This window comes from Caenorhabditis briggsae, assembly GCF_000004555.2.
Source record: "Caenorhabditis briggsae complete genome, chrX, whole genome shotgun sequence".
In the NCBI taxonomy this organism is placed as follows: domain Eukaryota; kingdom Metazoa; phylum Nematoda; class Chromadorea; order Rhabditida; family Rhabditidae; genus Caenorhabditis; species Caenorhabditis briggsae.
Window position 1 is genome coordinate 1671751 of NC_013491.2, and position 61393 is coordinate 1733143.

The 61393-nt window shown below is 38.9% G+C and overlaps 6 protein-coding genes and 1 non-coding gene across 7 annotated transcripts; 3 read left to right on the forward strand and 4 right to left on the reverse strand.

Annotated features, from left to right (window-relative positions):
* Positions 1–1772: 1772 nt before the first annotated feature.
* Positions 1773–2927, reverse strand: CBG16216 (the record flags this gene model as incomplete). The annotated part of the gene is made up of 2 exons (XM_002643485.2): positions 1773–2163; positions 2473–2927. The coding sequence occupies 2 exons, from the start codon at positions 2925–2927 to the stop codon at positions 1773–1775; spliced, it is 846 nt and encodes a 281-aa protein (XP_002643531.2).
* A 20655-nt stretch (positions 2928–23582) lies between these two features.
* Positions 23583–27804, reverse strand: Cbr-cab-1 (the record flags this gene model as incomplete). Its single annotated transcript, XM_002643484.1, has 6 exons — positions 23583–23804; positions 24362–24443; positions 24490–24553; positions 24602–24913; positions 25877–26260; positions 27606–27804. The coding sequence occupies 6 exons, from the start codon at positions 27802–27804 to the stop codon at positions 23583–23585; spliced, it is 1263 nt and encodes a 420-aa protein (XP_002643530.1).
* Positions 27805–34279: 6475 nt separating this feature from the next.
* Positions 34280–35925, reverse strand: Cbr-lgc-13 (the record flags this gene model as incomplete). Its single annotated transcript, XM_045238846.1, has 6 exons — positions 34280–34418; positions 34461–34672; positions 34718–34927; positions 34974–35217; positions 35592–35701; positions 35773–35925. 6 exons carry the CDS (start codon positions 35923–35925, stop codon positions 34280–34282), a joined length of 1068 nt encoding a protein of 355 aa, XP_045095895.1.
* A 2022-nt stretch (positions 35926–37947) lies between these two features.
* CBG16211 lies at positions 37948–39312 on the forward strand (the record flags this gene model as incomplete). The annotated part of the gene is made up of 7 exons (XM_002643483.1): positions 37948–38014; positions 38063–38197; positions 38253–38326; positions 38375–38624; positions 38695–38819; positions 38865–39057; positions 39104–39312. The coding sequence occupies 7 exons, from the start codon at positions 37948–37950 to the stop codon at positions 39310–39312; spliced, it is 1053 nt and encodes a 350-aa protein (XP_002643529.1).
* A 220-nt stretch (positions 39313–39532) lies between these two features.
* On the forward strand, positions 39533–39605 carry CBG28512. The gene has a single exon. It is a non-coding gene (tRNA).
* A 194-nt stretch (positions 39606–39799) lies between these two features.
* Positions 39800–40639, reverse strand: Cbr-col-181 (the record flags this gene model as incomplete). The annotated part of the gene is made up of 1 exon (XM_002643482.2): positions 39800–40639. The coding sequence occupies one exon, from the start codon at positions 40637–40639 to the stop codon at positions 39800–39802; it is 840 nt and encodes a 279-aa protein (XP_002643528.2).
* Positions 40640–41721: 1082 nt separating this feature from the next.
* Positions 41722–45569, forward strand: CBG16208 (the record flags this gene model as incomplete). Its single annotated transcript, XM_045238848.1, has 10 exons — positions 41722–41778; positions 41827–41930; positions 42244–42355; positions 43722–43783; positions 43830–44058; positions 44104–44237; positions 44335–44655; positions 44703–44783; positions 44832–44994; positions 45375–45569. The coding sequence occupies 10 exons, from the start codon at positions 41722–41724 to the stop codon at positions 45567–45569; spliced, it is 1458 nt and encodes a 485-aa protein (XP_045095896.1).
* Positions 45570–61393: the final 15824 nt, after the last annotated feature.

A 61393-nucleotide genomic window follows, 5' to 3' on the forward strand; every position in this document is an offset into this window, starting at 1 on the left:
TCTGTTTATTTTGAGAGGCACCCTCGAAATGCATCTTACCACACACTACCCTCCAAAGTATACCGACTTTTGTGTTTATTGAGGAGCCTGGGTGTTTGTAGAAATGTTTGGCACACTTTTGAGGCGAAAAAAAGTTTCTCGAGCCGTCTTACGGACTAGACAGACTGTCCCCTTGGAGAGAGGAAAAGAATAAGCCAGCCCAGAAAATAGGAAGTCCACATTTTGTTTTAAGCAGTTGAAAAAACGAAATTCTGGTATTTTAGCTGTCTGCGCAATAACAAAATTATTAATGAATCTCAGATTCTTCAAATAGGAACTTTGAATCATTTGAATAAATGTGATACTATGTAATGAAGCCCTTCCAAACTTAATAAGATCCTTGAAGCCTAGAATCCCTTGAAGCCTCATTAAAACTAATATTATTACGCCTAATCTCTACTATGGAATCTCATATTCCATCTCATTCGCTTCTCCATTTTCCATTTCTTTCATTTCTATCTTTTGAAAATTGCCCAGTAAACATTTTTAGAACCATTTTTTTCATTAATTATGTGAATGTACAAAACATGAAAAAAAAGAGAAAAAGCTTGACAGGAGAAAAAAAAAGCAGAGACCAAAGAAGTGTGTGTGGGGGATGGGATGGAGAAGAAAAATATCATTAAGACGAGAAAAAAATAATGCTTATCGAGAGAAAATGGGTGGTGAAAAAAGAAAACTATCAAAACGAGTAAATGGAAAAGAGATCGACAAAGCGATCAATCAACAAGAATTTTACTAATAATAAATGGAAAATTTCAGGGAGAAGGGGAAGTTGAAGAAGTGGGAAGTTGAAGGGGAAAAAAGTTGATTTGCTATGGGCAGATTTTTAGACGACATCAACCCCTCCGAGGAAAGGCAACAGATCGAAAATCCGAAACAAGAAATGGTAGCACGTTGGTTTTGAAAAAAAAATTGTAACCGAGGAAAAAATAAACTGGGAGTCAGACAAGAATATTCGGGGTGTCCTTCTGGACAAGGATGGGTTGGGAACGTTACAAGCAATATTGCGGGTACTGTGGTAGTAGGAAAATGGACCAAAAGTCGGAGAAAAAATGATATCGATTTGTACGGTACAAGGTGAAACTTATGACTTTTAGCGAAGGCCAGTAGGGGTTTTTTTTGTGGAAGGAGGGACTCCTATTTGAACTATTTTGGTGGGGGTGGTTACAATGAAATTGGAATTCTAGATAACCAAAATATGAATATTACAGCTTGGCCAGCAATGGGATAGAGAATGGAATGGGAATTGTTTTTGGAGGGATTGGAGAACCTTTTTACTTTTTTTGTGAGACGTTTTTGTTACTTTTTTGGGTGATTGGATAGTTTCAAAATTATCTACAAACATTTCGAAAGTATACAGGTTTGAGTGTTAGTGGGAACTGAGTTGGTTTGGTTAGATTCGGGAGTTCGAAACGTGGTTTTTTGTAGAGATAAGAGAGCGGGAAGAGGCAGAGTGAAGGTAGACGCGAAATTGTGTGATAAAGCTTACAGTATGAACATCTAAGCTTGTATAATACAGCTTGGGTGGTTGGGGGGAAATTCTAGTGGGATTTTAAGAAATAAGGGGTGCAGAGAGATAGAGAGGGTGCAGTTAAATATGAAATTGCTACTTGAAACTACGGAAAATGAAGTGAAAAGTGGTCTACACTATTATTGAAGTGGTCGTGACGATTGAGATTGAAGTAAGCCAGGGTGAATTTTTGGGAATTTTTGATGAAAGGACAGGAGAAGCTCTAGAACATCTTGGAGAATGGTCCCTTGCGCATGTAGCGGTTGTAGAAGTTTTTGTGAAGCGATGGGCCGACTGGTTTCTCAGCTGGGAACAACGCGGCAATCTCCTTGGTGATGTCGTCGCTGAGTGGAGCTGGCAGAAAGATCATGTTCTCCTTGCACTCCTCTCCCATGTCGATATCGTTGTTGGAGGCGAACTCAAGAGTGGCGATAGGTTCCTCCTCGACGATTTTGGACTTGATTGGAGCAACAACCTTCTTCTCGACCACATTTGGGAGCTGCTCGAAGAATGGCCAGAAGTCGTAGTGACGCTCCTTGCGTGGCTTTTGATTCTCGGTTGGGTAGTCGATGATCACTTGACGAAGGAATTTGCCTTCATTCTCCTTCTCATACCTGGAATTTTTAAGATAATTACTATCTAGGTAGTGTGACAAATCATCAACCACGCGCATAATTACATATCTTTAGAAAAGGGCGTTGGAGACGTAATTGTTGTTCTTTGGTGGATTTTTGTTTTGGCTCTTTACTGAGAAATCATTTCCTTTCCATTTCTCTATTATGAGAAAAGGACACTATTACAAAACAAATACATTTTGCTCTCTTCTTAGCCACTAATATGTCTGGGAGTGGCGAAAAGTGAAATGGTCTCCTTTCAAAATATGGATGCTATATGCGTCTGGAAGAGAAAGAGCCCAAACTCACTCCAACTGGAACTTTTGGGTCCTGACGATCAAATTGTTGAGAAGCACATCGCGACGAAGGTTGACGCCGATGCGACGCTTTGGCAAGTGTCTTGGCTCTCGATTCTTGATGGTGGCTTTTGGCACTGGAATCAGCGACTCTGTCATGAGAACATCGACAGATCGTTGGACGATCTGCCAGCTGTGATTGTAGCCGTCGATTCCTTCCATAAGAATCTCTTGTCCTGGTCGTTCTTGCACCTCGACAAGCTTCTGCGTTGATACGACACCACGTTTGCGAAGAACGACAGATGATGAACGTTTCTCCTGATCCTTGCTCTTCCTCTCTTTTCTGGCGGATCCAGATCTGTGTTCGCGATGCTCCCGATGCTCCCGACGCTCCCTATGTTCACGGCGTTCCCGCGATTCCTTTGATTCCCGTGGCACCCGTTCTCTGGTATTCTGAACTGAACTCATTTTGTTGAATTGAATCACCTGGAAAAATATTCATTAGGAAAGTGCAGTTTGATTTGGATACGGTAGAAGAATCCAGAGAATAAATCAAACAGATGACAAAATGCTATAGAATATATGAAAGCATCATTCCTTTTTTATTGGGCTAATCCTAAATCATAAAGGTCACAAGCCTTAATTGCCAAACACTGACGGAAAAGGCGAGCCAAAGAATAAGGTCGACCGGTTAAAAAACCAACCGATTCTTCTCCTCGGTTGCCCACTTCTACACAGGCACCGATAAATCGAGTGAAGGGGGAGCGATTCTCTTCGAGGGGCGGGATCTCAATAAATAAGCGAAAAGGGGTTGGGCCTGGGGCAGGAGAAGGAGGCTGGGCGCTGCAGGCGAGACGCTCGACGGCGAGAGCAGAATTTAGGCCTTGGGTGGCAAGAGACGCATAGACAATCTCACAACCTTTCTCCCAGTGTATCTCACTCTTTTGCGTACCCAACAAAACTGTTACCTTCTCTATATCTCTCATTCTCTAGTTTCTATGTTCACACAGGGGGGGGGGGGTATGGGCTAGGCTCAGAAGAAGATTGCATCAGAATGACCGTCTTATGAATAATGGGGAATGGGAAGGTGTTGATGGTGGACTACTGTAGGCGTTCAAAAGAGAAGAATAATGATGTAATCTTAAGATGGAGGGGAGGAAGCTCCGAATGAGGCTCTCAAGAGCAGGAAATGTGGAGTCGAGAGTCGCGGTTTTTGGTGTCTACCCCTCTCCGAGCGATACATTTCCAAATTTGTGTCTTGGACTTTTCATACCAAAGATAAAAGCAAAAAAAGAGTCGACCTTTTTTTTGAATATGTCAAGGGTATTGGTTTCCACACCTGTTGACACCATCTGGTATACAAATTCAATGACATCATAATTCCCAATGGCCCCAGAAGATGACAATCTGCCATATACAAAACGCAGGGCGGGTTATCTGATTTTTATACCACGACAAAACACATCATCATATTCCATCATCATATTCGGTGTCCGGATGTTGGAAGGATATGAAAGTTGATGATTTTTCAACATCATCAACTTTGAAACCCAAGTCATCGGTCTGTAATCTGATGGTAGGAAGAAAAAAAATAGGCAGAAAAGCGTATCGGGGGAAATAATAGTTGACAGTAACCCTCCGTTTCAAAAGAAAAAGGAGCGCACAACAAGATGAAAACTGCTGATAATCTACGTTCCCTATCTATTTCAGTCAAAGTTTTGTTGTGTACGTGTATATGTTGCGAGACGGTTTTTTGTTGTGCGGCGAGTTTCGTTTCTTCACTGTCTCAAAAGGTGTCAATCAAAGAGGTGAGTCAAGTGACTCGGTTCCCAGAACTGATAGGCTATTTCTCCAAGACGGCACGGAACCAACGTGGAATTGAGTAGCAATCAATTACAAAGTGAATATCGAAGAAGCAGGCATTCTCTACAGAAAGTGCATTGTGTACAACGCTCTGAACCAGATGAACCGAAGCAATTGGCTCCTCTTCGCACTTCTCTCGTACTGCTTTCTCGCTTTTTATCATCACTATCATTCTGAGCTCCGATTCGCAGAGAAGACTTGATAAGTGCACTTTTTCCTCTTCTTCCAACCGTTTGGATCATCTATCTTATCAATTCACGCTTTTCTCTTTCTTTCAATTGTTGCGATTCTTGCAAATGGTGCACAAAAAAATTTTGTCTATTAGAGATACCAAAAGAGTAGAAAATGGAAAATAGATAAATTAAAATAGACGGTCAGCCTCATTTCAGTCCCATTTCAGTCCTATTAGAAACTTTGGCAAACAACAAAAACAGAGAAGTCACGGTTTTTTTCGATTCCAAATTTAATTTATGCGAGGTACGATATCCAGGAGGCAGAGGGAAAAATAAGAAGGAGAAGAAGAAGGCGCATTTTCATTTTTCCATCACTCCGAAGTGTATATGTATTCGGGAGGTCGACACGTAAACACAACAATAAAACAGCGCGGGGCTTAAGAGAATGGTGTTTTGTTTCACCTCTAGACAGCTGGAACGCTTCCTTTTCACCCGTGCAAAAGCTGCAAACCACACCTGGTACGAGTTTTCTTCGCTAGAACTTTTTCAAAAGAAAGCGCCTAGGCAGTAAAATGTTATGGCTTTTTTTGTGCTCATGGACACCCTGGCAGTTTTTGGAAGAGAAGAGAAAGAGATAGAATTTCAAAAAGAGTACATAAATTGAATTGTTATCAATAAAAAACAACAGTTCTCTCTCCATTTGCAAATTCAAACGCTTACCCACAACAACGTAACGTTCACACACATGTACCGTACTACTTTTCACTTTATTATCAGTGTGAAAATAGTGGTCTCGGGCGCCCGCTATGTAAGCAGAAACACGATTGAAACTAAAAACAGGTCAGACAGATCAAATTAATGTTTTAAACCTAAAAATCCCCAGCCATCCATTTCAAACAAAATCTGTTCAAATAGTCTAATGTCCCTAGTACTCTCCCGGGCCGAGAGTCTCGGCCACTGGAATCAGAAAAGAGGAGAAAAAGAGCAAGTTGACATTGATTGAAGCGCGCCCCGCGGGTCCCCCTTCCAACAGCAATAACGGCGGAGGCCTTTGTGACCCAAGCCGCTTTAATTAACGTGAACAAGCGCGATAAATCTTAAGTTGGTCCTTCAGACTTCAAAAGCGGACTTTTTCATCGTCTAGCTACCGCCGCCATCACAATTTTTTCTGTCCCACCACCACCAGACACATTCAATTCTCGGGAGGGACGAGAAAAAATTGTTGGCTCTTTTCTGTTCTTCCACCCATGTTTATATGTTTGCTCAAGTTTTCTGTGAGAGGCGTTGGATTAAAATCGGCCAGTGCAGCACCGAAATGTACTGTCTACACCCCGAGTAAGTTAGAAAGTTCAACCTTTGCACCTCCTGGAGAGTGTGAAAGAGAAGTTTCATTTCGATTGGAAGGGTTGAAAAGGACTAACCCATGTGTCGACATTTTTTTTGATTGATAACCCATAACGATAAAAAATGAATAGATGGGGTGACCACGGCATTGCCAACCACTATAACTTAAAATGAGACGAGGAAACGAGATTTCATTTCAATTATGACACGAACAAAAAGAAGAAGAAAAAGGAAAAAAAAGCAACTAAAAAGAAGGAAGGGATAGGAGAGCCTACAGATGACTTATTTTTTCATTAACTTTCTTATTAGTCTAAAGGACAAACTAATTTTAATTTTTTGAAAAATAAAAGAAAAAGGTGATTCATTCGGAAAAATATGCGTAGACCCAAACAAAGGAAACGGAAGGTAGTCCATTTCTTATCTTCTGTCTCTTTCCGATCCAAAATTTCCATCTCTCTCTCCGACCGGAATATATAAAACAGATAAACACAAAAGGTCCATTCCACGATTCCTATTTTGAATTTCAAAGAGCTTTTCCCTAGTGCTCTAAATAATTCAAATCGTCTGCCGCTCATCGTCTAGTTTTTTACTAGTAAGCACAAGCTCCTGTGCGATGGTCTGTGTTCTGAGTTGTGATCATCCGCAACTCATCATCATCATCATCATCATCATTATCTTCTCTTTTCGTAAAAGTGCCACTCATTGTGAAATCCGACTAGGCTAAAGTCTGTGAGGCGCTAGACTGGAGCCCGCAATTTTCCGAGTAAATGCAAAAGTGCAGATGAGTCTGTTGGTGTGTTGTCTGGAGTTGTCTAGCTCGGAGGGCCCCGTTTACTTTTGTCGCCCTCCTATTCAAAAGATCAAAAAAGCAAAGCAATAATGGAGAGAACTTTGTCTGTCAAGGGCCCACATACTAAAAACAACTAGGCCAACTAGATTTTTAGTGTCTAGCGGTGATGGTGGCCAGACCTTTTATTACGATTTAGTAGACAACTACTCTCCCCATTCAGAACAGATGACGTGGCAGCTGTTTCAAAACCAAAAGAGGAGATGAAAAAGAAGATGTTTTCGATTTGACGGGGGGCACTAAAATCGCCCAAGGAAAGAGTCATAAAGTCAAGGACCAGTCTTTCCTCTTCTACCGGATGAATAAATTATCGCGGCACGCAAAGAGGAGATGGGACAGGAGGAGGCGAATGGAAACAAATGTCACTAAATAAAACCCCCCTGAAATGTTGTTTGGAGCCTTTGGGGTTTTACTACCCATCGGGTACAATAGTCTATAAATCTTTTTCTCGCTTCTCCAAAACTTCTATCTCTTTTCCTTCTCTTTCTTCTTCATTTCAATGAATTGCCTACCGTATCATCACAGCGTGGGGTGCCTATTTTGGAGAAAACGGCAAACGGAGGTCTCTCAATTCTCAAGAAAATCGAAAGCGAGGCCAGCTGATAAACGGTGTGTATTATGATGGTAGAAGACATCAGGTTCTTATTGTCTAATGGGATTTTTGAATTTTTTATGATTTTTTTTTGGTTCTAAGGAGACCTTTTTGATCGGAATTTGAATTTTAGTGTTTTTTTCTCTTTCTCTTTCTCTAACCCTTTCTTGCAATGGCGGTTTTCCATTTTTCCAGTTTTCCCTTTCAGTCTCAATTTTCCAGTGTAATAAAGGTCACTCCTTGTAAAGAAAAAAACCTAGGAGGGTTGGAAAGGGAAAATTGAAACCGTCGTGTCCAGCCTGTGTTGTGTGTATGCGTTGTTTTCCTATTGAGACAAAAAAAAGAGGAGAAGAAGATGGGAAAAAATCGGTTGCTGAGGTCATGGACATTGTTAATAATTGGGGAGATAGATTCAGTAAAAAAGGGAGAATAGAAGATTACGGTAGGTAATAGAAAGAAGTAGGGCTTTGTTCTTTGCACCCAGGCGGTGCATTTATTTCACAATTTTTATCAATTAGATAATAAATACAAGTCGGAGATCATTTACTCTGAATTTGCAAAAGAAAAGAAACTAGAAAAAATTTCCATTCATTCAGAATTTATCCATCTTTTTTGCAAAAAACTGGCAACACGAAGAGCATGAAAAAAAGCGAAACTTGAGCATAGAATATATATCAAGAAGAGCAAATGGAGAAGCGAGAAGAAGTCGAGAAGAAGGAAGAAGAGAAGAAGGAGGTTTCAAATCTTGATGCCGTGTTTTTTTTCTCCGTTTTCCACGCATCTCAAAAACGCTTTTTCTTTGGGACAGCCAAAGAAATAGAGGGGTACTAATCGCGGGAAACGATCTTTGTTTGGGCGCAAATTTCCTTTTTTCTGCTGGGCTCTCAAGGAGAGTGTTTTCAAAAAAAAACCTACAGTAACCCTGAGAATCCGAAGATCTAGATTGGAAAACTAATTGAAGTTACAGAGATCAAGGCTAGGCATGCGTACACACGGCAACAATTGGTTGTAAAAACCAAACACCTAGGATTGTTGTGTGTTTTTTTCTGTTTGTTCCTGGAGAAAAATTTCAAAAAAATATTGGTAACAAGGGAAAGCAACAAGGGAATGACGATGCTCTGTTCCAAAAACACGTAAATGAGCAAATACCAAACACAATACATTATTCTAGACGCTTCTTTTACTATCACTGAGGTGGTGTACACCTATCAGACTCCTCTGCGGCCGCTGCTCAATTTAATAGTTATTTACGCTGTTCCTTGATCGGCTAGAGACCAGGTATCAAGGCTCGGTAGAACTTTTTTAAATGTTGTTTCTCACGACGAACACCATTATGATCCGTTTCGTTCTATTTCAGTTTTGTGTTTTGTTGATTGTCTCTCTGAAACAAAACAAGAGGAAAACAATTCTTTTTTTCCGTCTCCTGGTTTATCAAACCCATTTTTCATCTTTCTGCGTGTGACGAGAGTTGGTAGTGGAAGTGAAGGATGGGATGGCAAGTCCGGAACAAAAAAGAAAGAAGGATGGCAAAACCTCAATCACACATAACCTCCTCTATGAGTCTCGTTCTCCTGTCTCCCATCCCGGCATGATTGACAAATTACTGTCCCCAGTTTTGGCAGGGGTGAATCGGAAATGTCGGAAATGTTGAAAAACAAGGGAAACGGGAAACGACAGAAATTTGAAATTGTTTTTCAGGACACAAGAAAACTTAAACCGGATTGGTTTGATTTTCCTAGTCATTTCAAAAATCGCACCAGATTCTATCTTAATAAATATGAACTTTTAAAGTTGACCGATCGAAAATCCATGGAACAACAGTTGCCTTCGAGCATCAAAATAGAGAAGGAATCAAAAAAGAGAAAAAAAGAGGGATTTAGGGAGGACCACGCAATCGACGATCCATCAAGCGAAACGACTCACAGATCTTTGCCAAGTGTTTTCGCCGCCGTTTTCGATTCCTTAGCTTTTTCTCCCAAAAAGTTGAAGGGGTGGCCCACCCAGCCAATTTGAAAAAGGGACCACCAAGACGGGTAACAAGGTCAGGCCACCCTCCGTCTTCCATCTTTTAAACCCAATTATTAGGACCCGACTCGTCAAATTCGTTATCTCTCTATTCCACCATTTTCCGCTTTACAGAACCACCGGCGAAGAACAAAACGTAAGAGGGATCAATGTGTTTTGTTTTGAATAATAATAATAGAGAAGAAAACTACCTTTGTTTCCGCAGACACCCTCCTGTTCAGACAGTCTGGTAGCCCTTCCATGTTTGCTCTTCTTGAGCATTTTCCTCCGATCACTGAGACAAGTAGATCAAAAGATCAGACTTGTTCAATTCAAGTATCCAATGTCTACCCAGGCTTGAATGTATTGAGTTTCATAGTTGGGCTCTAAGCGAACCACTGGGGAGAGTTCATGGAAAAATTTTGAAATTCGAAATTCTCTTGTTTGCGGGAAGATAATTTGGTCAGAGGATTACTGTAGCAACATGACAGTTTTGATAAATGAAAATTTCCATTGAAAACCCCAACCATTATTTATGAGTTTCATTTCTTGATGGATTAATATTTTTAGTAATTCTCGTAGTTCAGCATACCGCTATTTCAGTCTCTATATTTTCGTTTTTTTCAAAACAAACGGGACCCGAAAAGAAAATTGTATGAATAGCTAAGAAATCGGTCCCAAAGCTCATTGCTTTCCTCCTCAAGTACATAACCGTTTCCTGCACTTTAATGGTGGTAATTGTTCTTGCCGACAGAGACGACATTTAGGATATGTCTGGGGTCCAGCAATTTTGTGACTTTTGGCCTAAACGGGGGGTCAAATAATATCACGTACACCGCCCGTCAGCCACAAAATGTTGCCAGTGACTGAATGAGTGTGTATGTCACATCTAGTTTGACCACCCGTATCGTGTAAATTAGAGAAGCGACAACACACCGAGCTGTCAATCTAGATTACCTCTGCTTGACGTCTTCTCAATCAACGACACAACAACAGGTTTGCGCCTGAGTGAGCGCGCACAGCGCAAATCGATTTACTTTGAAAATGTACTCGTCCTAGATTGGTCTTTCTCTCCCCCCATCTCTCCGTCGGCCCGCGCCAAACACATGTCATTTTCGAGAATGGATGAATAAAGTGAGAAAAAACATTTACAACACAACGTCTACCAAAAAAAAGTTTGATACGGTTGAGAGGGATCGCTAAACTATTTATTTTAAAAGATCATGTTTTCACTACGTCTGTCTTTCAGTCGAAAATAAATAGTGATCTATGGAAAAGTGTTGTTATCTCGCCCTAGGTTTACGGGCTGATATGAATCCGTCGCGTCCTTTTCCCATAGCGCTTTTTACCGATGCACTCCGAAAGAGAGCCCGACGCTTCTGATTATTTTGATGATCACAGACCGATCAAACAGTACGTACAAATTGCACAAGCGTTAAGCTTGTCCGTTGAGTCAATAAGTATGCAATCCTTCCGATGGCGAGAGATAGAGAGACAGACCGCCGCGCATAAATTGAACCAAACACTTAGGGAGAAGAACAATCGGGGTCGAAAAATGTGCCTAGTTTGATCGAAAACGTGTTTCTTCTTCAATTTCTGAAGATTTGAAACATCTGGGACTGATTTGTGTCTGGCACGGAGACAGGGAATCAGTAAGAAGTCCAATCTCCTTTTTCTTCGCAGATTTATTCAAGCAAGTTCCATGGAAAAAGAGCCAGAAAAAAGAAGAAAACGCGGCGCCAATTGTTGCGAAGAGTATAATCTAGATTCCATCCATCAGTGAAGTTTTCAAAAGAGGAAGATTGATGAAGCCGCTGCCGAGAACGTCATTTGGTGCTTTCGTATTCTAGACATGCACTTTTTGCACTGACTTTGGCTCCACTGGCTCTTACACCAGTTGGCCTGGTTCCCTTGAGCACTAAGTGCAGTGACGTAGAAAAACAGCCAGAAATCTTTTCAGAGCTTTTTTCTTCTAGAAAAATGGGACTCTGAAAAAGAAAGGGTGTTTTTCTTTCTGGTTTTCTACAAGGATACAATTTTCAAATCCGAAATCCAAACGATCCATTTCCCATCCCACAATTAGCTTGGTCTTTGATCATTCGTTTGTGTGTCCGAAGAATGGGGTCCATTTTTCCGTCTGACGGGATGAATGGGGCCTCCTTTCAGGGCTAATTAACACCACGTTTGAGTTTTTATGGCATTGGCGGGGGTTCGGAAGCGAACCTCGCATTCTTACCCAGTCTTTCTTGAGAAGGCAGAAGGGAGACAGCTGGTCCACAGCTGCACAAAACTTGCCGGATCCTCTTGTCTTACTGTAGTATTTCGCGTGTATGCCCTTCAATCCTTTTTTCGGTGGTCATACATCGAACACATGCAAAGTGGCGATAACCATATTCTCAACACGGAATATTGGTCATTTTTTGGACGATTCGAACAAAAAATGTGGGGGTTGGCCTCTGCAAAGTTAAGCCGTTGAGTAATTCGGATTGAAATAAATACACAACTGAATATTCCGGTGCAGAGCGATTAAAGGGAAATTGCAGGATTAAGTTGGAAAAGAACTGCAGTTTTTTTTTTCAAAATGAGGAACTTTGTTGCAATGTGTATTTGAATGGATCTAGGGATCACAAAAAGTACGAGGTTACTGTAGAAATCTGTTTTTATTCCAATCCGAAAATTATTTGCTGCACTTTTGAAGTTTGAAGTTTTGAACTCTTCTACAAAATATCTTCTGCACGCTCGGATTCTCACGGTTTCACATTCTTCTCAGAATACATTTCAGAAATTTCCAGAAGTCACTTCCAAGGTGTGGTACCTACAATTGTTCAATTGATCAACAATCGAAGCGGCATTGGTTTCTTCAGCACCACAATTGGTGCTGTGTTTGTGCACACATACAAATATATACAATCGGGACTGATCGTTGAACACTTTTTTCCGTTTTCCTCTTCCTGTTAGAAGCGGAAGACATGGGGGATGGTGAAGTACATCTAAATCCCATTAGTTAGATGAGAAGCTTCTACATCTCATTTCGTTATTCCACCAAACACTAAACTATCCCAGGAATTGAAAAAAAAAGTGCATTTCTTCTTCTTCTTCTTCTTCTTCTTCTTCTTCTTTCTTCTCTTTCATCTAATTTAAGCTCTGTGATGTTGTGTGCATCAACAACACCACCAGCAAATTCCGCCGTTTTCCCACCATCTCGATCTCAATTCAATTATCCATTCTTCAAAGGAAAAAGGAGTAAAACAAAAGGACGAAGAAAATGATGAATGCCCCCGACACACGGCGGCGAGGGGACACACATACATAAGAAAAATAAGTAGAAGACAATTAGCATAATTCCTAAAGAGAAGAACCTAAGAGGCGATTTTATACGGTGGCTTTCCATCACGTTTTGGTCAGAACCGCAGGAAATTGATGATTATGTGGATTGATGGAGAAAAGTTCTAAGGCTGAGGGGTCGCAGTTTCCGTAATTTGGGGATATATAATGACGCAACCTGATCCGACACCCAGGGAAATGTTTTTGCAGAAAAGATATACAGTATCGGTCAATAAGATATACAAAGATGCATTTTTCGTGGATTTTTGGTTTTTTCCCATTTTCAAGAGTCTAGATCTCAGCAGTCGAGTTTTTGATCACTTTGAAAAATCAGGAAAGTGTAAAACAGACCTAGATTGGAAACTTTGCATTCACAGAATTTTTTGAAAATTCCTAGTTTATCAGCTATTTTCCGATCTCTGAGAGACACCTGCGTTTTTCACATTTTCAGTTCAAAAACAGGTCAAAAATGTTGTCTTTCAAAAATCGATGATAAGCTGAAAAACTAGGATTTTTCAAATAATTATATGAATGCAAACTCCTCAATCTAGGTCTGTTTTACACTCTCCAAAGTGTTCAAAATGATCGAAAACTTGACTATCGAGCTTCAGACTTCTGAAAGAAGCAAAAATCAAACGAAAAATACGTTATTGTATATCTTATTGACGGTTACTTTTTATTTATCTGAGGAAATCTGATTTTTTGCTATTTTAGGACTCAAAATTAGTTTCCGGCATGTTTGTGCTATTCAACTGGCTTTTTTGCAACAATCTACAAAATTCCATCGCTTGAGTAAATTCTATAAATTTCCTCGTTTTCTGGAAGTGCGCCACCCTTGACCAAAGAAAGATGAGTGTGTACACGAATCGTGGAGAACGGATGTTGGTTGAATTTTTGATCTCACACCTATTCGCACCTACTTATTCCATAGTGAATTTGTTCACGCACGAATGAAGAAATGGTGAAGACAAGAACTAAAACGATCTTTGCCTCGAAACGAGAGAAATACGATATAAATTCATCACAAACTTCAGGGACAAGTTTATCAATGTTACACTTGATTTCTCTCCTCATCAATCACAGTTTCGAAGAATTCTAACACTTTCACTTTGCAGCCATTTTTTTCTTTTCTATTCTCCTCATTTTTGGTTTGACAGTGACCAGTTTGGGGAATGGAAGAAGAAAATAAAAATTTTCAACCGTTGGTTTTTTTGCGGCCAAAGTCTTATGACGCGAAGCGGGGCTCTTATCATACATTCAAATCCGAACACCTCTCTATTTGTGTCTCTCTGATTGGTTGGGTTTATACGTGCAGTGCCAAACTACAACTGATGGAAAAAAAGTTGTCATGTCCATTTTCATGTGACATTGACTTTGCTCCCATTTTTTTTCTCTTTTTTTCTCGAGAAGAGAACTTTTGGGTGTGTTTGATGGATAGAAACGTTCCAACATCAAACTAGTCAATCATTCCGTTGTCATAAACCTTCGCTCCCATCTCGAAAGAGGTTTCGAGATGGGGGTAGGCAAAAAAAAAACGACGACACGTTTGGTTTTTAATCGAATGAGAAACTTCGTTTTTTTCCTTCCAATTCTCTTGCGCCTATCAGTATTTAGAATCTTCGAGAAAGACTGATTGGTTTCTACTGTTCTTCTGACATGTAACAGCTGAGCTGGCCAGTTGATCGGGGGAATGGAACCGAATGGAACGAAATTCGAAGGGCGAGAAAGCTTCACAGCTGTAATAATTGGCTCCTGGCACCAAGGTCATGTGCACCAACTGCAGTTTTTTTGTCCCGAGAATCAGAAAAAAAGAAATTCTCGTGATGAAAATTATTCTTGAGAGAGAGAGTGAGGGGAGACGTTATCGAAGATCAGCATTACAAAAATTGAAGGAAAGAGGGACTATTCTTCTTGCCACTTTCAGTTTCGCCAGCGCTGCTGGTTTAATAAAACAAAGAATAGTGAATAGGTGCGGAGTAAATGCAAAAAAAAACGGGGGTCGATAGTTCAAAAAGTGAAAATAGTAAATGTTATCAGAGAGAATTCGGGTTGAAAGATTGAGAAAAAAGAATATAGTGAAAAGAATGTGAAATGAATATATTATAAACTCAAAACAGGATTTCTAAATTTTGGAATGTGGTGTTTTGAAAAATGGAGGATTAACATTTTTTGAACAATATCATAATTTTTGCTTGAACACCTGGTAGACCAAATAATAGATTTTATTTTTCAAATTTCTATCTCAAAAGCCACTTGATTGTGTCAGGATCCAAAAGTTCAAAGCCTTCCCAAAGCCGTGTGTTCCGTAAACACTCTAATAGAATGACCGCTTTACTTTTCAAAAATCTTGAAATAGTATTTTTTTTTTTGGGAGCACACATAGGAATGGCGAAGTTCTCAAACTACCATAAACTGTTAGATGACACCTTTGACTCTTAACTTCGAGCCAATTAGTACGGTTTCTGTGAAATTTTTAAAAATCTCAGTTCTTGTGAAAGATATCAGAAATTGGTGAACTGACAAAATATGTTTGGTATAAAATAAAAAAAACTTTGACAATTTTCCATTTTTGATAGATATCACTGAAAATGAGATGCATGGGCTCAAAGTTGACGCTTTTTAAAACAAAAAATCACATTCCAGTATTATTTTCATAATCGTTAAATATTTGGATTTTTGGTTTGCTATTTTCCGGTTACGATTTTTGGTTACATATATGATCATTTGAACACTTCAGAGTACTTTTTTCAGTTCTTTCTTATTGCATGGTTTCTCATTAAAACCTTGATAGCCTCGCTCCCTCAATGAAACAGTCCATAAAAATACCTCCCATACAACTTCAAGTGTCTCTTCCACCTACTATTCACTTCTCATTCAAAAAAGAGACTTCCCCACCTCAATCAAAAGACCAAGGATTCAGTATACCGCAAAGATCAATCACTCTGCTTTTTATATTTCGTCTTAAGCCCCGGGTGGTGTGGTTGTCGCGATTCACACCGTAGACACTATAAAACCATTCTTTGACCCACACACACACCTTCTACAAATACCGTCTAAGACACACAGACAGAAGGATGGGAGAGAAGGAAAGGTGAGAGCGAGAAAACCAACATGTTACGTGAAACCGCGAGAAGTTGAGCCTATTCATGCTCCTCAGTCCTCGGTCTCCCCCCCACCTCACCCCACTTCACACAAAAACTTCAAAGGGGGGTCCTAGTGTTTGTTCTTCAAGTTTTTTGTTGACAAAACTGAAATGTAACTAGAGATCAAGTGTCGGTGGATGCTGAACGTCAGCTCATAGAATTTCATTGGGGCGTCGGGGTCGAAGGGCTCAGCCTACATTTAGTTTCAAATACATTTAGTTTATATGCTAATTCTGAATGCATATTCAAGTAGGTTGATGATCAAAGTTGATGATGCATCCAGTTGGGTTCGCGTGCACCCAGAATCTAGTGTAACTTAGTGTATTCATCGACCCCAAGTTTACCTGGGGGTGCACAATAGTAGTGACAATAAAAATCTTCAATGACTCTCTTCGCTACCGTATGGTCCAGGACGGTTGAGTAACACTGGGTCCATTGTGACCACCACCGCCAACACAAATACAGAAACTATTCTTTAGTGTCGTTGCTCCATTATCAATTATGTTGTACGCTTGTTCATTTTTGTATGTAGCATGATCGGCGGAAACTGATTGTACGGGAGAAAGAGAGACAACGTTTCATTGATGTGTATATTATACATAACTGTTTGAGTTGGGGGGCTCTTCAATCACCCCAGGGACCTTGAATATTAGTTTTTGAACAAAACACGTTTCAACAATTTTCAAATGTTACAGCTGCTACTGCATACTGTTGGCCAGATCAAATAAAAACCCTCGATTTTCGTTCCGCCATGTTGATTAAGCAATTCAGATGGCGTGAATGCATAAAAAACGAGATCGTTTACATGTTGCCATATGCCGCAAACAAAAATGCAAATAATATTGAATTATTTGTTTGTTGTTTTTTTTCCCAATGTTTGTTGACCCAGCAGAATAGAAGGAATGGATTTTCCACCGTCTGGAAACAAAACACTTTTGCAGAAGAGATCTGTCAATACTTTTAACTTGTTTTTTTTTCTATCATCCCAACCAACTACCGGGGAGGTCTAGGTTACAAAGAAATGCGATGCAAATATCTAATATATATTCGAGACACGAAGGGATAAAACACTAGAATCTGGAGCGCGAAGAGAACATGAGAAATCGGTGTAGACACACAGTTTATGCATCATTTCTAGTTGCTACGTGGAGGGATATAAACGACCGGTCCCGGTGTTTATGCGTTTGGGAAGAGAAAACTTTATTTTATGATCACGGCCTGCGGGTCTTGTTGAACGATGTACAAATTGGCGGCGGTATTTCTCTTTTTTCTTGGCATAGAGAAAAGCAATTACTTTTAAATGGAGGGAGGGGGCTGGAACAGTTGGATAATTGGCAGAAATAAAGAGAAATGCAGTTTCAAAAATTAGGGGTTAAGAGAAAAATCGTGAATGTGCATTTTTTGGGAACACACATAGCAATGGCAAGGTTCTCAAACTACCATGAACAATCTGATAGAATGACTCCCTTAACTTTCAACTGTGAGCCAATTTATCTCAAACCACGAGAAAGATATCGAAATGACATTAACTGACAAAGTACTTTTGCTTTCATATTTGCTATTGATTTGCTTTATGTTTGATTTTGCTATTCAAAATACTTTTGCTAATGAATATTTTGTCAGTTGACTGCTTTTTGCTATCTTTCACAGGAAAATTAGTATATGGGCTCAAAATACACAGATCGGGGTGCAGTTTGTTAGAATGTATTCGCCGCTATCTGAAATTAACAATTACTGGAATTATAGAAAATATAGAAAACTTCAAAAATTAGAAAAAAATACTATACAGAGAATTTGGTTATCTCCCGAGTAATTCCAACTTTGGTTCTACTTTAAGAAACACAGTAACCCAGTTGAAAATTGAGTTCTTCACTGGCTATTTGAGATCTACGATTTGGTAAAATATCCAAGAAATCGCGAATTCCCATATTCTTCAAATTACTATTATTGGAAAATATAGGATATTTTGTGAACCAATCAGTATCTATTCATAACAATTCTTCTCAACTTCCAAGCTTTTGTATCACAAATCAGGTCCAAAAACTCATTTCCCTTACTTCCTGGTTTTCCACAAATCTCGTTCTCGATTATTCATCATTTTTGCAAAAGTGCGCATGTGATGAAGTATATTTCCGTGTTTCGATGCCCTCTTTCAAATGCTCATATTGTTTGGTACACATTTTGAATTCGAAACACATTTTTATTCAATATTCACGAAATGGTTTAAAAAAGGGATGATCAAAACTCATGAATTTTTCGCACACTTCTCCTTTTCCAGAATTTTACGGGGATCAAAAGATGCGGCGGTCTGGAAAACGGTTTGGTCAGGTTAAGTAGAACACAAAATGATCAAAAATCGGAAAGCGCCGAAGAGAAATTATCGACTTATTGCAAATCCCACAGCATTCCAAAAAAAAAAACAGAAGAGAATTTTGAATGTGATTCCAATCAAAGTGGTGGGAAAAACCAAAATAACAATTTCAGCCACATTTTCCCATAGACAGCTTCTTATTAATTCATAATTCTCGATTGGGAGAAAGCCGCGCTGATTTCGAACAACTCGACCAAAACGTGCATTTCAGAAGGATCATAGAAAATGCGCATGTTTGATGAACTCTGAGGGAGACAAAAATTTGAAAGATGGGGGAAAGAAAACTTGGAATCCGGAATAGGATCTAATTTTGAATTCTTTTCATGTTTGTTGTGGAAAAAGTGCATTGGAACTAGGCTTCTATTCTAAGCTTCTATTCTGGAAGAGAAAAAGTTTTGAAAAGGAAAGGGCAAAACACAAAATTCCATATGCTAGGGACGCTTCGAATTTTAACCAATCTAGAAAATTTCAATTTTTTTTGCAAACTTACTGTAAACACTCTAGTATAATTGTCCCTCTCACTTTCAATTTTAAGCCACTTTATCTCGATTTCCGTGACAGATATCAAAAATTGTTAAACTAACAAAATATTCTGGATATTATGATAATCACTTTGCCATTTGACCACTTCTTGATTTCTTTTACAGGAAATCAGATATATAGGCTCAAATTTGACGGTTTGGGAGGCATTCTATTAGTGCTTACGGTATTCCCAACCAAGACATTATATCATAAGCAAAAAGTGCACTTTCATTCTTCCTACCTTGTTCAAATTCTGTATTTGCCCATTTTTAACCCGGTTAGTGTCAATCAAAACTGATTTCTAATTTTCATTATCAGTCAAAGGTCGCTGCTATTTTCATGTGATTGATGAACACGAACACGGGAATAACATGTTGACACCCAAAGCTTTGTTCATGTGAAAAGTGCTCAACTACCGTACTTTTGCCGAACAACCTTTTCCTATTGGAATAGTGCAGAACTTCGTATTACGTTTAGATTCGGTCAAAGATCGCGGACAAAATATTAGGTTTGGAGTGAAGATAAATATTCTGATTGTTGCCCCTGATAACCGTTTTGCGGGCACCCTACGCTACGTCATTCCTATTTGCCTATCTCGGCGCGGTTTTAAGTCGTCGGGCCTGCGCGGGCGCTCCACGGCCCCCCTCTTCTCAGTCTGTTACATATTTATCATATTATTGTTTGTCCTGGATCATTATCTCAAAAGACAAGACAGACAGTTTGGTGCGGAGAGACCACAATTTTCACCTCTCGTTCACTCGGAGTTCTTCGAATGACGTGTGCCTCGTTTTCTCTCTGATTAATGGTCTCACGAGAACAACAGTCAGACGCACTGCGGGGGCCCACACGGGTGGAAAAAAGAATACAGCCGGTGGAGGGTCACCGGAGGTTAAGATGACGCTATTTACATTGCCTGATGGCAGGAGAAAGGGAGCACCGAACCCATCTGGCAGGGTCAACTTTTTCTAAGTGTCACATATGGTTTTGGTGTGATAATTCATGATGATGTCATATGTGGGACCTAAAACCGGAAGGTTAATGAGGACTGTTTATACCGAAATTTGAAAACAATAAAAGATCACAAACAGTAAACGCGAATGGCATCATAGAGTGGAAAATAAGTATTTTAAATAACCCAATGTTCAAAACTGTGAAATGGTCTTCAGGGGTCTTGAAATGTTTTCCGTTTTTTAATATCTATCGAGATAACTCATTTTCTGTTTCCTTCAAAAAATTACACTTAACTTTTCTGACCGATGTCCACACCGTAAGACTTTTAATTACAGCTACCGCTAGACCTGTAATAAAAGGGCCCCGAAGCTGTTAAGTTTGAACTCGAATATCTCAATTCCTACGCAAGATATCAAAAGCATGTCAGCTGATGGAATATTGGCAATATTAAGAAGAACAATGTTTTAGTTTGCGAATTTTATATATGTTTCAAAGAAAATGAGATATAAAGGCTCAACGTTTGTAGTTAGGGCCTTTCATTTTGCAGGTTTGAAGATCTTTCAGGCTCTTTGGCAGATATCTGAAAGTGTTAATCTGATAAAATACCATCCATATTATTGCAAGCACTTCAGTACTTGAGAAACTTATGCTATCTTTAATATCACGGAACTGTCGTTTTAATAATCCAATTCAAACCAATTTATTGTTTTTTCTTTGCTCAAATTAATATTTACCAAATCAATTCATCGATGTAAGTTTTATTTAATCTGAAAATTGTGAAACTTGAATTCATCAGAAATCATCTGAATCACAATTACACTATCCTACTACCTCCCGAAAATTAGTAAACCACACCAGTTGCTGTTTTACAGTATCCCCCGAGACCCATCCCGATGATTTCTTATCTTGTTCTCCTATCTCTATCCGTTCTTTTTTGACACCCAGATCAAAGTAGTATCATCAGAAGTAATTTTACACTCTTCAGATCCACCAATATTGTGAGGGAAATGGGATGGACGGATAGGTTGGATGTGATCGAATGAGAAGAAGAGGTTGTCAAAAGCTTATCTTTCAAATGATAATGGATAATGGGATTAGCTATATAGTGAAAAAGCAATGGGATGGATTTGATGGGGGTACATAAATCAGCGGCTTTGATCATTTTGGATAGCGTAGTTTATTCTTTGGAAGGGATCTTTCATGAGTGGTTTTTGGGATCGTTCAAAGTCTACAAAAAAACCATATTGGGACTAATAACGGTTTGCAGACTTTGAAGATCCGATTTTTGATCTGATCAAAAAACATTCAATTCACCGAGGTAATCTGATCACCGTTTTCGCATTGAGGATCACAAAGCGGATAACCGATTAAAATGGCATGTAGTAAAGGTACAAGGTACACTACAAGAGTATTTTAAAGAGTTGCGAAAAAATTATTAATCCGGTTCTGTTCTAGTTCTGTTCAAAGACTAAAAAACGCGTATTGGTGCTTATGGCGTTTTCAAATTGAGGGATGCTTACTGTTTCAAGAATTCCAATAAAAAAGTGATTAAATTATAGGATATTAATATCTTTGAAAAGACGCAAAACTTATGAAAATTATTTCAGAAAAATCAGTATCAATGCAAGAAGTATAAGAACTGTAGTAGAAGAGACCCGAAACTATGTCAAGCTTGAATGTAATTACCGTCTTTCCTCTAATAGAAGCCCATGGGCTTCTTTTTTTTTAACCACTTTCTCAGGAAAGGCTTCTATTAGAGGTGGACCTCAATTAGAGGATGGGCCTCTATTTTTCAATGATTAATTTTCAGAACAAATTTTGTTCAAAAAATCAGAAATTGGACAATTCGGAAGTTAAGAGTTCTGAAATTCGGTGTTTTTTTTTCAATTTAAAGTTTTCATTCTGCAATTTTAAACTCCAAATTTCCAAATTTATGAAATTCTGAGATTCCAGAATCTCAAAGTTCAATATTCAGGAACTCTGTAGACCTGAAATTGAAAATTTTGAAAGTTGAGAAAAAGTCCATGGGCTTCTATTAGAGGGTGGGCTTCTATTTTTCGAAGCACCTCGCGGGGTGGGATTCAAATAGAGGTGGGCTTCTATTAGAGGAAATACGGTATATCGGCTTCTATGCAACATACCGAAAGTGTGCCAACTAAGGAAATGTTTTTGATATCATGATTAACAACTTATTAGATGACAACTTTTTTTATATCTTTAATAGGAACCGAGATAAATTGGCTCTAAGTTGAAAGATGGAAAATTTTTCTATTACAAGTTTTACGGTAATTCAAAAATTTCACCACAACGCAAAGTTTCAAAAACTAGTTGATTTCTATTTTTGTTTAGTATATAATAAACGTTAAGGTGTCTTTAGAATTTCAAAAAACATCTTAATTACCGTAAGACCTGTATTAGAACGGCCCCTCTTTTAAACGTCCCTCCGAGAAGCGCTTCAAACATAGAAAGCTCCTAATGTTGTTTGTAACTGAAACTTTTTATTCATTCTCAGAAAAAAATATTCCAGAAACTTACAGAAAGAATTAGAGAATTTTACAGAAATTTGCATAAAACTGATATAATTTTATGAACTTGGAAAAGAGAGTTCACCAATTTTCCAAAATAATTCTTTTCCGAAAGAATGGTCAGTAAAATACAAGCGCCCCTCTAATTGAAGGGCACCTGTGATAGAAAGGCTCTCCGAAGGTAAATTGAAACAATAAACGAGATGGCCCTTCTAATACCAGTTTTAGGGTAAGATAATTTTCTTTGAATCAATAGAAGTTTTGAATAATATCACTGTTTGGTTTTTTGATAAATCTCGGCTTGATGAAGTTTTACTTCAATATTCGTTATCATCCAGTCCAATTAATCAACCTCCTCTTCAAGACCATTAGCAACATTTCATATCAATTCTCACTTTCTACTATTTCTTATTTTTACACTGTCCGGATGGTTATCTCACACCATCGCGCCTCTTTCTTCTTCCACTTCATTAAACTAATTGTTCTTCTCGTTTACGCAAAGTACGCTCGTTTTCTGTGTTTTGTTGTGCTTTGATGTCAGTCCTCATTGAACGAAACAGAATGAATGCAATTTTACGATTGGAGTTGGGAGCAATATAATGTGCTCTAACTCCTGATGGCAATTAGACGTGATTGCTTGAACGAAGCAGAGAGCAGGGATTGATTCTTTGTTGAAGCAGTTCTAAACTTTGGTTTGATGTCTTGAACTGAAATCTGGAAACTCTTTCTCTCACTCTCCTGGAAAAATGGTTTCGTAGCTAATCTGAAATATCTGAAAAATAAATCAACGATCAACATGAAGGGTTTATTATCCAATATTTCACTCGGATAAAAAAATTAGGACTCGGGGTGCGCAAACGAAATCATCGCTGGTTTTGATTTGATGAAGTGATGTGGATGGTGGGGGTTTGTGTGTGACAAGGATCTCTTTTGGGGTCTCTCAAACAGTAGGGGGGAGGATTTTTTGGATCTTTTGTGAAAATCTCCTCAAACGAAACATTTTTAGAAGAAAAAGGTTAAAAAGACAGGGATAGGTAAGGTGGGTGAGGGGAAGATTATTTGATTGGTGAGTGTGTGTGTCGATTTTTTTTATTGGAGAGTGGGGAGGGTGGGGGTGAATCAAAATTTGTCGCAATCCTCTCTCTTTTCACCGGTGAGGCTAAGATTCTGGGAAGTCATGAAGATTGGTTTCTTGGTTGTTACGACACCTCCGATGGGGAATTAGGAGGTGGGTTTTTAAGTATTTTTTGTGAGAAGAAGACAAAAGGCTTGATTTGAGGGGAGGGGGAGTGAAGAAACTCAATTTACAATGATGACAGACAATTTGGTGATGTTGAAAATGAACAAAAAGAAAAAAACCATCTTGTCAGAAATTTTTACAGGAGCGATTTGTTGTTATTAAGAGGGGGAATCGGAGCGAACAATCAGAATGTGAGGGATATGTGAGCACCACGCGCGAGTTTTTTATGGCTGTCCGGCGAAGTTCGGGTTGCAAACTTCGATGTCACCAGTTGGAGCAAGACCCGGGCACTCGTAGACACTGTAGTTGTTCTCCTCGTCAGCACCATCCTCTCCGTCGGACTCGATGATTCCTGGAGCGTCCTCGCCGCAGATGATCTTCTGCTTGGCCTGTTGGTACTGGTGGAGTTGAGCCTTGTAGGCCAGAGTCTCGTCTCCCTTGTTTCCCTGGAAAGTTGATTTAACTATTTTCTGGATTTTGAAACTTCTTTAACACTAGCTTTACATCTTGGATCCGACTTGGTTTGCATTCTTCCCTAGATTCTTGGAATCAAATCGCATTAAATTATATTTTTTTCATATCCTAGCTTTTCATTAATCCCCCATGTCAATATTATTTCATCATATGATATCCTTAACATATACTTCCGGTTCATTCGCCCCTTTAAATCGAATACATATCATATCCGATTAGATCTAAAAAAACATTATTCGAATTTGATTGGCCTTCCTTCCGGAACGATTCGGCTCAGTTATTCTGAATATTAATCACGCGCGAGGCTTGTAATTCAGTTAATAGATTAGGCTTCTTTTCTATTCATGCGCAACGTATTCGTCATGGAGAAGGCAGAAAAGAATAATATGAAAAAGGGAAAAAAGTGCTCAATTTTTTATAAGCCATGGATCTCAGGCTCACGGGGACCAAAAGTCAAACTTTCAGAGTTCCGAGTTTGGCGGGAATAACGGGGGGGGGATGAGAATCAAAAGTTCAACGGCAGCCGTACCTTGTTCTTGCGGAATCCTGGTCCAGTTCCGGCGTATGGAGCGTACTCTCCATCATCTGGAGTATCGCTACGACGATTGTTCCTAGAAAAATAAATTGAAATACTCAAATCTCTACCAGACCCCTTACTTGTAGTAGTAGGTTCCTCCAGCGACGGTTCCGACGAGTCCAACGCACATGACAGTTCCGACAGCTGAAACAAAAATCAATAAAATCCGGAATCCCAACATATATGTATTACCAAGAAGCAAGAGGCTGCTGCTGCTGTATCTTGGTGCATTTCCAGAATACTCTGCTGACGTGGCAAGACGACGTTTGTCAACCAGTTGAGCAGAGACAGTCTGCTTGGCCGGTTGTGGCTCCGGCTCGACGAAGGAGACGAACTCGTTTTGTCCTTTCTTCTGTGGCACTTGTGGCTCACCGGTTGCGGTTTGCATCGCACTTTCGAGCGATTCAACGTTGACTTTGGCGGCCTCGGTGTTCTTGGCGAGCTCATCCTGGGTCTTCTTGAAATCGGCCTCCTTGGCGATCTCCTCCTCAAGCATCATTTCCCCTGAAACCAAATTCTTTCATTTTCTATGCTCGTTTTGTTTCTCTCTCCGGAAACGTCACTATTTGCATTGCGGTTTTGTTTAGGCATGTGTTTCTGAAAGAAGAGCCTTCAATGGCAGTCCTCTTTTTGCCTCAAATGAACTCAATTATAAGCTATTTAGGATAGCTGGATAGAGAGTCATGCCTACCCCACAGAAATGCACTAAATTATCTCCTCCATTTTTCTGTTCTTCTTCCGTTTCAGCTCCCCAAGATGGAGTTACCAAGTTCATGCTCCTTTTTTTCAGAAGGCTTTCAGGATTCACGTAATCTCCGCCTCAGGACAATTTGCAGTGTGTGCGCTCCGAGGGAAAGAGCACTTCAGGAAATATGACTTCCTGGAGAAAAACGAAGGCACACGCACACACACACACACATGCGCACCACCGACAACATCAACTTTTTAAGCCTACACGTCATCAAAAAGCGCGAAAGAGCGAGAGCGAGAGAGCGGGAAAAAACGTTTGAACTCGTCGGATTTGGTTTCCGTCATGAGCAAGGGTGACAATGAGATCAACAGAATCTGTTATTTTGAGATGTGTGAAGGGATTACTGTGTCTCTGGGGAGCATTTTGAGTTAGTCACAATTTTCTACAAAATTTATCCCTAATTTTCAGTCACTATTTGTTGCCAGTTTTTTTTCTTTTTTTTTCTAATCATTATAAATGAACACACAAACACACACACATGACTTGCTTGCTCACTATTTTCCCGCTCCATGTGTGTTCTGTCTGAAAAACTGAAAACCACAAAAAACTGGAAGCGGCGCGTATCGAAAACGAAAAACACAAAAAGGGAATAACAGAATAAGCAGCACTAGACACAACAAAAAAGTCGAGTGGTTTAGAAGAAGAAGTCCTACTTCCATCTTTGAAGAACTCTCAGGTGTACCCCAGTCTTGAAAAACATGCCCTTCCAGAACCACCTTTCAACAAGTCCTCCAAGTCAAATGGTTCCTCTGCTGGCTTTGGCTTAGCATCCTCCAATGAGCGCTTGGATCCTTCACGGCTGTTCTTGGTTCCATGTCTAGAGAAGGTAGACTTCAAAGCATCTTTCTGGCCGTTTTGTTCCTCCTGGAGCTTCATGGCCATATCCGCGTAGTAGTCATAGAGCTCCTGGTTGCGTCTTGCCTCCACTGGATCGTACACGGAGCGATACTGCTCGCGAAGTGCCTCATCCAGGTTTCTCTGCTCCTCTTTGGCGGATTCCTCCATGATCTGCTTGTACACATCCTGTTGTTGCTCAGTGCTGAGGTCTGGAACATCACGTTCCCTGTTGGCTGCTGGTCCGTTTTGGACCGCTCCTCCTTCTGAAAATGCAATTTCCTTGACTGTGTTCGTAGACTAATTATGTTCAATAAGGTTAGTTAGTTATTACTAGATCTCTTCAAGATGTATCGTGTTTTTTCCAGACACATTTCTTTTCAGAAAGAGCCCGGTACCTATTCAAGAAGTCTTGCAAGTGTATAGCATTCCTACGTCAAGCTTGAATCACTCAAAGAAACTTTGAAGAGAGAAAAAAGAGTTTCTTGGTCACTCAACTCTGCTTTCATTCAACTTTTCTATTCAAGCGAGAATTCCAAGAAAGTGTGAATGAAAGGAAAAATCAAATTCGCCTCTTTTCTTCTTCTGACATTTTGGATTGAAGGTTTCCGGATAAGAATCCAACAAAAATTTCTTAATCCTCATTTTTTTTTTGAAAAAAAGAAGGAAAAACAAAGCGACAAAAAATCTAAAAATCTACCGTATCTTAATCACTCCCCCTTCTTTTCTTTTCATTTTTATCTTATTGTGTTTCCAACCACAATTTTTGTATCCTCTTCAACCCGACACACTCCAATCAGAGAGCCCATGAGTCACATGAGAGGCACTCTCATCTCTGTGTCACTGAGAAATAAGAGCTTGTAGCTCGTTTAATGAGATGTGCTCATGCCAAAAAAGGGGGGAGTGTTGCACTTCATCGAATCACATGCTCTTTTTACGGACTTTTTTCTTTAAAAAAGCGAAAAGTGTGGGCGAAAAAATTTAGAGTCAAGAAGAAATAATTCAAGGGACAGGTGAGTGATGAATGAAAAATAAAACTGAGGGGAGGATGTCATGAAAATTACACCTGTCCTCCATTTTTTTTTTGCGATGAAAGTTTTTTTTTCTCCGTTTTAAAACAAAGTCCATGACGTGAGAGGAAAGAGGAAAAAAGGTGTGACGTGGTTTTTGGAAAACTCTATTGACGGTAACTACGGAAGCTTCTTTTTGTTGCTAGCGCTGCCCATAGAAACACACTAGAGACCTGAATTTTTGCTCTGTTTCCAGTGGAAGACTGCCACTATGCTAATCGGTAAATAGCCGCTTAATTTTATTCTCTAGGGAATTCTTCAAAAAATTTTATTGGGTTTCTTTGTTATGATAAAATACTTAAATTTAAGAAAAAAATGACTCAATAGAAAACCGATCCGGAGGTAAAATTGAACGACTTCATGAAATATCTAATATTTTCAACCCTAAATAATGGAAACATCAATTAAACCTGAAAGCTAATTAGGCTAACATATAATTTGAATAGGAGAATAATTAATACCCTACACTTACTATTTGAAAACAAAAAATTAGAAATAAAGAAGTTAGTAATTATCTGTAATTAAAAAAAAACAGACTCACCTGTGAAGAGTGCGGCTTGTGTAGCAGAAAGGCATGCGAGAAGCACAACGACTCGCCACATGCCCATCCCGTATGAGGGCCGAAGAGTGGTGCGAGCGGCTCCGAAGCAGCTCGAGGAAGTTGAGAAGAGGCGGGCCTGCGATTTCTGCGACGCCGTTTTTGTCGCCGCTATTTCTCCGTCTTCACGTCTACAACGCATCTGAAAGTAACTCTCTCTCTCGTCGCTTGGAAGGATGACGTGCGCGTAGGAGAAGAGGCGGAGACTCGCGCGCGAGCCTTCAGTCGCTGCTTTCTAACGGCTCGCCGTGTCGCGCACTATTTCGGTTTCCGCGGTTTCAGAACCTCGCGAAGAAAATGAAAAAAGGGTTGGGACAAGAAAGAGAGGAGAGGAGAAAAACGGAAAAAAAATGCCTGAAGGCAATATCTGAGCACTGGAGCATGGAAGAGCAACACACCCAAAAAAAAATAGAAGGGTCCCAAGGCTACGCTAACAAATATGCATGACAAGAAACGGGGAGAGACCACATAAAGGGTCGTGTGACAACGGAGCAGAAAAAAAAGAGAAAAAGAAAGAAAAAAGCAGTCCTCATCATCGTCATCTCCTTCTTCATCGTCTTCTCTGTTTCCGAAAGCCCTCTCACAAACAAGTGGAGGGTAAAAAGGACCCTTCTCTTCGAAAGATTTCCCTAGGAAAGGTTTGTTTGACTTTCATTTCGTTTCAATTTCAGGCCTCATTGCTCTTTTTTTTCATTTCCTGGAATGTTGGGTGAAATGAATGAGGGAAACTGAAAACCAATGTTCTAAGAATCCGAGGAAAAAATAATCAACTTCACATTCGTTATTCTCGATGAGGATAGTGAAGGACAACGCATTTAATTAGATTATTCTGGTGGTGCACTTCTTGGGAGAGAGAAGTAATGAAAAAACTGTGGTCGAGATTTGAGAGGTATACGGTAGTGATGTAGCGTAGAAGAAGATTTGAATTGATTTTAATTCTAGAAAACATGGAAGTTTCGGATTCTTAGAATAAAGCGATTTCCGCACCTCTGATTTTTGGAATCTCCGGTTTTCAAGGAATCGGATTCTAAGAATCTCAGAATCTCAACATCCCAGAGGCCGTGAGTAATATCTAGATTCTAATCTCCCATTATTCAACGATTTTCAATACAAAATTTTTCTGAATTAGAGGCTTCTGATCACTTTTTATTTGCCAACACAAGATTGCAGCTACCGTAGTCCCATAATTTTGAAGTTACGGAAACTTCCTTCTCATTAACGTCTATATTTTGAATTTCTCATAAATTTGGGGAACATAACAAGGCAAGAAGAAAGCAAAAAAAAGCTGGTGTCTGTTTCAGACGTGCTCAATGATTTTGGCTCATGTCCCTATCCTCATCATCTCCCCTCCTCCTCGTTTTCATATCCCCTATTTTATGGTCACACTCATCGTCTCCCGTTTTTTTTCTAGATTCTCACAGAACAGAAAAAAAAACGCAAAACAAGAAAGGGGGCGCTGTCAGCTGATTGGAAGATACATTATGTTATTTTCCTATCTCCCAGTCTTCAGAAAAATACAATATCATTTATAGTCGGGAATAGGGGGTAGTTAAAACCGCTTCTTATTCTAAAATCCTGGAGGCGGTTTTCATAACTCAATCTAGGGATTTATTTTATTAAGATCAGGTTACGTTGAAAGGCAGGAAAATTTGGTTAACATTCAGATTTATGAAGAGAAAGAAACCTTGTCACTTGATTGAATAGAGCAGATTTAAAATATTAAACTTATTTTTTTCCGATTCATCTCATTCATTCTTAACATGATACCGTAGTCCTACTGGTGCATATCTTGAAATGATGCTAATTTGGTGGCGTGTGACTTAGTTATGGAAAGTGCTAGGGAGTGCATCCATCTCATTAGGAAAGTGTGAAAATTCCTTTCTTTCTCTCGTCTTCATTTTCACAATTGACGAGTGGAGGATAATGAGAAGGGTAGAGAAGTGCTTATCAAGGACAATGGATCCATTTGAGTCATGTTCAGATGTTCAGATGCAAAAAAAAGTGTAAAAAAGAAAAAATTCATAAGTGCCTTGGTGATTTGTTTCACTACATCTTCTATTGTTCTTCTACCGAGAATTGCTCTCCGAGCAGAAAACAACTCTCTCCCTCCCTCGTTATTCATGACGCGAGAACTAATTTTCAGGTGGTAACTGAGAAAGTGAGGGCTGATAATAATAGGTGAAAATTGTCTGTCTCGAGAAAGCAGAAAATTAGTCATGTCTATGCTCTTTCTTCGTTAGTAGTACCGACAATCTTCATATGACGCACGAATGTGGGAAACTTGAGCCAACTTGGGGAAATAATCTGTTATAAGTTATCACTGACAACGAATGAAAAGATCCACATCACTTATCCAGCAAATCGTGTGAATGGATAATTTGTGAACTCTTCAGGATCAGCCAAAGCTCTCGGACAAAAAGGAGAGGAGAAAAACTTTCCCTGAGCCAGCCTAATCTCCCTTTCACGCCTACACATGTACACCTCTTGCTCCAAGAAGCACATTCTTCAAATTTCATGAACTTTTCCTTCGTTTTAGCACAATTTACTTTGCTTACGTTTCCTTTGGAAAACTGAAATAAAAAGAACAGCTGATAAAAAACCGCCAACAAACTCTGATTGGGTTCCCGGAAAAGGACACAAGGGGGCCGATTCATATAAGAAACCACATCAAAGATCATTGAAAAAGCCCTCGAAAAAAGAGAAAAAGAGGGCCGCAAACTTTTTCTGTTCCCCTTTTGGAAACTTTTTTGTGGCGGGGGGCTCGGAGGCAACTTTAGGGAATTGGAGTCTTGTGAGAAAATGCGAAATTAAAACCAGTAGAAAAGAGGACACGGAAGGAAGGAAGAGAGAAGTTGGAACAAGCTTTGTAAGTACCAAATTATTGCAAAAAGGGTACATGATGTCATGGTTAAAAAAAATGTTTGACTGGATAAAAAGTTCGAAGAGGATCATGCGGACAGCGGTCATATAAATGTTTTTTTGAATACAACTTACTTGCTTTTGAGTTTCTCTGAAACTAAAACATCATTCTCGCACCTGACAGCAAAAAAATTCAATTGATTTCTACTAAAAGAATGTGCAACTGATAAGAGACCTATCATAAAAACCAAAAGCGAGCGTCATTAATGGTCTTGTTTGCAGTTGTGAAATCAAGAAGTAATGGTATGACTGAAATGCGGTGACCCTGTCTTATAAATTTATTCCGATAAGATCTCCTTCTCCTACCGTAATCTAGAAGGGAAAAAAGTTCATGAAAAGAGGAAACAGGTTCTCAAAGTTTAAGTTACCAAAAACAATTCGTCAGATGGCAAGGAAAAAAAAGGAAAAAAAAAGTAGCTCTCATTTTTCGCGTGCTATTTCTTTACCTTCTTCTCGAAACCTAAGGAATTTTCAGAAAAAAAATAGATCAAGTGCAAGATAGCGTGTTTAGATGGCATTAATTATGTTTCAGTCTCTCGTGTTAACGCTTTTCTCTCTTGCTATCTTTTAGATGCGTCAAGAATGCCGACGTCTTCTATTCCATCTATTTTTGAAAAGAAAGATGTTTCAGTCTGAAATAATCAGAGGGTACATCGAATGTTTTTGGTTTTTTTTTTCGAGGGGAAAAAATTGACGTCTTTGTTGACTACGTAACAGCTACAAAACGGCAGATTGTGAGGGGATATCAACTGAAAGATAATCAGTATATTATTCATTCGAGCGGAAGGAGAAAAAAAAGAAACATTTCAGCATGACTCGAATCATATCTATTCTTCTGATTGGGACGTCACAGCTAGATTATTCTAGATATCTAAAAATTGTATTTTCGGGACTTCCGGAAAAACAAACAACTCAAAATGTCAGAAAAATATCACCGGAATCAGATTTTGATCAAGTGAAATTATATCAAAAGCCAAAATTTTCAGAATATTGAGAGTTAGAGCTTGAAAGTTGAGCAAGAATATGTGATGATGAGTTGAGAAGAAATAAACCGAGACAAGAAATGATAAATTATTTAAGCGGATGTTTTCAGAAAAGAGGAATAATCCATTTTGGCTTTTAATTTTACAACGTCAGAGCTTTTTATTTTCGGAAAAAAAATAGAGGATGGAGAATCGGAAAATCAAAGAAAATTTAACTAAAATTGCATGGTTTTTTAATTGTGAAACCTGTATTAGCAGGGCCGACCTATCTATTGTTCATAGGTATCTCCGGAGGGCTCCTCTATTGCAGGGGTTCTTAAATTGCTCATTTTTCCAAAATTTTTTATCGACGTTTGCAGTGAATTCTTGTAACAGTTCATGAAAATCTATAAATTCCACAAAAATTAAGAAACTTATGAGCAAAAAATGTGTTTCAACAAATTACAGCACATGTTGAAAGAAGCTCATTCTCGGAGGGCCCCTCTAGGAGGGCTCTTATATTAGAGGGGCCTTCTATTAATGGGGTTCTTCTAGAAGTGGTCTAACGGTAATTGAAAAAAAAACCTACAACTGCATTTAAGTAAAGGGGAAATGCTACTTCTGAAAAACCAAATCAGAAACCTTCCGAATTAAAAAAATTTCTATACGAAAAAAATATTCCAATTTTCCAGTAGAGCCCCTTTGGCTGATTTATTGCTCTATGTCTACGCCTACATAGTGCAATTTTCTTGAGATTAGTTTTCCATTCCGTTTTTTTTTCTCCCTGGAACATGACATTCCAAGAACAGGAAATTTGAAACGAAATAGGAGGGGATTTGGGAAGAAGAGAGTGAACGAAATTGGTTTTCAGCCTTTTTTTCTTGCTGCTGTGTCGGAGCTCACTCATTCGCATTCCATGTATATTGGAATTTTTCTTGCCTAAATTGTAGTCGCCTCCAACAGAAAAACAGCTAGAAATGGGACATACAAAAATCAAATTGAATGAGAAAATAAGGCACGAAATTCAAATGTGAGAAGCGATAAGCAGCCAAGAGAGAAGGAAAAAGAATGATTAGAATTTTCTTTGAAAAAAATTGGATTATGGGATAAGAGAGATTAGGGAAAACAAAACAATTGATTTGATCCAGAAGTTGAATTAAAGGAAGACGGGAAAAAGGGGAGAGCCGTAAATATTTTTGTTATTTCAAGTGTGTTTGGGTTCTCTTCATGCTCCATGAATTCATAAGCAAGTTTTTTCATAAAAAGGGTTCATCTTTGAATAACCTGATTCTGCTTATTACTACAACTGAAAGCTGAGAACTTGTTTGAAAGCAATAAGTCATCTAGAACATGCTGAAAAACATTGCTGACTCACCTTCAAGCTGAATGCATTTAATGCAGAAGTTCGCGTTCTGAAAAAAAAAGCAGAATCTTTGAAGAATAATAAGAGAAGGGAAAAAATACAAAAAAAAGTTGTTGCTGCTGCCAAAACTTGAAAAATTGGAATTCACCTCTGCGACAAAGTGTAATTAATTTTCCACAAATGAAGAGGCTAACTAAAAATAGAACAGCAGAATAGCAACTTTATTTCTTCAAGGACTCAGAAGACGTACAGAAGAAGATGTATGGCAGTGTTGTGTAGGAAAAATTGTGGGATATTTTGTTGGAAAACAGTCAGTGAGATAAATTGGCAAACACAAGGAGTTCTCACTTTGTTTCGAAACTAGAGGCACCTGATCAAACGAGGAGAGTTGGGGGAGAAGGGAGATAAAACATAAAACAATTGCAAAATCCATCTGTCGACCGTTGTTCGTTGTCGCGCAGCACTGGCCGTTTTGTTTTTATTCGATTTTCAAATGAAATACGCTTCAAATCCTTTTTTTTCATTTTGGGCTTGTCATAAAAGGCAAACATTCAACTTTTGTTCAACGTGTTTTAAAATGCATGACAAAGTGGGAAAGGAATGATTGATGAGGATGTGAGTAGGTGGATTAGTACCCATTGTTTCAGCCCTGGATGATCATTCAAAGTTTTTAGATGACAACTGAAGGGAAATGAGAGAAAATAATGTGAAAATGTCGACGTGCCGATTTTCTAATTTTTTAAGAATTTCTTCTAGATACTGAAGAGAACTACGTAGCACCACGCAAAAAATATTTTCCGAATGAGGGAGCAAAGTCGTCAGATCTTCACAGGTTTCGGCTTGGCGTTTGATGTTCTCAAGTCAGATGATTGAAGAAGTATGATCAGAAGTGGGATGAATTGCTCATCTTAGATTAGATAACACTTGTTTGCACAATTTTCACAAGACACAAGAGATGGCTTGCAGCATGATGAACTGATATGGTGAATACGTGTTGTTGATGAGAAACTGAAACCAGCTGAACGATGTACATGGGGACTATCATAGAACACATGAGAGTTTGCAAAGAATATTTTAGAGAGCTATCGTATTCCGAAGTGACTCAAAATTTGGAAACTGTTACATGAGGAAATTACTGTTACTGTACAAAACCATGGTTTCCATCATTCGAAATTCACTTTCAATATTTGCAATTGCTTCTAATTCAGACACGGAATAATAAGTTTCTAACCTAGTTGTAGTTGAACTTTGTGATTCTCAAAAAGTGAATGGCAATGAAAAAAAAATTATAAGAAAACACGGAATTCCAGAATTGTTTAATAATCACATAAATTTTTGTTTTAAAAAGTAATGTTATTTTTGAAGTTTCAAAATTATCCTTTTGTCAAAACAGTTTCCTGATCGTTTATCCAGAATCCGATCATTAAAAAAAAGTTTGCGCATGTTATAAGCTCCAAAATCACAGCACACGTGTACTCCAACGGTGATCCAATGAATGTTTCCAATTTTCGACTGAAAATTGTTTTTATTGTTTGCAGGACTTCTGTCTTTTACCTCATAGGCGTTTTCTTTTTTCTCAGAATAGGTAGAGCCCATCTTCTCAGTTTGGTTATCATCATCACCACGAAAATTGCTGCTAGCATGATTAGCAAGTTGATGATTATATAGACACCCAGTAACGGAATACTTCCAGTCCGTGGAATTTTATCGGACATGACGCCAAGAATAAATGTCATTGTCATTATATTGGTCAAGCCCACATTTAGCTGAAAAATCTAAATTTTGAATATAATCAATTTTTTAAAAAGTACCTTTGACATTTTATCAGCTCCTTTCAGAAAAATGCCCATTATTGAAACGGAATTGATTACGAACGACGGGAAGATAATCATATAAAAATAATACAACGGATTTCTCGTAATCTTGATTTCAAAAACAGCTAGCTCAAGATCAAATCTATCCTGGAATGACAGAAAATCCACTCGGTTCGTTAGATTCGTAAGTCTCCATTCGGAATTTCCCTGAAAACTGATATACATTTTATGAAAAATTTCAGAAGAAATAAACCATATTATCAAACGCCGAGGCGTTTTGAATCCCTTCATAAACTTCACTAAAAATTTTGACTTCCTTGAAACTGAATATAGGAAGTGAGAATCGGATTTGACAAATTTGAGTGTCAAATGGAAATCGTGCGACATTCATCCGACAAATTACAGATACGCGTGCGGATAGGTAGTCATAAATCATTCCAAGATTGTCGAGACATACCAAACGGAAGTCTTGGTCGCGAAAGTCGATTAAGTCGTTTCTATAAGTTCAAATGTTTGAAAAATCGGCTCTCGTTGATAATTTTGGTCCCTTAAGATAATTCATTTCAATCCTTGAATATAATCTTGGTTCTTGAATGTTACTCTCGTCCTATATAATTTGAAGGGTAAAACATTTTGGGGTCATTGGGGTACAAAATCCTCACTTTGGGTGTACAATATATCTGAAAAAGGTGAATTTCGTATCCAGGAATTTTGGATTATACACCTCTAAATAACTTTGTACCCCATCGTACCCCCCGAATTGTTGTATCCTCCGAAGTATGTGACCTTTCTTCCTGAGGGGAAGAATCGTTAAGGGCCAAATTATCGGGATGTACCAAACCTTTCTCCCACACTACTCTAAAAATCTTACATTCCAAACGGTGTCAATGTTGGACTCCAGACCTTGTCTTGTCTCGTAAAAATTGCATTGACATTTCTGTAGTCTGAAGCATTCCATGACAGCCTTGGATCATACCAATACTGCAAAAAAAGGTGTTTGACTTTTTACGCATTGAAACACAAAAAAAGTAAAATATCAAATTTCCACCCACCTCCATGAGTTCCAAAACCACCGAGACTTGCTCTTCGGGTTCGTTGACCTGTACAAGTTTCAGGCTGTATAGGAAAAGTGTGTAGTTCCATCTCTGTGGAGCTTCCTTATCATATCCTAGCGGTTTGGAGGTGTCATCTATAAATGAACTCATATCAAAAACTTCTTGCTCAAATATTAGGTTGGAAGGAAACTAACTGTCCATTTTTTCATTAGTAAATAAAACAAAAAAACTAGATTTATCCAAGATTGACAGTATGTACTGTCGTGGTCCACAACATGTTGTCAACATTTTGGTAATCTGTGGATACCGTTCCTCCAAACGCCAGCTGGCTGCGAGTGAAACTATTACTTTGGTACATTTTTTCTCATCGATTTTGTCAAAGTCCTTAGGCTCCAGATGGCGTTGTAAATCTCCGAATAAATGATAATCTGATAGAACAAAGTCATGACTTTCACGGGTGTAAAGGAGAACCGTCCAGCCAAAGCGGCTCAGGTACGGCGTGACTTTTCGTGCAACATGAGATTTTGCATTTTTTAACGGAAGTCAAGTCAGACTTGAGCAGCTTCAGCTGGGCGGTTCTCCCTCATTTACTCATAGTCTCGACTCAGCTCTATCAGACTATTGATTATTCGGAGATGTACAACGCCGTCTGGAGGGGGACGAATTTTGCAACATTTATGAGAAAAAACGGGAAAAATGGATATTTTGGTTAGCAGCTGGCTAGCTTTTGGAAGTATGGTATCCCAAATTACCTGAAAGTTGGCAGCTTGTTGTGAACCACGACGGTACATACTGCTAATCTTGGCTAAATCTGGTTTTTTTGTTATTCACAAATAAAACAAGGGACAGTTACTTTCCTTCCAACCTAATACTTACACCAGGCATAAACGGGAGACACATCTTTCTCATAATTTCTGAACAAATCTTTAGTTAGATTCCCTTGCGCTTCCAGATAATCGCGGTATTTTGGGACTGCAACTCTAACAACTTGTTTTAAATTTACTTTGTTTTCTTACCATAGAGTTGAGGATCATAATAAAACGATAGCGCCGAATCAGTACAGTGTAATAAAAAAGTAGTAATAGAAAGTAGACTCATTATTCTTCAAACACAAAACTGGTCTCAGAAATGGACTGAATTGAACTGAATGCATTTATATTGCTCTTATGTATCCCGTGACCAAAGTAAAAAAGAACATAGAATGCCATATGAAATTTGAATCTCGAGTACTAAACATACGTAGTAGGGTAAAATGTGAATTGGTCCCATGCTTCCTGTTATAATCCAATAATTCAAAATAACAAACTAGAGAATACGGAATGCCTAGAGAATACGGAATGACAAACTAGAGAATACGGAATGATAGAGCATAAGCATATTGTCTTTCTTTTCATTTTGGAAATCTTTGAAAATTTGGTGCTCTGGTTCAAGTATACCGTGTACAAAATTAAAATTGTTTTTGCACATTGTTATTGCTCCGCGAGCACAAAAAATGAAAAACACCAATGTTGAAATTTTTGTAGAATTTGAATTTTTTGAATTTTGTGATGGAAAATATTCCCACAAAGTGTTATCGAGAACGGGTGTCGCATTTGCTGAAAAAATGATAGATGCTACGCGAGCACAAAAAATGAAAATTACCATTTTTGACTTTTTTGTCTATAGATGGAATTTTGTTAATGAAAATATTTTTACAAAGTTTTTTGGGAAGTATATTTCACTATTGTTCAATTAATGCTTGTTGCTCCGCACGCACAAACCTTAAAAAGTTCCGAATTCGACTTTTTTGTGTAGAAATTGAGTTTTGAGAATACATAGTTTTCCAAAAAATTGTTTAAACCCACTCCACGATAGCTCAACTATCAGAAAGAAGCTTTTTTCAAATTTTGTCGGATGTTTGTCCCGTTGATTTTTCAAAAAAGTTCCTAGCAATCTGAAAGCATTGGAATGTTTTTCCAGAACTAATTTTGCCTCACACAAATTTTGATGCATTTATTACAATATAAACCTCAATGAACAATATTCAAAGCCAAAACAGAACACATGTTTTGGAAAAAAAAAGTGAATCATAAGGCAGAGAAAAATACAATTGTATAGTGTGAATTTTTATCCATTTTTTGCCCTCCCAACACTTTCACTCTCTCTTTGAAAAAATCTATAGATTGTAAAATTATGGTAGTCAATTTTCACAAAAGCGTTGTGTTTAATGATTCTTCTGATTTTGAGGACGACAGTTTCAGTAAGTTTCTTTTGATTTTCAGCCCGGTTATTTCCTCAAATGTTTCAGTTACATCTCTCAAACAACAACGTTTGAAAGGTCAGATTCCCGTTGTCACGAAACGTTATGCACTTTCAATTACTATATTTTTTGCCTTGCTGTTTTTAGGAATCTCTCAGCTTATTGCATCTGCGAATCAGCAAGGTGGGGTTTTAGATGGATTCTAGAAAGTTTTAAAAACAAATTTCCAAATTTTCAGTGTTGCTCATTCGACAAAGATATGATAACGTGACAAATGGATATATGGATATCAATATACCCAGATACATCCCTGTCGGTATATATATATGAGACCAATGTTTCCACAAAAACGTTTTCCAGGCTCCTGTCTACTTTTACTACGAACTTCGAGGGTCCTTCAGAATGCATCGTTCCTTGAATCAAGCATTTTGCAAAAACCAATTGATAACTGGGGAGAGCTACGGATGTGACACTTTCAAAAACAAAAACTACTCCTGTGAAGATGCCAAGGCTAAACAATCGAAACTGATTCCTGGATTTTCTAGCTATTGTGTAGACGGACAAAAGTTCTACGCCCCTGTTGGAGGGACTGCTTCAATTATGTTTAATGGTAGGAATTATTTTCCTCTTCTTTTTTGAAAAAAATTCCACTCATCCCTTATGACGAATCTCTCGTTCAGATTACTTCAAATTAACACTTAACAACGTTGAAATTTTGTGGACAGAGGAAGGAGTGATCAGTGATAAACTTCGAAATGCGTATTTCGAACCAATAGGAGAGAAGGACTTGTGTAATGCTGAAATGGTATGTTCAGAGACCATATCAATCGAATTTTGGAGACTATTTTAGTTTCGAAACACAGCGAAACCTATTGGATGGAAACAACACGTCTGCGAAATGGGCGGTTACCGTAATATTTCACTGATCAAGTGGCTAGAGGGGACTACGAATATGAACTTTAAGAAGTTTTATAGAATTCTGGACACAAAGAAACACGATGGATTGAAAGCAGGGGTGTATAGGTTGTATGTGGATAATGTGTGTGGGTAAATTTTCCTGAATTCCTAGGAATCAGAGTTTCTCTCCAGATGACCCGAAAGTCATACCCCGAACCGAACATAAAATGGAGAAATATTTCTGGATTCTCCACCCAACATGGTTCGGAACCGAGCAGAAATTTTTGGAAGTTATGTATCTGATTGTTGGAGGAGGTCTACTAGCCTTCTCTTGTGGGCTAGTGGGATTCCAAATTTTCCTGATCGACAGAAGAAAAACCTATGACGACGATGATGAGTAGTTACATTTAAATTTTGTTCCCAACATTTTTATATTTCAATGTAAAAGAAAAAATATTTGTCTGTTACACACTACTACACTCGTTGGCAGGCAGAGAGAAAAGAGAATTTTTGAGAGAGAGAGAGAAGAGATAACATACTCCGCTTTTTTCCTCTCTTGTGTCGAGACACTCCAGCCGTCTGGTTGGTATTTAGTTTGCGTCTACTTCTATTGGTATCGCCGCCCGGTTAGCTCAGTCGGTAGAGCACCAGACTCTTAATCTGGTTGTCGCGGGTTCGAGCCCCGCATTGGGCTTATCTTTTTTGTTTCTCCTTCGAAACTTTTTAAAAGTCAAAAATGAGAACAAAAGCATAAAAACACAATTTTGCTGTAAAGAACTCTTTATTTCACGGGGGCAGTTTCTGTTTTGACCAAATCTTTCAATGATATATTTGTTTTGAATTTTTAAAAAAGAAAATGTATGTCTGTATTGAACAAGTTTCTCATGGTTAATATCCTGGAGCAGTTCTTGGTGGTGGGCAGTGGTCGCAACCTCCGCGGGCTCCCTCGTTTCCTGGAGCTCCTGGCTGTCCGTCGGATCCTGGCTTTCCTGGGGCTCCGTCTGGACCGTTCTCTCCTTGCTCTCCTGGTGCTCCTGGCTGTCCGTCACGTCCTGGTCGTCCGGCGGCTCCTGGTGGTCCTTGTGGTCCTGGGGCTCCTGGTGATCCTGGCTCTCCGGCTGGCGATGGAACGACGTTGGATCCTCCTTGTGGTCCAATTGGTCCAGCTGGTCCGTCAGATCCTGGGTTTCCGGCTGGTCCACGTGGTCCTGGTCCTCCGCGGGCTCCTGGGCGTCCAGCGAGTCCGTCGCGTCCTGGTTCTCCGGCGCTTCCGTTGTCTCCATCTGGTCCTGGACGTCCTGGTGGTCCAGCTGGGGCTTCTGGGCAGTCGAAGCAGAATTGAGAGGCATCTGGCTTGTAGTCCTCGCCATCAGCATCCTCTCCAGGTTGTCCTGGACGTCCGTTGGATCCGTCCTTTCCTGGGTGTCCGTCGAATCCTGGTGGTCCTGGTGGTCCAGCTTGTCCGACTCCGCAAGAGCAGCAGGTTCCCTCCGCAGCACGAGCCTTTCTTGGAGCACGGACCACGTTGAGCTTAGCAAGCTCTCCCTCGAGGGAAGTGGCGCGGACACGGCAGAAGTTGACTTCGTCTTGAAGGGAAGAAGACACGGATTGAAGGTACAAGCAGAGCATTGGAACGGCAACGATGGCGGTGAGGGTAGACACAGTGGAGACTGCGATTCCGAAGAAAGCGAATCTCTTCACTTTCTCGGTTTCGAATTTCTTGTCCATCGTCATCTGAAAAATAGAATGTAGAAGTGAAAATTGGAACTGATTAAAAAGTGAATTACCTTTGAGAACACCAGAAGAGATGGAACTGATACATTGGTTGAAACCGCGCGTTCTTTTATACACAGCCATTTCTGTGGGTAGTCGTTGATAGTTACCGAAACGTTACACAAAATAGGGTTTTGTGGATAGGTTGTCTGCGCCTCTTTGTCTCTCGCGAGCGCCTATCAATTTTTTTTCAACTTTTTTTTTCATTTCATTTGATACGTCCTGGCAACGTTATCACATGAGTTAGAGAAACAAAGCGCGAGGTGAGAGATAGATAATGACTGTGTGATACGTTGGATAGTGCGCAGGCGCCTGATTTGTGGCCATCGTTTTAGTTCTTCTTCTTCAATCTCAAAGGCAGCCATTTTTTTTGGTTGGCAAGGGAACAAGAGAAAGTCGAGAGAGTGCAGAGACGGCAGTGAACTTCCTGAAACAACGGCAATGATTGTGTTTGTCAGTTTTAGACTTCGTTATCAAAAGTGATTGTTTGAATTTGATTGCAATGGTGGGGAGATTGGGAAGTTGAAGAAAGTGAAAAGTAAAACCGAACCGTGACCCAGAAGTGATTTTTGGCAAGAACTCAGGTAAAGATCAAAAGAACTTGGTATGAACATTGGAACAGAGAATAATCTAATTCAAGCCTACCCAATACCTGCTCTTTGACCATAATTGTCTCGGTTCATTCGAAAGATATCGAAGAAATTTTGACTGGTTGATTATATGTCATAATATCATTAATATTTTATCAGTTCACAGATTATCAATATCTCTTATAAGAAACGGGATAATCGTTAGAAAACATGATACTTTAAAAAACGTTTTCCAGATTTTTGATTTCTTGGGATACTGGAAATTGGCAATAATTCTGAACTCATGATTATCTATCTTCTCTTTTCTAAACCCCATCTGGAACATTTTCCATCTATCTTCCAATGTTTACATCTGACACTTTACACTTTCGGGACCCTCAATCAACAACTGACTCCAAGACCCCAAACATTCATTTGTCTTTTCCAACCTTTCCAACCACCGGACCAATGCTTCTACTATTTCTCCTTCTTCTTGTTCCAATTTTCTCAATTGCCGATTATACTGTAAGTGTTCCCAATGACTAATCATCACATCCATCATCTTTTTTTCAGCCTGATTGGTCGTCGCTTGACAAGCGTAGTTTGCCTAGTTGGTATGATGAGTCAAAGTTTGGAATCTTCTGTCACTGGGGACTATATTCGGTACCAGCAATCAGGTACGATGTTCCTCTTACTTTTTCTCCTGTTGACAAGTTCAAGTTCACAAGTGTTGTTTGATAAGATTACTGGTTTGCAAACCAGGAACTTTCTCTCACTTAATTTTTTTTTCGTCTTATCAAATTCCGATCTGAACACTGTTTTCAACTTTTTTCTATCACTTTCGGCGATTTGAGATTTTTGTAATTTCTGTCTTGGTTTCCCCAAGAGATGACTAAATTGTGGAGATGACTTTTTGATTCAAATTTGGAAAACCTATAGAGATGGGGGATCATCCAAAAAGAGATGAGGATTCATTAAGTTTTGATGCAGGTCCGAGTGGATGTGGTGGTATTGGAAGGGCGATCAACCAGATGCGAATGTTGTAAAGTTTGTGGAAAAAAACTACAAACCCGGAACGACCTACGCTGATTTCGCAAAGGATGTTAGTTGAAACAAGATAGATTTGATCTTTTGAAGATGGCTTACAACAAACAGTGTCGGGCAAAAAAAAATCATATTGTGGTTCTTTTTTTGTAGTAAACAATTAACTCTGATGTTCAGAAGAAGTAGTCCACAATTTTTCAATCAGCCTGAAAATTTTTTAACTGAAAGATAAATTATTACTTAGGAAAAAAAAAGTTACTGTCATCACAGTGGAGTCTGACAAAAAATACATTTAAAGGAGGCCAGACACGAAGGTCTACGGAGTTTTCTTGGAGCGAGAGTATGTATTCTGACGGAAAATCGTGCGATTGCGACCAATGCGCGCTACTTGACGAGCATTTATTTTTTTTCAATATACACTAGATTTCTTCACTGTTTGGCAATTACTCCCGACTTTTTCTAGTTATTCGGTCATTCTAGGATGTCGCCGCATGAAAACAGAAAAAAAACGAAAACGCACAAATGGGAATCGAACCCGCGACGCGCGTTCACCTCTACACCACAGGTGGGCTTTTCGTCTACTGCCACTAAAACGATTATGAAACGAGGAGTCGGCGCCGCTTGGAAGAACGGTCGCGTTCTCGCTTGTACAGTAACTGAGAGTTATGGTTTGGTGTCCATTGTTATTTTCTGACTGTACTGTGTCATATATCAGAAAACTAGAATTTTGAAAATTTTCATGTCTGGCCTCCTTTAAAGAAATGATTTTGAATTTTCCGAGTAATGAAGCATTTTACAAAAAAATAGAGATGCATTATCTCAAGACTTCAAAGTTGACTATTTTCCATTGAAAAGTCCATATGCCGTAAAACCTGTATTAGAAGGACTCCTTTAATAGAACAACCCTTCTAATAGAAGGGCCCTCCGAGGGGGGTTCGGAAAAATAGAAGTGCCCCCTGTAATAGAAGGGCCCCGAATTAATATGAATTTGTTGAAACACTATTTTTTTGTTGATAAAAACTAGCTTCATTTTGGGGAAATTGACAGATTTTCATGAATTTTCAACGTCAATTCGTCGAATTTGTTGACTAAAAGTTCCGGGAAAAATAGCCGAAAAAATATAAGCCCCCTCTAATTGAAGAGCCCCTCTAATAGAAAGTCTCTCCGGAGGTACCTTGGAACAATATCAGAGCCGGTTCTTCTAATACTGGTTTTACGGTATGATTTTTTTTCAGTGCGTATCGCATTTTGTATCCAGATAATTGAGCTCACATTGACGGTTTGGGTGGGCTTATTTCAGAGAAAATACCATAATTTCGTAAAACACAAACTGAAAGGAACTGGAAAAAATCCTAACTTTTTCCCTTCATGATTGGCTTAATGAGACTGAAAAAAATTCAATATAAAGTTTATGGATTTTCCAGTTCACAGCTGAATATTTTGATGCCAACAGATTCGCCGAAATTGTGAAAACCTCTGGAGCGAAGTGAGCAAACCAATTTTAGTTCCATAATCCTATTTTTCAATTTTAGATATTTCGTGTTCACCAGCAAACATCATGAGGGTTTTACAATGTGGCCGAGTAGAACATCTTGGAATTGGAATGCACAGGATATTGGACCAAAAAGAGATATTGTTGGGGAGCTGAAAAACGCATTTAAACAAACCAACGTTCATTTTGGACTCTATTTCTCACAATTCGAGTGGTTTAACCCATTGTTTTTGGACGACGGAAAGTTCAACACAACTAATTATCGTGATGTTAGGTCATTTGAGATTCGTCCCTCTGTATTCTGAACTTTTTAGCAAGTTTCCTACCCTCAAATGTTTGAAATCGTCAACAAGTATGAACCGGAAATCGTCTGGAGTGATGGCGAATGGGACAAGACCGACGATTACTGGAAGTCTAAAGAATTTCTTGCATGGCTGTACAATTCCAGGTACAATTATAGTTCGATGATTCTCTCAAAAAACTGGTTCACATTCAAAAACCATTGTCTGAAAAAGAGAAACAAACTTGTAAAAAAATAATTTCAGCCCTGTCAAGGATCGCGTAGTTGTGAACGATCGATGGGGAACTGGAACTATGGGATCGCATGGAGGATTTTTGACCTACGCCGACCATTACGACCCGGGAAAATTGTTGGAGAGAAAGTGGGAGAACTGTATGACTCTAGATAAAATGTCATGGGGAAATCGTCGAGACATGAAAGCATCCGATGTTCACACCGTTTTTGAAATAATCGAGCAACTAGCCAGAACAATTGCTTGTAACGGAAACTTATTGTTAAATGTTGGTCCAGATATGCATGGTCTGATTCCAGCTATTTTTGAAGATAGATTGGCGGAAATCGGACGGTGAGTTTGTACATTTTGGTAGCTCATAAACAACCCATAAGTTTCAGATTCGTCGATTTACACTCCGAAGCAATTAATGAATCCAAACCCTGGATCTATCAAAACGACACCAACCAACCGAACACTTGGTGAAACAAAAATGTTTTTGAGAAAAAAAAATCTATTTAATCTTCCAGGTACACCTCAAAATGGAGAAAGGGAACCTTTAATGGCAGACGCATTTCGAAAAAAAACCAACTTTTCAATCAGCAAACTGAAAAACAAACGGTTATTTATGCCTGGATCCTGGACACTGCACATGAGACGTTTGAATTGAAATCTGTGAAGACCACGGAGAATGTGAGAGTTTATATATTTTTTTATATGGATGTCCAAAACTACAAAATTAGGTTTTTAGAGATTCAAAAATTGAGAAATTATCGAAATCTAAAGCGACACGTACTTCCGCGAATAGTAGCCTAATTGAATCGTCACTTTTGAGCTCGAATATCTCGATTCTTGTGAAAGATTTTGTCAACTTTGTCAACTGATAAATTATTTATCATAATATCACCAATTTCTTATCACTTAATAGTTTCTCGATATCTTTTACAGGAATAAAGAAAATTGAGCTCGAACGTGACTGATTGAGTGGGCTCCTATTAGAGGAAATACGGTATGAATGATTTTTGGAAAAATTCGAAGAACAAAACCTTTAAGAAAATAGCATAACTTCTCAGACAACTGCAAAACTCCTGGGTACCGATGCTGTTTTTTCTGGCTTTGGAAAGTCTGACTCCATTATCATCCCATCGTCAAAAATCCCATGGAACAAGCTTCCTCGTCGTGACGTTATCGTTTTGAAAATTGAGTACGCCGCAAACCAAGAGGTTACTTTCACTCATTTTTCTATTACTCTTTTTTTTTCTCCTTAACTTCATCAATTTTCAGCGAAATCCATTGAAATCGGCGTCCTATTGAGTGGACAATTGAGCGCGATGACAAATATTCCTGACGTACAATAGAAGATAACACATATATATTACATGCATAATTCATGTCTTCGTTGATGAACGAATACAATATTTCATTCTTCTCTGCTTCCATTTTCTCCCCCTGAATTTCCTTGCGCGTGTCTGTGGCTCGTGTCACCCGCGAACCGACTCGAATCCATTAAAAATCGCCATAATAAACTCATTAGGGCTTCAATTGTTTTCTTTTGTGGGAGCGATCTCATCCACCCTATTTTCTTCTCTCTTTTCAAAATGTGAACCCCCAAACAAATAATTCAAAATGAGAAAAAAAAGACGGTGACTGAACCGTGGCCCGTTTTTCTTCCTCATTCCATTTTTTTTTTTGCATACCCATTAAAGGAAACGAAGTGGTAACTAGAGGCGAATGAGGACACTCAGGTTGGGACAACAGTAATTAAATATTTCGGATTCATATATATCGAAACGACCTTTCGCGGCGAGGAAGAAAGCGGTCGGATCCGTGACGGCGCAGTTTGAAACGCGTAGAAGAGGACAGGTAGAGGCAGAGAAAAAAAACGGATGAGCCAAATGAGGCGCAGGACACCTGTCGGAGGAGGGAAAACCTTGAGAAGTCGTTCTTTTTTCTAGAAGTCCATTTAGGAGCTTGAATTGGACTGGTTGACAAATGGCTATGAAATTAGGAAGATCGGGGTAGAAGAGAGAAGAGGTGGTTGAGAGAGGGAAGGCTAGTGATGGTTACGAAATCTCAATCTAATTTTCGAAAGATGAAGGATTTCTCAATATGATTTTGAAATAATTTGTGTTCGTAAATAAGAGGGGGATACTGTGGCAGATATAAGAAGAGTCCAGAAACAACTGTGTAATTTAGGTTTTTGATATAGGAAGAAAGAACTTGTGAAAAAGAATCTACACAGCTGGAACAAAAGTTTATATCCAGAATATTTAAAAAAAATGATATCAAATATCAATTAACATTGATATTATTGGTTTTAAAGTTCAAACACTTTTAGAAAGTATTTTTTCTAGAAAAAAGAAGTGTTTTGAATAAATTAGAATATTTCGCAACGCTGAAAGCTTTTTGGATTACGGTAGGATATTTTTCGAAATTTCATATTTTGACGGATACATGTAAAATCTCAATTCAGAAGTTTTTAACAGCATGTGTAGTTTTTTAAACTAAATGTCATTGATTTTTTTTTCATTTCTGAATCCAATAGATAAAAATCATTAAAGTCCCTTCATTCGGTTTTATTGTTTTTTCCTTATTGGTTCTTCAGAAAAATAATGTAAGTTCATACTTTTTGTGTTTCTGTGCTTTCATTCTTTAGAATTCCCACGACTTCCAAGTTCCTGGTTCTAAAAAAGTTCTACACCTTTGAAAGCATTCCCCCAACAACAACCAACAATAATTCTTCTTTCAGGTCCACCTGGGACCATCCAACTTTGCCCTTCATGATTCAAACTCTCTCTTCCGTTGTTATTGTGTCGTAATTCAACAAAAAAGGGAAGAACCAAGCCGCCAAAGAATAGGTCCTTGTTAGGTAACAGCGCATCCTTACCCGCTTTTGTTGCATCCTCCTTAACCCTACCTGTCTATTGTCTTTGTTCCCCCCTTATTCTCGAAAAACTGTGTTTGATCAACCGGCTCATGCTGCACACACACGTACTCCTCTCAGATATCTGACAGCTTCAAAATCCGTCATCGTAAATCTCCAACTTCTTTTTTCTGAATATAAAGAAACGAGTAGTCGGAGGTCTAAAAAACAAACAAAAATCGTAAAATGGCTCAGAGTGACATTAGGAATTAACACACGACGACGTTTGATTCATGTGTGGTAGTAACTAAGAGAAATTGAGAAATATGGTAACTAGAATCAACGAATTGGTTGGAAAAACAGATTTTCAAAGTGTCAAAAAATCTGGGTTAGTGAACTACTCCATTTTTGGAGCGGGACAACCTTTCGAGTTATATTTATGCACTATGAATTTTGATTCAAACTTCGAAATTCAAAACAAAATCGGGATTTTCCGGAGTTCCGATATTTTGACCTCCCCAACTGTTTTCCAATTTTCGTTTAGTTTTCCAAACTTCAAAACTTCGGAAAAGTAATTTATCCGGGTTTTAAAGGAATTCCAAAAATTTTCAATCTAGATTGGTGGAAAAAGAAAGTTGTCTTAGACTCGCTTTCCTAATTTTTGACTAGTATTTGGTTCATACTACAGTAACCTCATATTTGCAAAGCCTTGTTAGAAAATGAAGATACAGATCGAAATAAAATTCAAATCCCTGTTTGAAAAACAAACAAAAGTTGAATGTTCTCTTTTTCTGTTCACACACACACACACACACACAACATTCCACTCCCCCCCCAATAATTTATCGCTCAAGTTGACAATAAAATTGGTTTTTGTCGAATGAATTCGTTTTTCGAATTCACGGCTTCCCCTGTCTCTAGCCACTCTGTAACTGCCAATTTGAAAAACGGATCTCTCTTTGGCTTCTAGTTCCCACAATCCCTTCTCTCTTGTATTTTGTAGTAGTACGGATACCGTTTTATCCAACAAACAGATATTTTGTTTTAATTGTCCCCCATTTCCTGCTACTCCAGTCTACTCTACGTGACTTCCTCACACACCGAAATCCAGAGAAAATTCGCAAACCGTGAAATAATAATTATCGCCATTCTCTCTGGTTGTTGCTGGATGCTACCTTTTGCAGCACCTCCGCCAAAACACTTTTCAATTCATTTTCTTTTATTCGTGAGATGAGGTATAGACACTTTACTTCTGCACGCATAGTTAATTTCGGACCCATATAAAACTGGTTCGGGCTATTTGGAGAAGAGAAAGAAAGAAAATCAAAAGAATGAGAACCGTTTTCAGGAAAATGGCCACCGTTGTCATGGAGAAGAGAAAAAAGTCCATTTAGCAAATGAATGAGTGAATCTGAGTGATTTAGGAGGATCCTTCGATTACTCCAAATCCATTCCAAATGATCGGAAAACCCAAAGAGTAGAAAGAAAGAAAGAAACAGAAAAAAATCCCTATTACCAAAATGGTGGGTTGTAAAAGTCGACTCGTTTGGTTTCTTTCTCTCAACATATCCATTTTCTTTCCATTTTTCTTCAAATCGATGTTCAAATCTCCATTTCAGAACAATGACGATTATTTTCCGGCCAAGCGACGTGTGCCTAAAAGCTCGTAAAGAACCAATAAACTGATTTTGCCATTATTGTCCTCCACGCTGTACTGCGCCGATTATGGTCATGGTTTATGGACCCTAAAACCTGACATTTTCAAAAGGGTTGAGAATCGGTGGGAGAGAAGGAAAAGACACAGATAAGTTACTATAATGGGTTCCCCCATTTCCGGAAGACATTCTCTATCTCCAATTCCTTTCAGAAAAGGAAAGAAAACGCACAATTTTTGCAATCGAGGGAACGAGGGGGGACCTCAGTCTTCACCTTCTCCACATTTTTACGACCCTTTTACACAACCAATCCCGATGGGTTTTTCATCAAGAACACGAAACCTGTCCTCTTGTATTTGTTGTGTTCGCATGATATTTCGTAATATTCAAAAAGTTCTCATTCATAAACGCCTCTAGTTTTCTTCGTATTCGACTAGAAACATGACGAAATCCCGGGGCCGTTTCCAATAGTTGCAGACATACCCTGCGCGGAGCTGTCTTTTTCTGGGAATACGAAAAGAGCCCACAAAAAATGATCGAAATATGAAGAGAGTATGTTGACAGCTGCCATTGAATACGGTAGCTGTAAAAACGGAAATTGGATGTGAAGTAGAAAAAGAAGAAGAAGAAGAAAAGAGCCGACATCTGTGTTTGTGTTACTGCTGTATCATACTCGTTCTTAATGTAATGTTGACTTTTGTGAGAGGTTTTTTTCTTTGATTGGGGGGCTTCTTCTTCTGATGAGGATGATGAAATTTGAAGGGGTACCGGGAGGAGTGGAACAGGAAATAGAGCAAGAAAACATTTTTGGGTTACGGTAGTTGAAATTGCGAAATTCGGAAGATTCAATGAGGATTCATCAAGATGGTTTTCTGAGAGAAGTTTTGGATATAAAAAAACCTACCTGACTGGGGAAATCTGAAAATGTATTAAAAAGAGATTCTGGACGATTCTCAGGATTTATTGTATTTTCTCTTTTTTTTTTTTTGAATTAAGATTTTTGTGAGAGGACTCGTCGCCTACATGAAGCTCTTAAAAAATAAAATTGCATCATAGAATCAATACCTCATTTTCAGGATGTGACAACATTTGTAGTAAAAAATTGCGTCATTATATCCCTAAGTTTCTGAAAATAAAATTTTCAACTAGATCTCTAGAAATCATATTTTGAACTCCTTTCATTTTCTGTTTATCCAGTTTTTCAATCCGAATTGTTGTTTAATTAGTCGTTATTTGAGTTTCCCATAATTAACCTGGAAATTCACATTTCTAATTTCTTTTACTTTGTTATTTTTTCTTTCAACTCTATAATTGTCAGTTCCTCATAATCAGAAACTCCAAAAATAAAAAGTCAACCTAATAATTATCACAGCTATCACCAATTTTTGGTTACTCTGTCATTCGAAGCATTATGATCAACAACGAAAAGGAATCTCACTTGATAATGGTGCGTAACAAGTAAGTGACAGATTTCATAGTTAAAATTTATCATTCTTGAAATCTCGGAGTACTGTAGCCACTTGAAAGTTGCCCTTTTGCAATAATCCTAATTTTTATAATTTAATTATAAAGGACGTGAGAAATTATATTTTGCAAAAAAATTCAGTTTCCACCAAAAAAAAAACATACAATTTCATAATTTTTAACTCGATTACCCTCTGAAAACAGTACTGTATTTGCACTTTCATTCATTTTTTTTTCAATTTCCAGTTCGCGCGAATTGAGCGAATGTGTATATAAAATTAAGACACTTTAGAGTGTTTTAGAAAATTTGCAATGCTCCGCCCTGTCTACAATTGGTGCTATACTTGTAGATGTTGGAGGAGGGGCCTGGTGCCTTGGCTCCACCCCCCGCTCCCTCCTCCCTCCTGGCCGCCATCGCCTCCTTCAGTCGCGACACTCGTGAGTTTGGTGCCCCATAACCACAACACTCAAGCTCTCGTTTCTCTCAATTGTCCCGTATCAATCCTCAGTGAACCCCTTTTATCGCCCAACCTTCCCCCAAAGTTCTACTTATTCCAAGTTCGATCAGGATCGCGGGAGGACTTTCGAGGATCAAGCTGAAGTCGTCCGTCGTTGACCTCCTCGTCGTAGCACTCGCCATCTTCTTCGTAACCCCAGGTCAGTCTCTAGGCCAGGCTCTTGTGGGATTCCTTCCACTTGACACCATCGAAATCTCATCTCTTCTTGAATCATATCGGGGTGGGGGGACTAGACTTGAAAAAGACCGTTGCTTTCTGAAGTGTCGGAGAGGAAGCAGGTGGCGGAAAAGGGGTCAGCAAGGAAGCAATGCCAAAGAAGCTCTCTGAAGAACGAGACAGGTGGTGTTCGGATTTGGCGCCGATCGGGCACACAGGTGTCATGCAGCCGGCGCCATGGACGTGTCATAAAAAGCATGAGGAAAGTGGGAGAAGGAGAATGGACACAAAAACACCTTGTTCGTTGGATTTTTGGGATCCATGCATGTTTCAGGGAGATTCTCTTCTTCGAAACAGGCCAATTTTAAATGGTATTTTAAATAGGCAAACCTTGACTTAGATGAATAATTAACTATTAATGAACTTGAAATAACAATTATATAAGGATTACCAGGGAATTTTCGAAATATCATAATGAGAAAAGACGCGGATCCTTTTCATCATTCAAATCGAGTTTTTAGAAAATTTTGGATGAAGATTCTAGTTTTCTTGACATTTAGAGAACAGGATCTTTCATACTTTAAATTTAAAATTATTTTCCTTAGAGCAACAGGTCTACAGTAGTCTTCTTGAATCCCTACAGTGACCAGAATATGATTTTTAGTGACTTTTTTATATATCCCATGGCAACTAGTCTAGAAGTTTTTACTTCTAATTATCACTGTCTAGAGTTCGTTCTCACCTGGGATTTTTTGATACATCTCTTCTTATTTTTCATTTTCAAATTTCTCATGTAGACTAGAAGAGTGGTCTACGGAAATGTATCCAGGATACGTCCAAAACAAGAACAACAAGACACTTTGAATTCTTTTTTTGTTGTTGACGACAACGGCGACGATGAAACGAAAACCAAACTCCAAAAAAAGCAAGGCGCTTTTCTCTCTTCAGGCGCCCTCACGTAATGGACTGTTTTCGAAGATTGATGACTCTTTGAAACGTTGGCTTTTAGGAAAAATGCGGAGAGACGAAGAATCGGGTGGTGTGCGTATGGGGATGTAAATAAAATGTAAATTCTTCCCTTTTTCGAACTGACGCTTCAACTCGTAAACAAAGCCGATCCGTCGCTTTTGACACATCTACCGTATTTTTTCTTTGCCTCATCCCGGTAGATGTTTCTTCCTTTGTGGTCATCCATTTTTCCGGGACAACGGGTCACTCGGTCCGGTTGGTTGCGCAGAACAGATAGAGGAGCCCCTCCCAATCGACACAATAGACAAATTACCGAATCATACCGTTGTAGTACAGAACAATAAATTAGGGATGGTGTGCGACGACGGTTGACCGTTAGTCAGTTAGTCAATCAACTCGTTTGAAAACTGGTTTTCAGTTTTCCGAGTATTACGGTAGCTCATAAAATGGAGGTTTTGGTGTTGATTGGATTTTGCTGGTCGTTTCCGAAATGGAGTGTTGGGCGGGGGGGGGGGGGGGGGGTACTGAGCACTAAGAAAGAAAACACCAGCCACTAAAGAATTCAATTTAGCCAAATGGATAAGAAGCCTTCTTTTCGTTTTGCTCTTTCTCTCTATTTTTTCTTCGGTTTTTGTGTCTGTTCGTGCATAAGTCCGTCTGGCGCACAGAGCAAAAACTGAGCAGGACCTTCCTCTCTCCTCCCCATCAAATATCTTCTTTCTCGAATGTTCCATTTGGAAGACAGTTGTGACAAAGACATAATGTGGGTTTTGGGTTCGGGTTTCGAAGGGAGGGGGGACCGGAGGGGCATATGGATGCAATAATCTGTTGTCGTTGCCATCTCTCATCTTTTCCTCAAAAACGACAGTTGCACAATTTAGATTGAATGTTAGGATTAGATGGAAGTGGAGAAGTTAGAGTGAGGGTAGTGTTTCCAAAAGAAAACGTCAAGAGGTTCAATTGGGTTTGGATTTTAATTGAGAACCTAAATCAGATAAAGAGCGTGGGAAAATTTGCAATTTTAGGTTACTGTAATGAAAAAGAAGCTCGGTTGTTGCTGTTTTTCTTGGTTTTATAACTTTTGTAGTTTTTTATTAACTTCCAAAATCCAAACATTTTTGATTTTCTGGATATCGACATTCGGTCAATTTTCTATAATTTGAGGATCTGAAAACCTAAAATGCTGATTTGGAATTTGAGAACAATAAAGTCAAGATATAAAAAATAAAAGATTTCAATAATCCAAAAATCTGGTAGCTCATTTTATTCCAAGATTTCTGGATATGGAAAATTCCGAATTTCAGCATTCTTGAATCTAAAATGCTGGATTTTGCGGTTTTGTAATTCTCGGTTATTCAATTTATTGATATCATTATTTCTGGATTCTAAATTCTTTAACAATTTTGGGGCTTTCAAATTATCGAAATCATAAAAACGTTGAATCCTCAGAACCTTTGATTTTCGGGTTCTCAGATTTTAGTATGTCAGGGTCTAGAATTTTTACCAGCTCTGATGATAACTGAGATTTTTTGATTTTCAAGGTCAAAGATTCTACGAATTCCAGAAATGAGAAATTTTTTGAATAATTTCCCCCCCCCCCCCCCCCCAAAATAATCTGTAGGATGCGTTTTTTGCATACTTGTAATCCGGGCCTTTGCCGGGCCTTCGCGGGCCCTGCCATAACTTCATTCAGAATCAATGTTTTTGAACCAACTTAATCAGATATGATAGAGCTCCACGAGTACTAGGCAGGCCCGGCCGGGCCTGCCCGGCCTTGCGAGAAAAGCCACTTTATGATCAGTAACTTTGTTCATAGACAAGATACAGTATTCCAAATGATACCGTTTTGTAGTACTCGTGGAGCTCTATCATATCTAATTTTGTTGGTTTGAAAATATTGATTCTGAAAGAAATTATGGCAGGGCCCGCTAAGGCCCGGCAAAGGCCCGGATTACAAGTATGGTTTTTTGTTTTTTCTCTGAAAGAATGAGATGGAACATTTGGATGACCTGCTTCTCCTGCCCCTCATTTGCCTCCCTGCAACCTCGTTGGCGGTTTTTTGAAATCTTTCTCTCTCTCTCTCCCCCCACTCTACCACTTCCACCGCCCGCTGAATGAGATTTACGATAATGATGATGTTAATCACTCTTTGATAATGATTTGTGATCATGGGTCTGAAATGGTGGAAGGGAGAGACGAAAGTTGTTTCCCAGTTTTTTCGAATCTGCAAACAAAATCTGCGAATGTCATTTTTCCAAAATACAAGGAAACACAGAGAACGAGAACAGAACCCCGGTAATGTAGTTTTTTATTGACTTCAATTTCAAAGTCAGCGAAAAAAAAATCAGGTTTTTCGTTTGTTTTTTCATAGTGAAGTAGTATGAAAACTAGGGATGATCCATTGGACATATGTCCACCATTCTCCCTTATTTTATGCTTAAAAATACCCATAAAAAATTAGAAGCGAAATTGGCAAAGCTGGATGACTTGAAAGGCGAAAAAGAAAGAGAGAAATGTGAAAAAAGGGAAGACGATGAAAATTGTGAATCCTTTTTTCTCAGTTTTCTCAGTCTTTTCTTCCTCGTTTTCTCCGGTTTTTTGCCTTCGAAAAACCCATAAAGCCAAGACGTTATATCTTGGTTCTTTCCAGACCAATAACTCTTCCTCTTCCTTTGTCTCTCTTCTCCAAGATGAGTCCTCGATTTTTGACCAGCAGGGTCTGAATTCGCGGCGTTCCTCTCCATTAAATGTGCGTCACAGGTGCCTCCTGCCGCCAAAAGAGGAAAATAATCATCAAAAAATGAATCAATCGTGCGATTCATATATTCATAAGAAACTATTGGATTTTCTCACAGAACGTTCTCTTTTTTTCTCATTTCCGTCTTCCTTATAGGGGAGGCTATAGAAATGGGAAAAAAGGGAATAAGGTATTTCCCGGGGTGACTCATTGTCTTTTTACTAGCCGCTAGTTTGCCTCTCAATACTATCCGTTTATGGTTTTGTTTCCCGCACTTATCACCTATTTCAGGCTAGAAAGGGGGGGGGGAATGATTCATAAAACAAGCAGTCGTCCTTTTCGTTCAATCCTATTTTTTGTTTGAAAATGTTCTGGGTGAGACAAGAAAAAAAAACTCATTAGCAAGGATAAACAATGGAAATAGGTATTGACAATCAAGTTAGCTGAATTGAAAGATTTGGGATTTTGAAATTTTCAGTTAAAGTTTTTAAGGGGTACTGTAGCCAAGCAGCAATTACCAAATAATTGTTTTGAATACACAGTTAGGGGGATGTCGTGCTTAAAGCGTTGTAAATAGATACAGTAACAACCAAATTTTTATCTATTTTATCCATTTTCAGTTGTAAATATGCGACTTCGGATGGCTCAAAAATATGTTAAATTTTGTCAGACAAATCTGAACATTTCCAGGTTTACTAAATAAATTGAGAATTTTAATTTTGTAGTTGACAACTTTTTTTTCAAGTATTGAAAATCCTAATGAGAATACCGTTTCAAAAACTACTATTTATAATTTTAGAAATTTCGGCACTTGGTTTATGTCAAGTTCTATCTCATCAGAATCGCTAATTACAAAATTAAAGCACCAATTTTGTTCAGTAGGCCTGAGAAATTTGAGGTTCGTCCGTCAAAGCCAAATATTTTTAGACCTTCAAAGCTGGCTATTTATAACTGGAAATATACAAAATTAACATTCTTCGGACCGGCACAATAGTTTTTTTGGCAAAAGTACCCCTATAAAACTTTCACCAAATATTCAAAAATCGGTGGTTACTGTATATTTTGAAAACTGTTAACACCGGATATCCCCCCTAACTATGTGTGACTCATTCAAAATATTTATTTGGTAATCATCAATGTGTTGACACCTCCAATCCGACCTTGTGCGATCTTTCTCTCTGATTGCTTAACCTGTGCACATGTCTTTGTGCTGCACATCTGACATATCAGAAAAAGACTGTACAAACAACGATGCGAATATTCATGTCATGCCCTCCTCTCGAGAACGCTTAAAGTTGTTTGGGGTCCAGATGCGCATAACTAATTGACCCCTCTGTTTCTACATACCAAATTTCAATACGTCAGCCATTTTTCACTTTGATGGAGGAAGAGAAGAGGGGGGGGGCACCCCGGAAATCATCAGGGCACATCTGCTACCACTCTTCTGGTGTAGGTCGTTTCGACCGGTTGGGCCGCGGACGGAAGGACAGACCGCTAAATTTTTATTAATGTATGTACGTCTGGCTAAGAGTCCAAACATCAGTCCTGGAGAGTAATGAACTTATTTTCGGGTTCTCAATTTCACTTTTTGGGAAGGAAACAGCAGAAGACAAGAGTCACTAGGTCAGGCTTAAGCACCATTGTCTTCCTCTCATTCGTTTATGTTCTTTCTAAACATTTTGGTGCTTCTAGAAGATGATGATCCTGGGTAATGTATCTGTCGGGCACCACCCCCAACCCGACTTTGGGTATTATACATATCTTTCGTATTTGAGCAGCGTCTTATGAGTTTCTATTGCTCAGTTGACCTCGAAAACCCGAACGAACGCCGCGCATCCCACCACAGGTACAAGTACTCGTTGTTCTTCCTCGTCTTCCTCCTTTTTCTTCACAGCTCTCGTGTCAATATACTGTATCCACAACAAACAGGGCACCGAGCCTTTTCAATTCGCGCCCTACAGGGCCTTGGAAAGGGTGTTTATGTGTTCTTATTTGTTCAATCGACTCTTCTCAAAACTCACAACCTGGCACACGTTTTTTTTATTATACACTAAACTTTGTTTTCAGCATTTTTATCGATGTTTTTTGATGCCAGAGTCATAAAGATCATAAAAAATATTAGCATATTCTAGATGTTTCTTCCACCAAATCATTCAAGAAAAAATTATCATTTATTGCTAGCGAGGGTAATAAATATCTACCGTAAACGAGGAAATCAAATCGGAGAAAATAAAGAAAAAGAAGAAACAGCGGGTAGATGTAGCAGGGAAATCATATCAAAATCCCATTAGCCAACATCATCATTAGTATTAATTGCTTATCCTCGGAGGGGGCTTCATCCGGCTTACTAGTGTACAGTATCTACAGTAGGTCGTCTTACGTAGGAATTGAGGATGATGCCACGCGTCGGATGATGCAATGCCTCTCCAAGATGTGCGCGAGTGATGGTACCATCTGCACTGGAATTAGCGCGAATTTTTGAGAAAGGAGAACGTTGATGAGGTGAGAGTGTTGCGCAAATGCCTTAATTGGTGCTACCGGTCTTCTAGAATTGCCTGGGACACCGACAAAACTGGGTTACTGTAGGAAAAAATTCCGCTGAATAATTCTGAAAAATACTACAATTACTGAAAAATAGTTTGATAGTTCAAAATTTATATACAGTAGGATATAATTATTTTTTGCTAGAATTCAATCTAAAATCTAAATCTGCAAACTACAACTTATGAAAATTATTATAATGTCAGAATTGTAGTCAGAAAGAAGTCAGAGTCCTAAAAATTTACACTATTTCCAATCCATCATTGTAGTAATCCGTCAAAATTATATGCCTATTCTTCTCCCTCTTCTGCCAAACCAATTTTAGCAATTCCTCATTTCTTCTCCATTTATTCCCGTTAGTTGTGAAAATTGAAGGATGCAAAAGTAGTAGTAGTTGGATAATGAAGTAGTCACATACTTCTTTTTCTCATTTTCCTTCTTTGTCCACCCTCATACTAGAATTATCTCATCTCCTCCTTTTTCAACGTGTCACTTTTTATGTATCTTTGAGAGGATTTTTTTTCTCCAACGTCCTTCTTTCTCCGTCTTCTCAAGCCTGAATTCGATACCTGGTTGTATAATTACCACGCAAATAGGGTAAGTACAGTAATCTACAGGAGGCAATTGTGTTCTTCCGAAATATCGCTCTCTCTCTCTGAAACGGCCTTCAGATGGCCTAGAAGGCCTCTTCCCACCAGCGTCACACACGAAATTTCATTGTTCTCCGCAATTTCGGATATATGTTATGGGCGACGATGGCGCCGCCTCCGATTCCGATTCTCCCTTCTTCTCTCAAACTACCTAACTAACCCAAGCATTATCGTGCGCAGAGATTGACGGGTAACAGTGAGAGAAAAAGAGGAAGAAGGGAGGGGCGGAGCCTGAAAATTGGCGGATGGGCGGGCGACGGGTCACCTGGAAACATTACATTAGTCCCGTCGTCGGGCCGTCGTGCGAGCGTGCGCGCCCCCGGCCGCAATGGTTATTGTAAGGCGATAGATTAGCGGACGTAGCCCTTAAATCGGACAGCCTGAACACAACAATGGATGCTTCATTATCCATCCTTCTATTCTCTGTTGTTGGTCCTGATGTGGTGTTTTTTTCACGGCTGTTGCTATGAATAGGCTCAATTTAGAGGAAGTCAGGTTTGCGGTTTTCAGATGCTAATGAAAGCAGTTTTTTCAATAATTAAAGCTATTTATGGGGAGGATTAGGACTGATTACGTTATAGAGATTATGATTTTCCCAAAAGCTTCAAATAAAGACTAGAAATTTCCCTGAGAGATCTCTGGCTATAGAACTCACAAGAAATTTAGATTTTTACTAATCAGGAAATGGCTTTAGTGCACCATAAGTTTTGAAAATTTGTGACTTATGTTAAAGGGCTAATTTCGAACCAGGGCATTTCTATAAGCTCTAATCAGCAGACTAGCACTTTGGTCAACCAGGAAAACGAAATTTTAAGATTTTTGATCATTCGAAAAGTTCAAACTTTTGAGCAAAAATAATTTTCTTTCTGAAAATGAGTTTTGGAAAAATTGCTAAAAAAAAGGAAAATTTCAGGAAATTGATTTCCGAGAAAGAGTTATATTTTTGTGAATCTCTCTAAAACATCCTACTGTATTTATTTATAGATCTAGTTTCCAGACACAACTACTCCTCTCATTTTTCACATGCATAATTTTGCAAAGAAAAACCTGACATAGTGGCTTCTACGCCTCCCGTGGCGACTTTTGATTTTCCGCTTGATTTTTAGCACATAACAGGTGACGCTGATTCAAACATTCTTTTCCTCCCTTTCGAACTTCAAAAATTTTCGTCGGCACTTTTTTGAGTGGTCCAGGTGACCAAAAAAAAAAACAGAAAAAGAATTCGCCCACTGTTTCTTCGTCCTCCCATTACTCTCGTATCTCGATGGAGGGCTAGTGAATGCGAGGAGGTCGGAACGAGACAGATGTCAGAATGTCATAATATACGCAATATTCTAGAAGGCATGTCCAAAACGTTTTCCCAGGACCGTATGCCCTTTTGATCTATGGTTCTTTTGAAATTGCTCCTCGGAGAAAGGGAAACCGAGAAGCTGTGTCTTTCTCCGTGTATGTGTGGATCCTTGTATGTTTTACAAGAACAGTATAAAAGATGAGAAAACCACCAAAGAGGTCTGAGAAGGCTTTCAAAAGAGGACGAGAGACGCTTTCCCCTCTAAACTAGTCTTCTCGATTCTATAAATGCAATACGGTGGAGATGGAGGGGTGTCAAGTTTCCATTCTTCTCCGCTTTTAGTGAAAAGCATCACTTACCTGATGATGGGCAGTGTGCGCATTATTTCGAGAAACCAAAATATCAATTCTTCCCCCCCGCCATCCCAACCCTTCTCATTGCCTTCCAGTCGCTTCTTTTTGCGCGCGAAAGTCGAGTGAGAGCCACTCCCTAACTACATATAAATGTAAACATTGTCGGAAAAAGGATCGTTTACATGCCTTTTCCTAGTCTGGGTGGGCCGCACCTAAAGATTCCCCCCTCCAGCCACTCGATAGCGTTCAGAGAACAATGTTTTTATGAGGCCTTAGTTAGATTTCGGATCCTTTTGGTTTTTTTTCTGCCACTTTTTGTAGCTTCAGAGGATTTGGAAGCCAGCAAATATACATGCAACGGATACACCAAACGCTAATCAAATTTTCTGTTGATGATGCACCCGAAATTCGATCAACAACAAAATGCACTTTTCTAGTGTGTTCCCTAGTATACTGTAGTTCTCTAGAAATCATATTTTCTGCTCGAATCGGCTAATTACGTGTGAACGTCTTTCCAAGTGACAACAATTATAAATATTGTGAATAGTGGATGTGTGCGGTGGCAAAAAGGAAACGAATAGCAATTGTGGAGACCCTCAGGCCCACTACTATTCAATCATGTATGCTCTTTATGCTCCTCCGAGTAGGGCAGGTGTCTGCAAAATGTTAAATGACTATATAAATAGAATAGGCATCATCTGCTACTCCCCACTATCATTAAGGGATTGATCTTTGACCAGACCGCCCATGTATTGTCATCCTAGAGAGAGAGAAAATTCACTGAAACGACGTTTAATGGAGTTGTCTTAAATATTTCATCTCATCCAGGAGAGCTCGGGTTCCAGAAGAGCTCTAGGAGAGCCCAAAACTTGATTCTCCACTTTGTCTTCTCCTCTGCTTTTTGTCGAGTTTTGCTCTCTCGTTTTTTGCCTCGTTTCTTTCTCCTTATTTTTCTTATATTCCTCGACTTGCACATTTTCTTCATTGGCCGTCTTCTGCTTCTGTTTCTGCTTCTTCCTTTCCAATCGGTAGAGTCTATGTATGTGTGCGAAATTTAATCAAGCGCGGCTCGTTTCTCACTCAGAGAATGCAAAACGCTTTTCTGAATGAGCTGTTGCACCCGGACATTTATGGAAACTTTGGTTGTGAATAAAAGTGTTGCAAATTAATATGTAGGTGTTGCTCTTGGAAGGCTCTGGAAACTCTGAGAGAGAAAGCGACGGAAAGGGCTGCATGTCGGATGAATTATACACATGGGCGGAGCGCAGTGAGTGGTGGCTGGGACAGATGTAGCAAAGACGAGTAAAGAAAAAAGCTCAACGGTCATCCAACACTTTTTGCTCGAAATGAAGAAAAACGAGGTTTAGCTGCTAAACCGCTGTCTTAAACTTTTGAAGCCTAGAGTTTGGTTTTTGAAATTTTAAAGTTATCCGAATTTCAAAGAATTTGGAATTAAATTTTGAAATATAGAAATCCTATGAATTCCTATTTTAAACATTATACACCATTTTTGGATGTAAATCTTTAAAATTTCAAATGCAAAAATTCAAATTTGTGCTATAAATCAAAAAAGTCTGAGAAATTAGAAATTCGGAAAACAAGTCATGATTCATTAATGCATGTAAGAAATATCTAGAAATTTCTCGAATTTTCAATGGCAGGTTGAGATTCATTTCTCCCGTCTGGATTCGAATAACTTTAAGGATCTTATGGCTCGTTTTCCTGATTTCAGTTCTAAGACTAACTTTTGCAATAGCCCAGAAAAGACTTTTTTGCTAAATATAACTTTATAAATGCTTTGGATTACTGTTTTTTTTAACTCGAATTCTGGAATACAACAACCTCTTTCTCATTTTCTGATCTCCTTTTTTGTCTTTCTCTCTTTTTCTCGGACC